This window comes from Eulemur rufifrons, chromosome 2 (genome assembly GCF_041146395.1).
Source record: "Eulemur rufifrons isolate Redbay chromosome 2, OSU_ERuf_1, whole genome shotgun sequence".
NCBI lineage: Eukaryota > Metazoa > Chordata > Mammalia > Primates > Lemuridae > Eulemur > Eulemur rufifrons.
This window is the reverse complement of record NC_090984.1, coordinates 97,826,643-97,898,731: the sequence shown is the minus strand read 5'-3', so window position 1 is coordinate 97,898,731 and position 72,089 is coordinate 97,826,643. Positions and strand designations below refer to the sequence as shown.

General features: G+C 38.1%; 1 protein-coding gene and 1 pseudogene across 4 annotated transcripts; both read left to right on the top strand.

Annotated features, from left to right (window-relative positions):
• The first annotated feature begins 11,909 nt into the window (after window positions 1-11,909).
• MED6 (mediator complex subunit 6) lies at window positions 11,910-25,467 on the top strand. Of its 4 annotated transcripts, none has more exons than XM_069465087.1 (8): window positions 11,910-11,931; window positions 16,081-16,240; window positions 17,151-17,242; window positions 19,047-19,129; window positions 19,444-19,552; window positions 20,941-21,056; window positions 24,435-24,462; window positions 25,073-25,467. In XM_069465087.1, the coding sequence occupies exons 1-8, from the start codon at window positions 11,910-11,912 to the stop codon at window positions 25,201-25,203; spliced, it is 741 nt and encodes a 246-aa protein (XP_069321188.1). In that variant the 3' UTR covers window positions 25,204-25,467. The 4 variants fall into 4 exon arrangements, with proteins under 4 accessions (XP_069321188.1, XP_069321187.1, XP_069321190.1 ...); XM_069465086.1 differs by having other exon boundaries at window positions 19,423-19,552; XM_069465089.1 differs by lacking the exon at window positions 20,941-21,056 and having other exon boundaries at window positions 25,073-25,183.
• A 22,891-nt stretch (window positions 25,468-48,358) lies between these two features.
• LOC138398587 (disintegrin and metalloproteinase domain-containing protein 20-like) lies at window positions 48,359-63,642 on the top strand (annotated as a pseudogene).
• Window positions 63,643-72,089: the final 8,447 nt, after the last annotated feature.

Here is a 72,089-nt window from a genome sequence, read left to right as displayed (position 1 = left end):
GAAGTATAGACTTTAGTTTTGCAGGCTTGTAGATAGCCACTAGAAGTTTAAGTGACAGGATATGTATTGTATTTTAGAAATATCACCCTGATGTGGATATGAAGAATGAACTGGAAAGGGTAGAGCCTGAAGATAAATAAGGAGGATATTTTAAATGTCCAAAGGAGAGATGATGAGATCATAAGAGCAAAGCCATTGGCAGAGCTAAAGAGAGGAGAGATGATTTCTCTTTGTTTCCAACATTGCCCATTTGCATTTGACTCTAGTCCACAGCTTTCCCCCTGAACTCCAGCTCTTATTCCAAATGCCTTCTGGCTCTCACTATTTATATGTTAAATAATCATTTCAAACTTAATATCTCCAAAACTCTCACTCTTCTTCATTTGCTCTCTCAGTAGATGGACAGTGTGCTCAAGTACTAGGGGTGGGTGGAGCCAGGCTGTACAGACCTGCCGTTCGCCCCCCCTGGTGATGTGGGCGGACATTGGCTATTGTAGGCAGGGTAGGGTGATCCCTAGGCCACAAAAGGAATGCTCAGATGGGGATGGCAGCTGTGACCCTTCTACTGGGGAGAAAAGGGTTGCTTTCCCTTGGATCAGCCATAGTCAGACCATGGTGGTTGCAGGCAGTGGAATTTGTCTTCAGGGCATGTGAAAATGCAAGGCTGCCCCTCTGCTGGGAGGTGGAATTACTGCCCAGGTGTCTGCCTCAATCTACGCAGGGCAGGATGCAGTCTGGTGGAGGCTCTGCTCTCAAAATGGCACAGTGCTGCAGCTGCTTAGGACTTGGGAGACTCAGTGTGAGCTCTGTCCCTGGAGCAATGCCTTTGCAAGGTCTCCAGGTAGCTTCCTATGTTAGTCTCAAGGCCCACGAAGGTTGAAGGGCTCTTTGGTGGGTAGGATTATAGAGTTTGGGGTGGGGCTGTGGACCACTGGAGGTCTCTCACCCTTTCCCTGCATTGGAGAGCTCTTCAAGACTCCCAACCAATCCCAGCCAAACAGACTGCCTCATTTCCTTCTCCTTCCTTGCTTTTGATGCTTCTTGTGACTTCCCTGTTGAATTCTATTGTTCTCTCTTAGATGATTATTTCAAACTGTGCTTATCTACTTGCTATTTTGGTTCCTTTCCATGGAAGTGGCAAGTACCAGATGCATTTAGTTGGTCATCTTAAAGTCCCCTCCCATCTCCTATATGAAGCCTTTGTGGAAAACTCCATCTTGTTGCCTCCATTATTTCCTAGGTAGAATATTTTAATGCCTAGAGTGTAGTAACTGTATAATAATAAATATTCATAATGTTTATATATTCATTGAACAAATGAACAAATGAATGTGTCCGTAGTTCATTAGTAGAAAAGTCTTTTTTTTTTTTTTTTTTTTTTAAAGGCTGCATTACTGTCTAGGAGAGCTTGTTCCTTCCTAATGGGTTTCAGTTACCAACTCTACATGGCTAACTTCCAAAAAACTTCCAGTTCTGTGTCTTTTATTTCTTACCAGATATTCTGGTGAGAAAAATAAACCAGAGGCAGGGACAGTAATTAGGAGTCTATTACAATAATCTAAGTGAGAGGTTGTGAGAATGGAGATTAGGGGACAAATTTAAGAGATTTTTGAGATGTGAGTTGCATTTAAGCCAAGTGGAGGGAGACTCTTCTCAGTGCTCTAAAATTACACGGTATGTGCTGATGCCCACTTCTGTGGTGAAGGTTGACACAGTGATTGCTCCCAGGATTGAGGAATGTCAAATATTTTCAGAGCCTCATTCTTTTTCCTCTTCCTTCTCCAAGTCTGCTGTACAGATGAGTGCAAAATCAGCAGAGTAGGGAAATGGGAAGGAAAATGTCAGTTTCTCCTACCTGTAGCCAAGCCCTGGGCCTAATCTGTGGTGTTGGCTTCCCAGATATATAAAATTAAGACTGCCCATGGCCCCTAGTAATTGCATGATGTTAAATAAAACATTTCCCTTATGCTCTTTGTTCCCAATTTGTAGCTTTTGGCAGATTGGCACACTGGACACTTGAGTCCATCTCAATTTATTACCAGATATGGATTCTCTTGAGTGTGGCTCCAGGATAAAATCCTGTGTGTGCTCTTTCAGGCCCTACCACAGGAATTACAGGGCTTTGCTGCTCTCCCCACATCAGACTTGTTGTACCACCAATGCACTGTAGTTTTCTGAAGGCAGTTGCAGTCAAGGACTGGGGCCCCATTAGGCGGGCAACGATAGTATGCATGGCTGCATTCCCAGCCCAGGTGTCTCCACTCAGAGGCCTCTTTACAGAGGTATCTCCCAAGACACTTCTCAGGCACCTCCACCGAGACCTTAATGTTGGTAGCCTTCGCTGAGGCACTTTTCTCCACTTTGATTCAGTACCTTTTCACTCCAGCCCTTCCTTCCCTCTCTTTCTCCCATGGCCCCACCAGTCCATAAAAAAGCAAGAATCTCTTGTTCAGGGATCCTTGGGAGTGAGATGATTTCATCCATCTGTGCTTCCATCAAATCCTTGCCTGGTGCTGTTTCATGGGAAAAACGGAACAGTAGGGAGCCAGTGCCTTTTTTTCTGGCCTCTTGCTTGCACTGTCAGAGCAAATGAATAAGGTAGTTTGAGTGTCCCTTGTTGTCCTAATTGATCTCTTCAACACCTGGTAGCTTGGCACACAGGTTTGGTTTTGCTGTCTTTTAAGTAGGACTAAGAATATTCCATTCTAATTCCCTTATCTTACGGACTCTGGGCTCTTGAAATAAGAGCTTTTATTATATATGTCATATATTCTGCTGCTTCTTTCAATTCTAGTAAGATTTAAATATTTCAAGGAAAGGAGAATGGATAACCCTGATGTGTATTAGACTACATTTGATAGCATATTGAAACCTCTAAAACAAAACAAATATTTTTGTTTGGCAAACAGAATAATGTGACTAACTTTGGCCAGATGGAGTATGATTACGAATTAGCTGCACGTAGACTAGATTTGAGACACTAAGCACTGACCCACTTCATAGCTTTAAATTGTACAGATGAGGCTCTTTGCCCCATGGTGATTTAATTATTTTCTTGGAAGACATTACATTTCTTCATTCAGGAAACCTAATGAATTTTTACAGTTACTCTTTCCTCTGAAGTCCCAAGTGATAATTCTCCATCTGGATTGGTAAACAAGAACTCCCCGCAGAAAACACTGATGTGTGAAAAACTCAGTACAGCCTCCCTTTGCTCACCACTTACCTCTTTTGCACACACCCAGCAGCCGACTGATTGAAGTGCTTGCACCAGTGGGCCTGGGGGAGGGACGGGGGCGGAATTTCTTTTACCCCTCCAAGGTCTGTATCTTCATTATCTTGATAGTCCCTGCCTTAGTTTAGTCTACCGTCACCTCTTGTCTGGATTATTAGGAACTATTGCTTGATATGCATTCAATTCTCCCTCGACACTGACATCTGAGTTCTTCTTCAAAGCAAGCCTCCATTGATCAGCCAATGCCTTTGGGATCAAGTGAAAATTCCTCAGCAAATAAGATCCATAGCAAACTGGGCCCAAGGGTCCCTTCCAATCTCATCTTCCAGCATTTGTCACATTTTATGTTCCAGGCACAGGATACTTGCTTTTCTTTGAACAAAATCCCTCCCACTTCTGTGACTGTGTACCAGCTATATCCCTTTCCCCCAGCAATAGCAAAGCACCCATTCCCTTTCCTTTATCAGGAAAGTTATACACAACTTTCAATATCTAATTCAATTTTCAGTTGTTTAATACGCTAAAGGCAGAATAGCAAAGTGGGAAAGAGTAAGGGTTCTGGACACTTGGGCTCCCCTGTGAATCATGTTTGTAAACTTTTTTTTTTTTTAGAAACAGGGCTCTCTCCATCACCGAGGATGGAGTGCAGTAGTGTGATCATAGCTCACTATAACCTGGAAAGCTTGGGTTTAAACAATCCTCCTGCCTCAGCCTGCCAAAGTGTTGGGATTACCAGCATGAGCCACTGTGCCTGGCCACCTTTGTAACCTTGAGTGACTTGTTTAACTTCCCTAAGCTTCTCTTTCCTCAGATGTAAATTGGTGACTTAACTGTAATGCATCAGGCTGTTGGGAGGATTAAATGTGACAATCTTGCTAAAGTGTTTAGGATTGAGCCTGGTATATTGTAAGTACTTAATATGTAAATATTAACTATTATTCTATTTTTGCTGACATTTTCTCCAACCCAGTTGTATTTTAACTTTGCTATATTTTAGCTTAACTGGCTTTCATGCCTAGAATTATATTAGCTTGGCTGAATTGAATGACTGAGTTAATGGCATTATCAACTCTAGTTCTTTCAGTCTTTAATATTTGCCACAACTGTATCTGACAGAGTGTGGTTGAACAAGTTATATTGAACTGCCATGTGGCAGTGATACTTATAAGCGTAATTCTATCAAGAACTATTAATCCAGGATCAAGCTTTTGTATTTTCAGAATTCTTAGAGTCCAGTCAGGTATTGTTAGTGCTTCACTTTAATAATAAGCAACATTAACATCACCAAATAATTTAAAGACTCTACCTTTGTAAAATCTTTCTACCTATGTTTGCTATGCCTGTATGGAGAAAAATACATTTATTGACTTTATACACACAAGGCTGATTTTTGATACCACTTTGGATTTATTCATTCTAATTTAAAATTTGATATATTTCAATTTTAACTACACATTAAAGCCAAATTTATTTCCATTCTATACCAAAATACACAGATATCACTGTAATTTCCAATTTTGCTTTTGAGGTCTGACAAATTCTTACATGTAAACATAGTTTTCTGGTAATAGATTTGCAATAAAAATTATGAATTGCTTGTTTCATCTTTGATTGTATGTATGTGTACCAGTATGTCTTATTTATCTAAAAGTACAAGTTTAAGCATGGTAAGAATAGAAGCCTTTCTCCATTATTCCATACCTCCACAAGAGCTTTGCAATTGAGTAATCTTCTGTAAACCTATTAATATAATATTTATTACAGCATTTTTTACTTGCATTACAATATTGGTTTACATGGCCATTCTGTACCCACCCACATTGACAGCTCACTGAATAAATAAATGAAGACGGAGAAGACAAATTGTTTCTTTGACTGATCTATACATGAATCAGACAGATATTCTCAGGTTTGTAAAGAGCATATTTTTAAAAAAGCCCTGAATGCTAGCACATATACAGTATGACTTTACATTTTACATTGGTATACTATATATCAAAAATTATATGCATTGATATTCTTCATTTGAATATAATGTGGGAATAACTTAGGTGACATAAGTAAAGACTTATTATAAAGTATTATGAAGTCCATCATTCTCAAACCTTTTTTCTGTTATTAAGGTTTATTTGGCTGCTACTAAATTTTTTCTATCTTGTTTTAATCCTGGGCTGTGAAATGATGTTGAATCTTACCCACAGGAAAGTAAAGAATTAGAAATGGAACATAACCCAGAAATTCTCTTCCTACCAATAAATATTTGGCAAATGTTCTTATATAAATGTACTCTATATATGGCTCTAAAAATAAAATATTTCTTTATGTCCACATATTATAGATTTAGAAATAAATAAAATGTAAACTGCAGGAAAACGCAACAGGAGATAATTATGGGAAAATATAAAGAGTATAATTGCTAGGAAGACAAACCTGGGATTAAGGTTACCAGGAAATCAATCCCAGGAGAAATTAACATGAAAGTGGATTGGGATATAGTGTCATCCCATCATCCAAATGCCTGAGCAATTAGGTGTTTGAGAAGAAGCAGAATTGAACATGTTATCGTTTTGTAGAAGCTTCATAAAATTTCCTAACAAGTCAACAGAGAGAGAGTGAAGGGAAGTGAATTATTTACTGACAGAAATTATTTATTGTTTTCTGCTTTCTCCCAACCCACTAATTTCCCTCTAACTAAAATCACATTAATCACTAATTATCAGCATCTACAGAGTAATACACCTATTTTTTCAAGTTTTTTTACACACGAGTAGAATTTTCTAGATAAATGTGTGTTTGTGTGTGTGCATGTGTGCTCATACTTAAGATGGAAATGCTTAAGAAGGATTGATCACATGTTCATAAAAGACTGAAAGAAAATCTAAGCACATATCAAAGAATAGATATTTTATAGAACATGTTCTCTGAGAATAATGCAATTAAGTTAGAAGTTAATAACAAAAAGATAAATTTAAAAATTTCATATACTTGGAAATTATGTTTGGAAAAAACTTAAGTAAATCATAGGTCAAAAAAATTGAATCAAAACTTAAAAAATCTTAGAACTAAAGGATAATTAAAACATTATATATTAAAACTTAGGATATATAATGAAAGTGTTTGTTCAAGGAAAATTTATAGCCTTAAGTGCTTATTTAAGAAATGAATAGAGGCTGAAGATTAATGAACTAATGTTCATCTCAATAAATTACAAAAAGGACAACAGAATAAAGGCAAAGGAAGTAGAAAGAAGAAAAGAAAAAAAATAAGAGAAGAATATAAGTGAAATAGAAAAAAATACAATAGGGTGACTTAATCAAGATAAAAGTCTATTCTTTAAAAAATACAATCGAATTAGATAATACTTTGGTGACATTTATCATGAAAAAAAGAGAGAAGAAAGAAATAATATAACTAAAGATGGGGACATATGTACAGGTAGAGCCCAGATTAAAAAGACAATATGAGAATACTGTGAGCAAGTTTGTTACTGATAAAGTCTAGGAATCACTACTTTCTTCTCTATATTCTTCTTCAGGAATCTACTCAATCCTTCTACCAACAGGTCCCTAAGAGTAAAGCAAGAACTACCAGCAGATTTCCAAAATATTGCCATAGCCACTCCCTTCTCAGGGCTTGCTGGGATTGTCACTGCAGATATAGCAGTTTGACTTTGAGCCCTTACTTGCTGTATGAGTAGGTAGTCAAGGATCTTCCTTGGGATACTCCCTTCACTCCACTCAAGAATTAGCCAGGCATCTCAGGGATATATTCACCCCCAAGAGTGTGGGGTCGTTAGATATCTTCTAATGCCATACTGGAGTCTGATCATCTGTTAATAACTTGCCTTTGCTGTTGCTTTTTGATGTCTCATGGAGTCTTACTTGAAGTTTATTGCTGTGCAATCTCATGGGCCCTTGACAACTGTCCTGACATGAGAAGAAAACCCACAGAGGTTCTTTGAGGGAAGATGATTCTGTTTCTTCAGGGCTAAGCTTACCTGTGCTCTTATGTTTGGGATTCTAGAGCTAAAGCTTCCAGTGATCAGATTTTTTTTGTTTATGATTATAGCCACTTCCTACAGTGAACAGCAGCTTTCCAAAGTACTGCCTCAGGTCAGGTTTTGGCATTTGCCTTGCAGGGGTGGTGTAGCTTTTCTTGTAACCCTTAAAACACACAAAAAACTTGGTACTGTATCTCTTCCTGGACCACCAGGGCTACTCTAAGAGTTTCCAGAATGTTTTTTCAGAGATGCTTCCTCAGTAATTCTAAGGCAATTTTCTGTCCTGCTCTGCGTTAGGAAGTAGCTGGACTTTTCCTCACTAAATAAATAGGAAAAACATCCCACACAGATTTAATATTTGCTAGAATACTTTCCTGGTAGGATACCACACAAAAAATAACTATGTTTTTCTTTTTATTAAGAAAGTTAGCATAATGAAGTTGTGGTTGTGTGTTCTGTGTTGTTCTAACAACAGGAGAGATTTTAGGAGTTTTCTTATAACTTCCCATAAATTCATATCCATTTAACAATATTCTATTTCATTTATTACTGGATTTCAGAGGTTTATTATTGATCTGAGGATCATCATATTATCCATTCGTTTATACATGTATTTGTTCATTCACCAAATATTTGTTGAGCACCTAATATATCAAAGACATTCTGCCAGAGACAAGGTAAATAACACAAGCAAATACAGATACAACCATGTTCTCATGGAGTTTACAGTCTAGAGAATTTCTTTTTTAGAAAAGAGTCAGAATTCCAGTCTTGAAATTATAGAGGTATTTCTGTAAGAAAGGGCATATATTAATATTTCTATAAGTACAGAGTGGGATGACATGATATGTATAAATTTAGAATATTGGAGAGAACGTTAGAGAAAGCAAAACATAGTAATGAGGATCATGGTGTCAAGTATTTAAAGGGAGATTGTGTGAAGAAAAACTGTTTAGATGATGATCTTAAGAAAAAAGATGATTACCACACATTACCAATTATCCATGAGAATCATTTAACCTTTAACCAATCAGAAATCATTCCTACCTCCTTATTGAAGAGCATATTTTTCTCTTTCACTTGAACTCTCACACTGACACATTAAATGATATAAGTCCCCAAATTTCAAAGCTTCAAAAGTCACTATCTGTAGGGGAGGCAGGTACAAATTACACGAGAAAATATATTACACCAGCATTACTGATTTTATAGAAGTGACAGCATATAGTAGATTTTGTGTGTGCATGTATGTGTGTGTGTTGTTTAACACAATAAAACCTTATTTCTTGCTTTTGGTCCAATGTAGGTCAGCAAGATGGCTCAGCACCTGTGGTCAGTCATCCAGAGGCCCTGCCCCCACCTATTGTCAATCTTGGCTTTAGGTCTTTCTGGCATGTAGCTGGTAGATGCAGAGAGAGAAAGTGGAGAAGGCATCAATGCTTTTAACCACCTTGGCCTGGAGGTGACACTGTCACTGCCGTTCATATTCCATTGAATAGAACTGGCTCTGTAGCTCCATCTAGACTCAAATGGGGTGGAAAATGTAGTTTAGCTGTGTACCCAAGCAGATAAGTTTGAGGAGCAGCTAGCTCATCTGCTTCAATTCAGCCTCCTCATTTAAAAAAAGGAGGGGGAGGAGGGTAATAGCACCTGAGTAAGGAGCTCAGTAGACATAGCAAGTACTTTTGACATCCATAAACAAATTTCCAGTCACAACTAACATCCTCACGGCATTCTCCTCCTTAAAATCTTTGAATGGCTTCCTATTTTCTTTGAATAAAAAATAAATTATTTACAAGGCCCTTTATCATCTGGCCCCTTCCTTCATTCCCTGTCTCTTTCCCTACCATTGCTCCTTCACTCTCACAATCCAGCTTACATTAATAACTGGCCTTTCTGTGGTTCTCAGACCAAGCCATTTCCCTCTGCAGGGCCCATTGTCCCCTCCACTGCAATGCTTGGGCCCCAGCTCTTCACATGGGGGAGCCATTCTCATCCTCCAGGTCTCACCTCAGATATCACTTCCTCAGAGAGGCCTGTCCTCACCATCCAATCAAAAGTGGCATCCTCCCTATCTCATCTCCTCTTATTTTTGGTATCACAATCTGTCATGCTCTTCTTTATTTGTTTACTTGTTCATTGTCTTTCTTTTCCATCAGATCTCTTGGCTCCTTGGAGCCAGGGACTTTGTCTGTTTACTGCTTCGTTCTCTGTAATGAGAGCTGGGCAAAGCATATAGTAAGTGTTAAATACTTGATGACTGACTGGTGAATGGATGAATGAATTGAAGATAAATTGGAGAGCTTTTCTACTGGGTCTTTAACCTTACCTATCAACATATTCATATGTCACTATTATTATTTCCATATCCCATTCTAGGTAGTGTTCTAGCTCTAGCTTTCCCTCTCAGCCACAGTCTGCACCCAATGCCACCTCCCTTCCCTCCTGAACATATCTTTGTCTGGCTTCTGCTCCTCTCTACCGTTGCACAGAAACTATTCTTGTTAGGGGCATCCTATTTACCAAATCCAATGCCTGCTTTTTAGCGCTTACTTTACCTCACTTGTCTGCTTGACACTGTTGAGTTCTCCTCTCTTCCTGAAACTCTTCTGCTTTGACTTCACACTCCTGTAGATACCAGTATATAGCAGTGGTTCTCAACTAAGGGCAGTTAGTTGAGAGGGGTGCTACTGGCATCTAGTGGGTAGAAGCCAGGGATGCTGCTAAACATTGCAATGCACAGAACAGCTCCCCCACACCTTCAGCAAAGAATGACCTGGACCCAAACGTCAATAATGCAAAGCCTAAGAAATCCTGGTCTACAGGATGTCCTGTTGACACTTCACGAACAACATGGTCATATTAAAAATAAATCATTACCTCTATTTTCATCTATTCCCTTGTTACTTGTAATCCCTAATCTGATAAATGGCACTTAGTCTTATAAATCGGTATATTAGGAATCATTTTTAATTCCTCTCTCTCTCTCATCAGACCCATGTATTAGTCACTAATTCCCTTTTGATTCTATCACCTAAATATCTTTAATTTTTTCTTTCCCTTCAGCTATCACTGCCTTTGTATTAATGTGGACATCATTTAGTTTGCAACAATCTCCTAAATGGACTCCCTGCTTTGAGTCTTATAAACACCTCCAACTCATACTGTTCAAATAATCTTTCTAAAATGGAAGTTCGAACACACTTCTCCCATCGCTACAAGATAAAAGTTGAGGTCCCAGGTCTGGTTTACCATGCATACCATGTTATCTACAGTCCATGTTCTGTCACTATTCTTCCTAAACTCCTTCTCTCTTAATAAAAACACAAGGAAACAAACAAACAAACAAACAAACAGCAAAAAAGAACAAAAGGCTTGATGTTTCAAACTTCTATTTATTGGATGTGATGTTTGCCCTTTTTGGAAAGTCCTCCCCACCAGGCCCCCAACCAGGTCCTCCTGAAAATCTTCTTCCTGGAAAATTATGTTATATTCATATATTATATTATATTCATATATAATGAATTATATTATATTATATTCATATATATTCATATATTCATATATTCAATATATCCCAGTTATATTCATGGCCTTCTCCCCTTGATCCTGGGTTGTAGTTAAATTCTAGGGGAGCCTTCAAAGTACCTAAGTTTTGGAGAAGATGTAGGCACCCACCCCTCATTCCTCCTTCAGATTTTGAGGTCCTCTTCCTGGTATCTGTGTCTTGTTTGGAGATGTTTCCATCGTTTTGCTTTTACAGAGCCACACTGGAGCTTGAGAATCTTTCTGAGGCTTTCAATGGCTTCCCCATATCACAGAATCATTCCCTGTCTGGAGTCTTGTACCTACTCCAGACTACCTGAAATGCAGACATTAGGCCATTACGCTGGGACCCAGGAGTATTCCCTTTCTCTTAAACTTATTAATATTTTACTTCAGAAGCATTTTGTGTTGTGAAATTTTTGTCCCAGAGGCATTTAATACTTTCCTTAGTCGATTTAGATTTTTAATGGGTTTAGTCACATAAAAGCCAATGACTCAAATTCTGTCAAGTCCTGTCCATTCCCATACTTGAGACAGAGTGAAAAACAGAGTAGCTCCTAAATCTACCAGCTCATTGGATACACCTGAGGAGACTCTCCCCTCCCGCCTCCCCAACTACAGCATATCGGACTGTTGTTTTTTTCTTTTTTCGGCGATCATAGATCAAGACTGAATTTCTGAATCTCTCAGTGGTAGGCGTGGGGCGGAACCCCACTAAGTCTACCTTTCCTCCAAGTCTTCTAATTTTTATCCCAGTCTGCTTTTCTTTTCCCCTTCTTTTGGCGTAGCCCTCTCCTCCCAGCTTCTTCCTGCTCCTTCACACCCGCCTTTCTGCGTCCCGCCCTGTCCCCGGGCCCACCTCACCGTCCCGCCCATCTCCTGCCCCGCCCCACTCCCACCTCCTCGCCCCGCCCCACCTCCTCGCCCCGCCCCACCTCCTCGCCCCGCCCCACCTCCTCGCCCCGCCCCACCTCCTCGCCCCGCCCATCTCCCTCCCGACTCCGCCCCCTCCTTCCCTCTTTACGTCCCTTCTCACCATCCGTACGATCCTCAACCCGCAGCTTCCGCAGTCATAGTCGTTACGTTTACTCTGCGCCGGAAGGAGAGCGTGCGAACGCTTTTGGAATTATGGCGGCGGTGGATATCCGCGGTACGCTGTGCTGCTAAACATTGTTTCTTGTTGGTCTATGGACTAGTTTGGGAGTTTGTAGCTCGCGGGAGCAAGGTTCAGGTTCCTTTGCGCGGTCTTTGAAGCTCTTCTGAATGTTTTGTATGGAGACCCAGGGCTCTAATCTAGAGAAAAGTTGCCGAGTTTTTCCTCAGTTCTTGGGGCGTCTCTTACAAGCGTCGGAGCGTAGGGGTTGGAAGAAACTCAGGATAGACCTGGAGTGTTGTCCTACATATTTCTGCAGCAATATTGGGGCTATTAATCGAGGTGAAGAAATGGTCTTTGGGCAGAGAGGGGAGTGGGATAATGAGCCGATTTGAGTCAATTCATTTCTTCAGGCCTGCATGGAGGTTCCCTAATCCTTGAGATCGCGCCCCATGGGTCCCTGGGCATGAATCCCTAAGACTTCCTGTTGTAAGTTTTGTCTTTGAGTTAATAATGCAGCCCATGAACCAGCTAACGATTGCTAAGGGTAGGGGTCGTTTCTTTTTCAAAGCTGAACTGTAGAGGTGCTGAAATATTTATTGAGTCAGTCAGTGAATAAGTATATGGTGATGCCACCCCTTAATTGCTCCTTGATCTTGGATGGCATGTAGGGTTGTTTTTGTTTGTATCAATATATACAGTACTTCATTTTTAAATGGAAGTGTTTGCGATGACTTTTTCTATGTTAACCCAATTGGAATCTAGCATATTTACTATAGTTATATTCTCATTTATAATTATTGGTGAGCTTCATGTCTAGATCATGTTTTTCATATTTGTCTTTAATAATAAATGAGAGTTTCAAGTGCCAAATTTCTTCACTTGCTGATTATTAGAGTGCTATGCTTGCGTTATGTCAACATGCTGCCTTGCTACTGAATAAAAAGAGAAATATTTAGTCCTTCAGACTATTTTCAAGTATTATATTTAGCTTTGATAATGTTTTAGTTTCTATTTAGATTTGTTTGTGATCGTGGCAAAGCACAACAGAATAAAGCCAAAGAAAGTAAAAAGAAGAAAAGATGAGAGTGTGTCTGATGTGTTAAGGGAACAGCAGGGAGGCCAATATGGCTGGAGGTGGAGTGAGAGAGGACGTGGGGAGGAGATGGAGGTCAGAGAGGTATTGTAGGCCATGGTAAGGTCTTTGGCTTTTCCTCTGAGTAAGATGGGGAACAGTTCGAAGGTTTTGACCAGAGGAGTGATATGATCTAACTTACTTTTTTTTTAGGACCACCTTGGCTCCTGAGAACAGTGTGGGAAGGCAAGGGCAAAATTAGGGAAACCAGATAGGAGGCCATTTCTATAATGCATGGAGATTTGGGGGTAGCTTGGGTTAGAGTGGTAACAGCAGAGATGGTAAGAAGTGGTTAGAATCTACTTGACTTCGTAGTGTGTTCTCTTTATGGGGCTGTGGACACAGGTAGTCTTCAAGTGGGACAGATAATTATGTTCAATTTCATAGCCATAGACCATACTCTTAATGTCAATTAACCATTTTCTAGATGAACATCCTTGGATACAGGAATCTGTGTAAATGGATTGATAAAAATTATTGACTAACAGAGTAAACCATACTGTACTTGTCCTTGGCCCTTAATCATGCATTAATAAACATTTGCTTATTATTATGAACCAGGTCCTGTGCTGTCTCCTGATGAGTAAGACACAGTCTCAGTTCTCTAAAAACTCACAATTTAATGGGAACACATTTGTATTTTTGAGTCATATGATAAAATTATATGAAAATTGCTATGAGAACATAGAGAAAGAAGCCACCACCACTATCAATGAAAATTTATTGGGTTATTACAATGTGCTAAGGATTTTACGTATAAAATCTAATGTGTAAATACTTATTGATCCCAAGTTTATAGGTGAGGAAACTAAGGTATGAGGAGATTAACTTGTCTGAAGTTCCATAAATTGCTGGTGTACTTTTCCTTGTGGCATCCTGCTATGTGGTGGATAATTGTGGTCAGAAAAGTGGGAGTCTAATGGAGCTGGATTGTGAAATGCCATAATAAAGGATTTGGGCCTTAATCTTCTAGACAATAAGTGTGCACTGCCATTCTTTAAGTAAGAAGTGATATAATTAGATTTGTATTTTGCAAGTGGAGAGTTATTAAGGCTGAATAGGATTGGGAGAAGACCTGGAGGCAAAGAGCCCCATAAGGAGGCTGCTGCCCAAGTGGCACTTGGAAAAAGATTAAATAAGATAGTGGCAACAGGAATGGAGAGGAGGAAATGTATTTGATAAGACCACATCCTCTCTAGGGCAGCACTCATTGTTCTAAAGGTGGTCTCCAAATTTGTAGTGTGACCTCTGGCTTCTCTCACAAGTTTTTAATCTCTCTCTTTACTGGATATTTTCATTTTGAGTTAGCATAGTGTAGAGAGGAATGTGATCTGTAGAGCTGGGCTACCTGGATTCAAATCTCAGCTCCACCATTAGTAGCCCTGTGACGTTGGACAAGTTACTTAACCTTCCCATGCTTCAGATTCTTCATTGGTGAAATAGTGATAATAATAGTACCAACCTCTTTGAGATAGTCTGTGAAATGGTTAGAACAGTGCCAGACACAAAGTCAGTGTTCAAAAGTGGCAAATAGTATTATTTCCATTTGCATTGGTTTCACATGTCATACATGTCTCACTTTTCATCTTTAGGCTAGTTTACTGGATGAGGAAAATATGATAGATATAACTGCTGATAAAGAAATTTGTAGTAATGGAAACAGCTTGGTGAAGAAAATTATAGGGAGAATTTACTGAACAGCCACTTGGAACAGATGACATTTATGATTCCTTCTAATTCAAAGAGTCTGATTCCATTTTTACACTCAATCTGTCCAAGCCAAATTTATGATCGTTACTTCCCTAAATGAATTGTTGATTCCTAAGTTCTCTGAATTTGTAGCTGGTCATTCAAAAAATTGTTTTTTTTTCCTAAAAATATCTCATGTTCTTTTCTTGCTATGCATTACCATTGCTTTCCACCAGATCCCTATCACTTCATGCCCATATCTGTTAACTCTCCATAGTAGTTGGTAGGTAGGATCTATAATTACATATTTATTTGTTTCTGTAACCTATCTGTGCTGAAATAATCTATAATATTGTAACACTATTTTCAAGAACTGATTGTGACACCATATAGGCATAATTTCCATGTGAAAAACAAACCAAAGTTAGCCTTCTAGAAATTTTTTTACATAGTAATTTTTAAGGAAATATATAAGTAGTTTTGCTGTAAATAAAACTTTGTTAATAATTGGACTGTAGTATTTAAAGCCAAAAATGATGATTGTCCTTAGTTGCTTTTCATTACAAAGACTGACCTCTTCTGAAAATGGTATTTCCTGGCCTATTGTATATTTGGTTGTTGCATGGTCCAGTTATGATGAGCCATCTAAATAGTCTGTACTAATTGTTTGGTTATTAACATACTTTACCTTTTTGTCTCTTTTATTTTATAACACACAAAGTACACTTTACCTTTATGTAATTAGTTTTTCTCAATTTGATTCATTTCACTCACTGCTTGTCACCTTCAATTAGGTTTGACTTTGTGACTTTGAGGATGCCAGAAATAATCACAGTATAGGAGAGACTGAAGTTTTTCAACCAGGATTGTATAGACATTTTGATGTTCTTGACTTGTACCTAGTGGTGTTTAGTACAGTCAGTGGTATGAAACATCATCACAGCCAATAAACAATAAAAGGTCATTTATTAAAGGTATCTAGCTCTACTTACCATGTCTTTTTTAAATTTAAGATTTAATTCTACTCTAAAATGTGAAACAATGTGGCTGTAATTAAGGGAATTCTATTTCCCATTTGCCCCTTAATTTTTATGTCATTATCATCTTATCTACAATAATAGCTTCCCAACTTCTCTATCCCTAATTGAGAGATCTCAAATTGGTGGCGATGCATGTGTTTTCTTTGCCATATTATTATATTGTGTTATCATTGCTTTCTTGCATACTTATCTCTTCTGTTATACCATGAGAATATGTAGGTTAGTATCCACGTTATTGTTGCATTCATAGTGCCTACTACATTAGATACATAATAAATGTTTGTTGGATGGGATTCTTTCCCTTTTTTTCTAATCCTTTATCATTTTGTTTCTTTCCTATAGATAATCTGCTGGGAATCTCTTGGGTCGACAGCTCTTGGATCCCCATTTTGAACAGTGGTAGTGTCCTGGATTACTTTTCAGAAAGAAGTAATCCTTTTTATGATAGGACGTGTAATAATGAAGTGGTCAAAATGCAGAGGCTAACATTAGAACACTTGAAGTAAGTTATTTTAACAAGGTAGCATCTTTGCCAGCTAGAGATTTTGTGATGAATAGTTAATTTCAAGCTGTGGATTGTGAAGCGCAGAGTAGAATTTTTGGAAGAAAAACTGGAGTTTTTTTGGGGTTTGTACAAATTTGAAAAGCAAGGGAATTATTAGTGTCACTTATAACTTGGAAGTCTTTTCTGTATAACTTCATAGTGTCCATTTAAAATATAACCGAGGTTTAGATGTTGGTCTCATGAGTGATTTTAGCAAATGCAACTGTTATTCTCAACCAGGTGACTATAATTATTGTCTCCTCTATATCTAATTTTTATTATAACAGTATCTGAAACAACTGTTAATGTAATTTTTCTTCTTTCAGTTAAATATCAAGGGGGTTCTTAAATTATGTCTTTTAAATGGCTTTTGTTATGGGGCAAATACTTATTAAGATAATTTACTGTTGCTTTTAAACTTAATCTTCCAGATCAGATTCAAATTCAAATTTATTGGGGTAAGGTTTTTGATGTTTTCTAGTTTGGTAGAATTTATAGTTTGGTCATCTTTATTTTTATATTGTATAGGTATTTATAGGTCTTTTCAGTCAGGAAGCATCATGGTATTTTGATTGCCTTTTTGACACGGACACTCTTCAGTGTACTTTCCTGACTGAAAATACTCAGATTTAAGTTCATGGTGAATTTTTGTAGAGATACTTTGTTGTTTAAAAAACAAAATCTTACTTTATCTGTATACCGCCTATCTGGGAAAATAGCCATTTTTATTCAACAGACTTTAATACCAAACATAGGCAGTTTTAATTCTATTTACAGTGTTGCTAAACTTTTATATAGTAATTTGAATGTCACACAGAATTGTTTGCAGGTCATTCACAGATCTCTGGATGTCTATGTTCTGTTTCAGTCAGATGGTTGGAGTTGAATACATCCTTTTACATGCGCAGGAGCCCATTCTTTTTATCATTCGGAAGCAACAGCGGCAATCCCCTGCACAAGGTAAAATGGGTATTGTTTTCTTCTTAAAATACCATGATTTAGTTACTTCCTGATTTCCCCCCCTTTTTGGTTAAGTTCTGTTTTTGGGGTTCCCAAGACCACATACATGTTCAATACTTTGCTAGGAGGACTAACCAGGCTCAGCATATGGTTGTACTTATGGTTGAGATTTGTTATGGCAACACAGTAAGGGTATGCAGCCAGATTAGTAATGGGAAAAGACATATCATGTGGGGTCTGTAGGAATCCTGTGCTTTCCCTCTTGTGAGGGGCTACACTGACCGTGTCTTCCATCCAGCAGTGAAATGCAGCCACGTTTGTATGATATGTTTGTTCGGGGAAGTCCATTTGAGACTTGAGCCCAGGATTTTTATTGAGGACTGGTTGTCTAGGCATCAAAATTCCAGACTCCCAGAAGGAAATCAGGTGTCCACTGTAATCACTTAGTTTGAACAAATTGTCTGGGCAGGCTGGGATAGCAGGCATAACTCTCACCTAGGAAGTGTTTTGAAGCCATGCTCCACTTAAGGTATGCCTGGGCACCAGGACTGTTCCAGCATGTCCAAGGACAACTCTTCAAGCACTAGTAGTCAGAAAAACTCACTCAACTCAAAGCTACCTCTTGAGCACAGTTGTTGGGCTTCCAGTGGAACCTCAAGCATCCCAAGTAATTTTTCTTCTTATCTCAGTCCATTGAGTTAATTCTGTTACAAAATACATGGCAGATGCAGTCCTATCAGATTCATAGAGAATCAATTAAAATTCCTTATTGATGCATTCAACAAAAAGCCTTAGTTGGATTATACTACTAAATGAAAAAACTTGCTTTAAAAATACCACCGAAGAATGTAGAAGAATCCAGATTTGGTTTTGAATCAAAGAGCTAGACACCTATTCTAGAGATGACCAGAACTTGAAAACACATTAGAATCAAACCAGGACCATGGACAAAGTCACATTGAAGATTCAAGGTAGAGAAACCAGATAGTATCATCCCAGGTACATCTCTCAGGTAGATATCACCCTCATCAAGACATTTAGGAACAGCCCTTACCTTGGTACTGGTTTCAGAGAATGACTTGGTAAAAAAGCTGTGGTTCTAGAATTCAAATTTAGTTTCAAAATTGAAGCTCTGGAGTCTCTGCCCAGAGAAAAAGGAAACCTCAGAATAAAGGCAAGACCAGGAATAAGATTTCCATGGTGAGAGAATTCAGGGCATAGAAGCTACACAAGATGGTACCTCACTAGCAGCTGTCTTATTCCTTAGGACTCTGCAGTGGGGCACAGAGGCAAGTTCAGTGCATCTGATAATCTTTACCCTGGTCCCCAGGTCTGGCTTGCTCTAAGGGCTACTCCCCAAAGTATGGTTGACCGATATCAGCAATGTCATCTTTTGGGAATTTGTTAGAAATGCACTATCCGTACTGAATGAGAATCTGATTTTATTAATAACAGGATCCGTAAGTGATTCAGATACATGTTAAAGTTTGAGAAGCTCTGCTGTAGGGCAAGAGTGGGTATACTTTTTCTGTGAAGGGCCAGTGAGTAGATACTTTAGGCTTTGTGGGCCTCTTAGTCTTTAAGACAACTATTGAACTGTTGCCAAAGCAACCGTAGATAATATGTAAATGATTGTGTGTGGCTGTTTTCTAGTACAAATTTATTTTCAAAAACAGGAATTGTCAAACCCTGCCTTAAGGTTTAATATGGGAAAATGTCAAATTTTAGTTGTTCTTTTTATGAAAATCTGTTTGACAGTTTGTGTCCATAGCTATATTCATAAACATTTTTACCATTGTTTTAGTTATCCCACTAGCTGATTACTATATCATTGCTGGAGTGATCTATCAGGCACCAGACTTGGGATCAGTTATAAACTCCAGAGTGGTAAGTGTCTTCACATTGTTTAAACACTAAAGAAAACTTTTAATTGGGCTATCTTGATCCCAAGAATCAAACAGCAACTCTTCTGCCTTGTGTAAGTTACTATAAAGTGTTGGCAATTAGAATGTCCTGAGCATTAGTTACTATGAGCTAAGTCAGTGCTCAAAGTATATACCATGGCCCCAATTATTATATATAGTAATTTAGGTTCTGAAAAATAAGAAATTACTGTCTATGCATATAATAATATTTTGTGAGTACTTTGAAAATTTTGAGTGACTTAATGAGAAATTTAGAAGTCATTTTCTTTTTACAAGCTTACTGCAGTGCATGGCATTCAGTCAGCTTTTGATGAAGCTATGTCATATTGTCGATATCATCCTTCCAAAGGGTATTGGTGGCACTTCAAAGATCATGAAGAGCAAGGTAGGTAGAACCCCTAGACCCTTGTAAAATACTTTTTGATCCTCTGAGAATGAAGCTGTTTTCTTTGGGAAAATGGCCATTGATGTTTTCTAGGTGTGTTTCACTTTTTCATAGGATGATGACTTTTGTGCAGCTACGATTCATGAAACTAGATGTGGTAATAATTGCTTTGACATAGGAAAAGATATGTTTAATCTGTTAGGTAACTGGTCATCTTTGTTAAGGTAATTCAAGGTTTTAAAATATTTAGACCATAAAGAAGAAAAACAGTGATGAGGAATGAACAAGGGTGATATTTACCTAACTGTTTGAGTTACCTAACCTACTTACCTAACTGTTTGAGTCATCTTGGAATCTGGACCTGTTTATTCTCCAGTCTTCAAAATAGAGGAAATGAGGGATTGCTCTTAGAGTCCTATCTCCAGATGACTTGCCTATTTTCTTATCCTTCCATGTTACTGCCTGTCATGGTAAGAGGTCTCCTAAGTTTCCATGGCTGTTAATCTACTACTGTCTTCACCATATTTTACCAGTAAAACTACCTGTAGAAATGTGTCTGGAACAGTATACCTGCATTTCCTTCTCTGAGAAATGAGCAGCTCAAAATAAATTACTGGTGGAAAGATAGCCTTTATATAGAATTCAGACCTGTGGAATGTTCTTTCAGGTACAGTTATATTAATCCTTAATAGTAGGTGCAGGCAGTAACATTTGATAAGGGAAAGTTTTCCTTAGTTGAATAAAATTGGCCTAACAGCTTATTTTCCCCTACCCTAATGAAATGTTTGGAGTAGTGCTTATCTGGAACCTTTCATTTAGAGACAGTTCCCAATATACCTTCCTCCAAAGGGCAAATTCCACATGTGATTAACTTCAGAATTTCTCTTTCAGGTTCTTTTCTTTCTTGTCTTCATGACCTGTTTTGTCATGTTTTTCAGTGAATTACAGTCTTAATAACTGAGCATGGTAACTTGAATTTGTGAAAGCTGCATTTTCCATTTGCTCCTAGTAGGTTTTGTGGAAAAAGACTATTTAATACATTTAAAGTATACAAAAGATAATTTCTAAACCAATAAGTTAGATTGTGATTATGGTAATTATGAAAAACTTTAGCTTTAAAACTCTTAATGTCTCTTTATGCTTACGTACCAAAACTGAAGTATCTTTAAAAGACATATATATCAGCTTTTTAAATGTTAACATTTAACTTCAGTTAAGAGGGGGAGTTAGAACACTTCTTTATATATGCTGTTTAGCTTATTTGGGGAATTATCTTCAGTGTAGCAGCCAAATAAGGAAATTTGGCTATGTTCATGGTAGATAGAGATTTGTAAAATATAAGACACGAAACTAGGCAATGTTTTGATTTCAGCTTCATATTTTAATAGATAAAGTTAAACCTAAAGCCAAAAGGAAAGAAGAACCAAGCTCTATTTTTCAGAGACAACGTGTGGATGCTTTACTCGTAGACCTCAGACAAAAGTTTCCACCCAGATTTGTACAGGTAATGAGAATGTGTGTGGTTAATTTTGATTTGACGCTTTTTCCTGACATATTTATTTTTAATGGAGAATGGTTTCAGTTGTGACCTAAAAGTATTGGTTTTCTTCATTAGTTAAAAAATGATCTCTGAATCAAAGGAAAAATTTTGAAAGACTTGGTGGAGGAAATGGGTAAAGGCAATGGAACGAATACTGTTCTGTGTTCCTTTCTGAATCTTCACAAACTATGAGGACTGCATGTAGATAATACTCTCATTCAGAAGGTTAGTGAAAGTGTCATAGGTGATGACAAAACTGGAATATGAAACTCATGCTCTATTTGCTGCCTTCTGGCCTGATATTGTAAATATCTAAGCTCTTTAAATGATAGGATAGTTAAAACGTGTGTAACAAAAAGAATGGAACATTTGAGGTGTTGTTGGCATAATTAACAGAGGAGGTAGGACTAATAATAGAGTTATATCATATTGGGGTTATGTTATATGAATTCCACTGTATGATTTGGAGGGGCTGTATTTGGGTTCTGTGGTACTTTAGTGAATGACCACTCCTTTTTTCCTGGCTAGGGGTCCTGCCTTGAATCCTACGTGCTGTCCTATCCTGGTGAGCTAGGCTAGACAAACATGGCCAATGTTATTTTATCTCTCGTTCTACTTCCTTCTGGTTATTTTTAAGCAGTGTTCAGACTTCATATCATTTCAGTGTGTGTTTTTTTACATTTTTCTTTTATAGGTTTAGCCACAGTCACACTTAAGTTGTTATATTCCTGAACCCCACGTTTCTTTTAACCCCATATTTCTTTTTAGCCACAGTTACACTCAAGTTGCCGTATTTCTGAACTTCATATTTCTTCTTGCAAGAGCCAAAGGACAACTCCCAAAAGTGTTTCCAGTTCTGTGTAACAGAACTCGGAGAAAGATGGCTTTCTCTAGAACTATTAATAATTTTTTTGCTTTTCCTACCAAAAACCATCCTCTTCAAACCTAGAGAAGAAAATAGTCTACTTAAGTCTCGCAGAACCAGTCTTAGCTCATATTAACCTGCCAGGTTTCGGTCTTCCAGAAACATTTGTAGCTCAGTACTTATTCCTACTTATCTGTTGTATTTAACAGTTGGGCTTGTGGTTCCTAGAGATGTTGCCCCTTTAGGGGAATGCTCAGGAGAATATTAGAAAAGTCTTGCTTATTTCTTTGAATCTCCTTTTTCCATATTTTAATTCTTGTTACTATTGAAAGTTACACTAATACCGATGTGATGGGAATTTAGGCCCTCAGAGCCTTTTTATGGTGAATGTCTTTTCAGTGCTGTTTTTAGAAGCTGCTAGAATATCATAGGATATTACTTCAGCTAGGTTTATCTAAACCAAGGCCACCTGATTAAATTTGGTCAGAAGGGCGGCCCCATTCTATATCCCCATCTCAAACTACATCCTGTTAGTTTCTCTGGCAGTATTTAGTAGGAAAGATTAGACAGTGTATGTTGAGGTGATAATGACATTATTCCAATGTCCAGATATAATTCATTGTCCAGTATAGTTCATATGGTTCAGTGCTAGCAGCATAAAAATCCCCCTTTTCAAATTTTTTCACTCCCTTTGATGTTACTCTATACGTTTCCTCTCCTGTTTTAAAGAAAAATTATTTGTTCCCTCCAAATTACTTTGGACATGTTGTAAGTCCTGATATATTCACAAGATAATGTGATACTTGGGTTTTTGGGGGGTTCTCATGACCATTCCCATGTTTGGAGATTTGCTGGAAGGACTCACAGGACTTGGCCTGTAGTTGTACTCATGGCTAAAATTTATTACTGTAATATAGGTAAAGATGTACAGCCAGATCATAAGGGAAAAAGACACAGTGGAGTCTGGACTCCTCTGGCTTCCTTATACTTTCTTCTTCCTGTGAGTAGTTACACAGAGTGCACTCTACTCTTGGTGAAAATGCAGCAATACGTGTATGATATTTCTGCCCAGGGAAATCCGTTAGAGACTCAGTGCCCAAGGTTTTTTTGGGGGGTGGGGTGAGGTGGAGGGTTTCCTCATGTAGGTACCCTTTATCAAGCACATACCAAAATTCCATAATCCCTGAAGGAAAGCAGGTGTTCAGCGTAAACCACGTTGTTTGTACAGTCTAGGCACAGTGAGCCACCATTATCTGTTAGGGAATGGTAGGAATGCTCCCAAAATCTAAGTTTCTAGATGCCAGGAGCCAACCTTGCAAGCAGGCCTTTCTAAGGATCGCAGCCTCAGGCTTTCTATGTTAACATTTTTATGCATAGTGGACAATAATATGGAGCTCAGATTTGGTCTTGTTAAGTGTAACGGTGCCCAGGACTTGCAATTGGAGTAGTCTAGTAAGCAGTTGGCAGCATGAATCTGGAACATGGCGAGATCAGAAAATTTTGTAGTCTTTAGTCATGGGAATAGGTAAGAAAACTTAGGGAGGGCATGTTAATCCAGAAAGAAATTCAGAAAATAGATGGAGGCATCAACCTTAGAAATGAAGAGATTACTTTTTTCTTCTGAGGTGATAGGGATGTAATAAGTTATTTTAAATATTAATATATGTGTACGTATATATTTGTGTGTGTATGTACATAAAGGTATAAGTTTGAAGGTAGATGGGAGGGAAATTGGTGGTGTTGGCATACTTTGTTTTGTTTTGTTTTGTTTTATTTTGTTTTTTAAATGGGAGGCAGAGTGTCATCAGATGAGAGTGAGGAATAGGTTGTGAGCCTTGAGGAGGAGGAAGAAGAGGATGTTTGATAGCATTTAACTTGGGTAATGGGACAAAGGAGATGACAGGGCACAATCAAATAAAAGAATTGCTGTACAGAATGGAGGACCTGACCTTGTTTCTGATCTCTAATGTCCCTATTACTTTTCCTGTGGTTTGATTTTTAATAATACACTCATCAGAAGTCTCTTTTCTTTCCTTACTTCCCATGCCTACCAACTTTAAAAGTCAAACTTTAATCTCCTTTCTCCTAATTCGTATCTAAGCAAATAAGCCTCTGCAGTATTGAAAGGCTCCATTATTTCCTCTCATTGGATTTTGTTTAACTACTTTTTATAAAGCCTTGTAGCCTGAGTGTGGAGGCAAAAGGCTTTGTTAGATGTTTGGGGGTTTTATGGTTGACTATTTTGTTCTAATTTCAGATTTGTGTCTCTTCTGGAATGGGAAAAAGAAGTAGAAAATGATAAATTTACTTTTTAGGGTACATGAATAGTAGTTTTTCTTCATGAAGTCATTAATAATGCAGTTTGAATGGTTTCATTTTATTAAGAATTATGAAATCAAGAAGAAAACTTTGCTAACCTGACCTGTGTTCTCCTTTTTTCTTGTTTCTCCCCTTCCTCCCTTTTAAAAAAATTATAGCAAAAGTCTGGAGAAAAGCCAGTCCCAGGTATGATTCATCTATTACTATTATTCTTATTAATATTTCTATTAAACTTGAAATAAGACCAAATAGCCTGAAACTCAGTAATAACTATGGTATGTGAGATCAGCTATGCTCATTTTGTCCTAGACTCTCTTATTGTAGTTTGTCACTCTTAACCTCTGAGATCTGCTGAATTGTCAACAGGTGGTGCCTTTGTGATAGTGATCTTGGTATTTAAAAGATGAATTGGGGTGGAAAGAGTGGGTATTGAGGTGTGAAGAAGCCAGGTGATTTGAAGTTTTTGGTTCAAATCTCGGTGTGAAAAGCGGTCATCTGTTAAGTCAATGAAAACAAGTATTGAACTATCCGTGTAATTGAGTTAGAATAATGATATATCTTGCTTATACATAATGTCTTATTTTAATGCCATGTGGTTTTGTCTAGTATCACTAATTTCCTTGAGTTATCAGGTTGTTAGGTTTATAGCTGCGTTCTTGTATATATCTGCCAAGAGAAAAAACCAAATTTAGAACCTGAGACTAGCAGTTAAAAATGAATTTGAAAGAGTGAACTGTTCATATTAATAATCATCCCCTCATCCTCCACAAAAAAAAAATCTGCTTTTGATGTCTAGTGGATCAGACAAAAAAAGAGGCAGAACCTATACCCGAAACTGTAAAATCTGAGGAGAAGGAGACCACAAAGAATGTCCAACAGACAGTGAACGTTAAAGGTCCCCCTGAGAAACGGATGAGACTTCAGTGAATATTGGACAAAAGAGAAGCCTGCAATACTCCTCACCTCAGCTATTATACCTCAGTACCATGGCGCGCTCTTGAGCTTTAAAGTACTTTGCCAGAACCCTCTCATTTGTATGAAATGTGCTTGTTCTTTAAGAAATGGTATTATTCCCATGATGCTTTCTATGTGAATATTTCTTCTGTATCTTTTGTAACCTTTCCTTGGACGTGAGCAGCCTACCCACTCATGTGTACTGGTATATATGTTTAAAAACAAAATAAAGGCATTTGTACATATTGCTTCATCATGACTTTTTCCCCCTTATTGCTTTCTCTGAAATTTTTACATGCACTTTGAAGACAAAAAGGATTAATATTAAAGTAGTAACTGAGAGTATTTCCTTTCATTAGTTACATACCTCAGTATTAAAATAATAAATAGTTACTCACATTTTGGAACAGGAAGAAAAGGAAAAACCTCACTCACCAATACCATCATCCTACAAATACTGTAACAGTATCGTGAATTTTCTTTTAGTCTTTTTCTGTTTTTAGATACTTTTAAAACCATAGTTTGTAATTATTCTGTTCATACAGTTTTACTTTATCATACTGCTATATCTGTTGTAAGTTTTTTCTCATGTTTACTTAGTTTTTATAGACCATGTATTTTAGTGACTGAATAATTCCTATGATTATATCTTAGTTTTTATGAATTCTTCCTGTATTATATATGGATTTTTCCCAATTTGCATTATTTTAAAAATGGCTACAGTGATTACATTTGTATGTAATGCATTTTCAATATTTAGTATTTATTTCCTTAGGATAGAGTTCCAGAAATAGAATCACTAGAGTCTCTACATTTTTGTTTTTCTTAATCTATATTGCCAAGTTGTTTTTCTTAAAAAGGTTTGGACTAGTTATCAAACAGCAGAGTATGAAAGTACATACCAGGTTTTCTGGAATTGCTACCACTAAGTATTGTCATTTATATTTTTAGTGCTAAATAAGTAGCAGAAGTAGTGTTTTATTATTCAAAGTGGTTAAACAATATCTCATCTATCTTTTCTGCTTTTATGAAATGTCTGATTTTCTGTAATGAGATAATTGTTTTCTGTAAAGAGATCGTTGTTTTAACTTTTTGATGTAATTTCAGGTGTACAGAAAAGTTGTAAGATAGTACAAAGAATTCCTACATATACCGTTTATCCTAATTCCCCATGTATTAACATGAATGTTTTTCCCATATTTTATTCTTTATTTTCTTTCTTTCTCTCTTTCTCCCTATCTCTAACTCTTGCTGTTCCTTGCTGTTTCTCTCTCTCTCTGTCTCTCTGAATATGTGTATAATACACATACGTACAGTCCCCTTTTATTTTTGTACTGAGAGTCAGTTGCTGTCATGATGTCCATCTCCTAAGTACTTTAGTGTGCATTTCCTAAAATCAGGGACATTCTCTTATGTGGTCATAGTACAGTTATCAAAGTTAAACTGATACTATTCATTAACCTGTATACCTTATTCATATCTCACCAGTGGTGCCAATAATGTCATCTACAGCAAAAGGAAATCCTGAATTATGGGTTGGATTTAGTTGTTTTGTTTCTTTAGTCTCATTTAATCTGGAACAGTTCTTTGATATTCCTTATTTTTCATATTTCAAGAGCTCAGGCCATTTATTTTGTTGAATGTCTCTCATTTTGGGTTTGTTTAATATATTCACATGATTAAACTCATGCGTTTTTGTCAGGAATGCCATAGAAAAGATGCATATGCAGACACATGCTGTCAGTTTGCTCCATTTCTGGTGATGTTAATGTTGATCACTTGATTAAGGTAGTGTTGGTGAGGTTACTACACTGTAAAGTTATTTTTCCTTTTGTAAGTTATATTGTAGGGAAACATTTTGAGGCTCTGTGAGGATCCTGTTATTCCTCAGACTTTTACCCACTAGTCTCCATTGATAATTCTTGCCTGAATCATTTATTAATGTGATGTTTGCCAAATAGTGATTTTCTAATCCCATCATTCTTTCTGTATTTATTAGTTGGCTTTCTGCTATAAAGCACTTTCATTTCTTCCCTACTTATTTATTTATATCATTGTGGACTCCTGGGTTCTTATTTTATTCAGTGGTTTATATTTCTTTACTGTCATTATATTGGTGCTCAAATTGTCCTGGATTGAGCCAATGGGAGCCCCTTCAAGCTGATTCCTGTGTTCTTTTCATGTGACCCCCCCCCCCATCATTCACTGAGTGTTTTCTTTGCTCTTTAGTGCACTAAAATACTCCAGGTTCATCTCAACCCTGGAGGCAGCCATTTCTTTAAGTTAAGGATCCCTATTCCTTCTAGGGAATCCTTTTCCCTATTTCATTTCGTGTATGGCTTCTTTTGCTCAATATTGTGCTTATGAGGTTCATCAAAGTTGTTTCATGTTATTGTAGTTATTTTAATTTCTGTGCAGTATTCTATTGCATAAATATATTACAATTTTTGAATCCATTATAATGGTGATGGACCTTTGGATTATTTGTAGTTTGGGGCTATTAAAAATTGCTTTTACTTGTATCTCTAAGTATATCCATATTGCTTTCCACAGAGGTTGCACTAGTTTGCAGTCCCACCAGCAATGTATGAGTGTTCCTGTCTCTCCGCATCCATGCCAACATTTATTGTTTTGGGACTTTTTGATAAAGGCCATTCTCACTGGAGATAAGTGATATCTCACTGTGGTTTTGATTTGCATTTCCCTGATGATTAGATATATTGAGCATTTTTTCATATGTTTGTTAGCCATTGTTCTGTCTTCTTTTGAAAAGTTTCTGTTCATGTCCTTTGCCCACTTTTTGATAAACAATGGTGATATAGCACCTCTTGTATTTTCCTGGATAGAGCTGGAACCCATTCTACTAAGTGAAGTATCCCAAGAATGGAAAAATAAACACCACATGTACTCACCATCAGACTGGTTTCATTGGTCAACACCTAAGTGCACATATAGGAATAACATTAACCAGGTGTCGGGCAGATGGGGGGGAGGGAATGGGTGCATACATACATAATGAGTGTGATGTGCACTGTCTGGGGGATGGACACGCTTGAAGCTCTGACTTGGCAGGGGGGCAAGGGCAATATACGTAACCTAAACTTTTGTACCTCCATAATATGCTGAAATAAAAGATTGCATAAAAATATTGCTTTTATGAATATTATATTTTTATGAATTTCTAACATGAAATTTTATGAATATTCTAATTTTATGAATATTGTAATGCTTTTTGTGTGTACTATAGGCTAAATTGTGTCTTCCCCACATCCAAACAACCTATGTAGAAGTCCTAACTCCCAGTATCTCAAAATGTGACCTTATTTGTAAATAGGGTCTTTGCAGATGTTATTAGTTAAGATGAGGCCATGCTGGAGTAAAGTGGGCCCCTTATCTGATATGACTGGTATCTTTATAAAAAGAAAGCCCTGTGAAGAGATGAAGAGAGAATGCCATGTGAAGATGGACAATTGCAGTGAGGCATCTGTATCAAGGAATGCCAAAGATTGCCAGCAAATCATCAGATGATAAGGAGAGGCAAAGAAGTATTCCCCTACAGGTTTCAGAGGAAGCATGTCCCTGCTGACACCTTGATTTAGGGCTTCCTGCCTCCAAAATTTTGATATAATAAATAGGTTGGTTTATGTCCCTCAGATTGTTTTACTTCGTTATAGCAGTCCTAGAAATCTAATACAGTGTACGTGTGTTCATTTTACTGTTTTATTCTAATTGCTGGCCCATAAACATGCCTTTGGTTGATGATGTCAAAATATTTACCGAAGTGATTATACCAGTTTATATTCCAGCCAGCAGGGTATAAGAGTTCCAGTCGTTCCACACCTTTGTTGACCCTTAATGTTGTCAAGGAAAAATTTAGTCATTCTGGTAGATGTTTGGTGGTATTTCATTGAGGCTGCAATTTACACTTCTTCGTGATTGATTTTATTGAGCATCTTTTTGTATAATTGTTGGCTCTTTGGGTATCCATTTTTGTGAAGCGTGTTTAGGTCTTTTGCACATTTTTCTATTGGTTCATCTTTCTCTTATAGAGTCCTAAGAGTTCTTAGTATACTTTGGGTAGAAGTCCTTTGTCAGTTACATGTGTTGGGTTTAACTGTATTTTCTTGGTCTTTATTCAAAGTAGCATTGTAATTAGTGCTCCAAAATTAAAACATACTTCTTCCTTGTGGATAAGAATGTATAAGACTCTTAAGCCAGCCAGGTGCGGTGGCTCACGCCTATAACACTTAGCACTCTGGGAGGCTGAGGTGGGCGGATCGTTTGAGCTCAGGAGTTCGAGATCAGCATGAGTAAGAGCGAGACCCCGTCTCTACTAAAAAATAGAAAGAAATTATCTGGACAACTAAAAATATATAGAAAAAATTAGCCGGGCATGGTGGCACATGCCTGTAGTCCCAGCTACTTGGGAGGCTGAGCCAGAAGGATTTTTCGAGCCCAGGAGTTTGAGGTTGCCGTGAGCTAGGCTGACGCCACAGCACTCTAGCCTGGGCAACAGAGTGAGACTCTGTCTCAAAAAAAAAAAAAAAAAAAGACTCTTAAGCAATACCATGGGTCAGTCTATCAGGAGTCCTTGATTCAGTCTAATTCAGTTCAACAAACACTGCACTAGTCCTGAGAATACAGAGGCAGATGGATACAGGGCTCGCCCTTTGGAGGCTTCAAGCTGGTGGAAGACATAGATCTGAAAGCAGATTGTCTCATCAATGTTAGTACCAGAACTTTTTACTCTATTAATGGTGGTCCAAAAACAAACAGAAGTTCTTAATTTTAATGGAGCTCTGTTTGTCAAACTTTTTCTTTATTATTAATGTGGTTTTTTGTGTCTTGAGTTCCCTATATACACTGAGATTATGAAGATAATTCTCCTATGTAATAGGTGCTTTATCATTTTACATTTCATGTTCAAAACTATAGTCCATTTGGCTGAGATTGACCTAGAGATTGTTGTGGGAAGAACTGACATTAGATAATACTGAGTCTTCAGAATCACAAACATGATACGTTTCTCCATTTATTTAGGTTTTCTTTAATTAAAGCTTTGTGTTTTCAGAATACAGTTCTCGTACATGTTATTAAACTTATCTGTAAGTATAACATGTTTTTTGATGCTCTTATGAAAGTTTAAAAATTTTTAATTTCCATTTTTCTCTAGTATATAGATATACAGTTGCATTTTGTATAATTGACCTAGTATTTTGTTACCTTACTAAACTCAGTTACTAGTTCTGTTAGCTTTTTTTGTACATTCTTTAGGATTTTCTACATCTACGATCCTGTCATCTCTGAATAAAAAGAGTTTTACTTCTTTCCTTTTCCATCTATATGCCTTTTTTTTCTTTTAAATTGTAAAATATACATAACTAAATTTATCACTTTAACCATTTTTAAGTGTACAGTTCAGTGGCATTAAGTACATTTACATTGTTGTGCAACTGGCACCACTATCCACCTCTAGAACTTTTTCATCATCCCAAACTGAAACCCTGTACCCATTAAACAGTAACTCCCCTTTCCCTCTTTCCTCCAGCTCGTGGCAATCACCATTCTACTTTTCTGACACTATGAATTTGACTACTCTGGGTACCTCATATAAGTGTAATCTTAAAATATTTGTCTTTTTGCGTCTGGCTCATTTCATTTAGCATAATGTCTTCTAGGTTTATAGATACAGCATGTGTCAGAATTTCCTTTTAAAGCTGAATGATACTAATAATTATGATACATATATATACATACACACGCGCTCATGTTTCGTTTATCCATTCATCTGTGTGAACATTTGGGTGGTTTCCACTTTTTGGCTGTTGTCAATAATGCTCCTATGAACTTTGGTATACAAGTATCTGTTTGAGCCTCTGCTTTCATTTCTTTTGTGTATGTATCCAGAAGTGGTAATTCTATGAAAGTAGGCATTGGAGACCGGAGTCAGAAAATGCTCTTCGGAGGAGGGAGCCTTGCCTCCTGGATTTGGTAGCCACAACCCCAAAGAGAGAATGGGAATGGTTTTGCTAATGAATGCTACAAGGGTGGTTCAATGTTGCTCACCGCACAGAAAACCAATTACTGAGACAGCGAGGATTATCGAGGAAGAAAGGATTTATTGCAGGAGACACCGTCTACTGGGAGGGGCAAGTATTGACCGCCTCAAATCTGTCTCTCTGAACAACAACAGGGTCAGGGATTTTTCTGCAGGTGAAATAAATAATGCATGGAGGGGAATGAGCATCATTATGTCTTTGGGGTGGAGTGCAGAGCACATAAGCACAGTCAGAAATCATGCTAGTACATAACATCCCATGATCAAAAAATGGCAGATAAGTCCCAGGGTGGGGATTTTAGTATTATAATAAGCTAGGGGTTAATATTGGTCATTCTTTCAGCCTTGTGTGTAGGCTCAGTGGCGCCTTTGCCACAATCTGTGGTGGAGTATCATGTATCTTTCCTTCTCCCGAGGAACAGGTGGTGTAAGGCTTTGTAGTTATCTCCTGACTGCAAGGAGTCTCTACCTTTCTGGAAAAGAAACTCAAAAGGGAATGCATCAGTGTAACAGAAAGTTACAAAATTTTGGTCAGCAAAACTTACTGGCCTGAGAATTTGAAACAGACAACTGTGAGAGAAAAAAACGGGGATGAGTTGGGGGGAGGGGATGGGGGTATAACTACATGATGAGTGCGATGCGTACTGTCTGGGGAATGGACACGCTTGAAGCTCTGACTTGGGGGGATGGGCGGGACATGGACAATATATATAACCTGAACTTTTGTACCCCCATAATAAGCTGAAATAAAAAAAAAAATGTTTTCTTGCTTACAGAGCTGGTTACAGTTTCTCAGTCTTGGTCCCTTGTAAGGAACTGGTCTCAGGTAAGGCTGGAGTTCTAGGGACAAGAAGCTGGCGGGAGAAGGGCTTAAGGGAAAAAGTAGAGAGTGAAAACAAGAGGAAACTTAACAGGAAACCAAGTGGTTTGGAAGGGAAAAGTAAGAGGTTGTAGAGGGAAAAGTAGAGACATCTGAATAAGGGTGTGCTGGAGTGATGGAAATTAAAGTAAATTCAGAAGAAAGAAACTTAGGGAATCTTGGCCACACTGGAAATGAGAGCCAAGGCTGGTTCACTTCTTGATGTCTGTTTTGAAAAAAATAAGGCAAAACTAAAATTTTAGTAACTTGTTTCTACTGAGAACTGATAAAGTTTTCCTAAAGCCAGCTCATGGCTGTCCCTAAAAGGGATTAAATGCAAAGGGTTTCCCAAGAAAGACTAAGAGGGTGTTGGTACATTTTTGCCAAACTCCTGCAGTAAGTACTGTGTGTTATAGATAATTCTCTATTCTAAAAGAGTGATTTTTCACCTCTTTACTGTTTTTTACATTGACAATTAAAAATTGTGTATATTTAAGGTGTCCAACATGATGATTGTATATACACTTGCCTTGTGAAATAATCACCACAATCAAGCTAATTAGTGTATCCATCACCTCTCATAGTTATTTTATTTTTCTTTATTATTGTGGTGAGAACACTTAAGATCTACCCTCTTAGCAAATTTAGTCTCTTTGAGTTATACTGTTTGGGAATTTTGAAGTTCATAAATCTGGATGTCCATTTCTTTCCCCAGATTTGGGAAGTTTCAGCCATTATTTACTTAAATAAACTTTATGCCGCTTTCTCTCTCTCTCTTCTCATAATGCATGTATTGATTTTCTTGATGGTGTCTGTTGTAATTTCTTTGGGCTGATGTAACAAAATACCTTAGACTGGATCATTTGTAAAAAACAGACATTTATTGCTTATAGTTCTGGAGGCTGGGAAGTTCAAGATCAAGGTGCCAGCAGATTTGGTGTCTGATGAGGGCCATTCTTCATGGACCGTGACTTCTTGCTGTGTCCTCACATGGTAGCAGGGACAAACAGGCTCCCTCAAGCCCTTTTATAAGGGCACTAATCCCATTCATGAGGATTCAGAGCCCTTACGATTTAACCACCTCCTAAAGACTCCAACTGTTAGACCTTGGGGTTATGTTCCAACATACGAATTGTGGGGAGACACCAATATTTAGATCATAACAATGTCCCATAAACCCAGAGGCTTTCTATATTCTTTTTCATTCTTTTTTCTTCTGAATAATTTCAAATGACCTGTCTTTGAGTTGGTAGATTCTTTATTCTTTTTGATTGAATCTGCTGTTGATGTCCTCTATTGCATTTTTCATTTTATTCATTGTATTCTGTATCTCCAAAATTTCTGTTTCTTTTTTATGATTTCTCTTTTTTGAACTTCTCATTTTGTTCATGAATGGTTTTCCTGATTTTGTTGAATCATCTATCTTTGTTTTCTTGCAACTTACTAAACTTCTTTAAAACAATTATTTTGAATTGAAAGAAATCTTTCGGGGTTGGTTACTGGAAAATATGTTCCTTTGGTGATGCCATATTTCCTTGATTTTTCCTGTTCCTTGTTTCCTTGTGTTGATGTCTTCTGCACATTTGAAAGAGCAATTACCTCTTCTAGACTTTCTGGAGATAGGACCTTTGGTGGAGAAAGACTTTCATTTATAAGTGAGTGTGAGGGTGCTAGCTCAGTAGAGTAGGGTGGCTCTGGTTCTGTTGAGGCACAGCAGAGATTCCAGCTCCAGGGAGGGTGCTGCAGCGTAAAATCTATGCAGCTTCATCAACTGAGGTCAGCATTGGTGAAGACTGCAGGAGTCTGCAGAACAGTGAGGTCTGCTGGGGTTCCTTGTTCTCCATATTCCCTATGGGGAGAAGTTGCAGCCAAGGGAATTGTTCTTGGTGCTGGAGTGTGGGTACATCTGTCATGGCAGTGCAAGTGTGTGGTGCAGTCATGCATGGAGCAGCAGTAGCACTGGAGCATGGGTGTATGCATGGCAGCAGGGTCTGGGGCATGAGCATGCATGTGGAGGCAGCACTGGGGTTTGGAGCATGCACATGGTGATATTGGGGGTGGGGGTTAGGGAGGTGGTGGCCCCAGCCTGGGAGGTGGGATGCAGTGGTGGTTCTTCTCTTTGGGGGACTGAGTTCAGTAATGTGGACTATGGGTAAGCCTGTCAGCTTGGGTCAGCATTCTGGACAGGGGGATGGGATGATACAAGTGAAGAACTTCGTATGCTTTTCTATGCAACCTTCCTTGTTTTGTGCTCCATTGGGTTGCTGCAGCTTCTTCATTGTGATCTGGAGCTCTCCCAGAGTTATGTTTGTTAATGTGGGTAGTTGTTTAATTATTGTTTTTGTGGGGGAATGAATGTAGAGACCTCCTACTTCACCATCTTTATTTTACCCCTTTACTTTTAAATTTTGTTTAAAAAACAATTTTATTGCAGTTTAATTGACTTATAGTAAACTGCACATATTTAAAGTGTACAATTAGTTAAGCTTTGACACATGTATACACCTTTAAAACCATTGTGAAACCATTGTCATAACATAGTGAACATATGCATCACCCCCAAATGTTTCCTGTGCCTCTTGGTAGTTCTCCCTGCACTCTCCACTCCCTTTCAGGATACCACTGATCTGCTTTTGTCAGTATAGATTGGTTTGCATTTTGCACAGTTTTATATTGAGTCATGAGGTATAGGAATACCTCAGAGATATTGTAGATTTGGTTTTAGATCATCACAATAAGGCAAATTGCAATAAAGTGAGTCACACAAAATTTTTGGTTTCCCAGTGCACATAAAAATTGTGATTGCACTATACTGTAGTCCTGCAGTCACCAATCCCTGGGCCATGTACCGGTACCAGTCCATGGCCTGTAAGGAACAGGGCTGCACAGCAGGAGGTGCATGATGGGTGAGCAAGCAAACTTTCATCTGTATTTACAGCCACTCCCCATCATTTGCATCACTGCCTGAGGTCCGCCTCTTGTCAAATCAGTGATGGCATTAAATTCTCATAAGAGTGCAAACCCTACTGCAAACTGCGCATGCGAGGGATCTAGGTTGTGTACTCTGTATAAGAATCTAATGCCTGATGGTTTGAGGTGTAGCTGAGGCAGGGATGCTAGCACAGGGAAGTGGCTGCAAATGCAAATTTGGCTGCACAGAGAACACAGTAAATCAATTGCTTGCAGACTCCTATCAAAACCCTATCAATGAGTGGCAAGTGGTGATGTAATAATAATAATAGAAATAAAGTACACAATAAATGTAATTGTAATGCGCTTGAATCATCCCCAAATCATCCTCTCCCCATCCTGGTCTGTGAAAAAATTGTCTTCTATGAAACTGGTTCCTGGTGCCAAAAAGTTTGGGGACCGCTGCTGTACTCTATTAAATGTGCAACAGTTTTTTGTCTAAAAAAATATATACCTTAATTTGAAAAGCCTTACTGCCAAAAAACACTAGTGATTGAGCATTCAGCGAGTCATAATCTTTTTGCTTGTGGAGGGTCTTTCATGGATGCTGATGGCTGCTGACTGATGAGGGTGGTGATTGCTAAAGGTTGGGGTGGCTGTGGCACTTTATTAACATAAGACAACAATGAAATTTGCAGCATCATTGACTCTTCCTTTCATAAAAGATTTCTCTGTAGCATGCAAGGCTGTTTGATAGCATTTTACCCACAATAGAACTTTCAAATTGGAGTCAGTACTCTCCAACCCTGCTGCTGCTTATCAATTAAATTTACATGATTTCTAAATTCTTTTTGCCATTTTCACAATGTTCACAGCATCTTCACCAGGAGTCAATTCAATCTTAAGCAACTACTTTTTTTGGTCATTTGTAAGAAAACTCATCCATCCAAGTGATATCATGAGATTTCTGCAATTCAGTCACATCTTCAGGCTATACTTTTTTTAAATTAAAAATTTTTATTCTTAATTATGGGTACATGTGATTTTTTGATACAGGCATACAGTGTGTAATCATCAAATCAGGGTAATTGGGGTATCCATCACCTCAAGCATTTATCATTTCTTTGTATTAGGAACATTCCAATTCTACTCTTTTAGTTATTTTAAAGTATACCTTAACTTACTGTTTATTATAGTGATTTTGTTGAACTATCACATATTGTTCATTCTATCCATCTAACTATTTTTGCACCCATTAACCATCCTCATTTTATCTCCCCCTCCCCACTACTTTTCACAACCTCTGATAACTGTCATTCTACTCTCTGTCTCCATGAGATCAATGTATGAGTGAGAACATGTGAAATTTGTCTTTCTGTGCTTGGCTTATTTCATTTAACATAATGTTCTCCAGTTCCATTCATGTTGTTGCAAATTACAGGATTTCATTCTTTTTTATGGCTAAATAATATTCCTTTGTGTATATGTACCACATTTTCACTATTGATTCATCTGTTGATGGACACTTAGGTTGCTTCCAAATCTTGGCTATTGTGCAGTAAACACGAGAGTGCAGATATCTTTTAGATATATTGATTTCCTTTCTGTTGGATATATACTAAGAGTTGGAAGTGCAGAAGAATGAAATGCAGTGGGATTGCTGGTAAAAGAGGTGGCCTTGCAGAAATAACAGGAAAATATCTTATCTCACAATTTCCTAATAATAGCTAAAGATCAATCCTATGGACTCTCTCTCTGCTCTCTCTCCCTGCTCTCTTGCTCTTTCCTCCCTAGCTGGCAGGTACCTTGCAGCGTTCCATTTTCACAAACATCTGAAAAGAGCTGAAAGACAGAAAGGAAATGTAAATCTTTCTCTGTATATTCTCCAGAAAGTGCTTTTAGAATTTGTTTTGTAGCCTTAAGGTGTTCCTGAGAAGCTCCTGGATGGACAGCAGAGGAGCAAACTCCAGGCCTTAGTTTCCTGCCCAAAACCATGTCTCAGGGGCAAAATCACATCCCCTGCAATAAGCCTGACTACATTTCAGAGATAACCAAGTCTTTAGGAGGAGAGAAAACAAGAAAGAGGGACAATCTGATGTCTCTCAGCTGCCTGCTAATTACTGCATTGACAACAATCACTATTTTTCTTCCTCTTTGTCCCCATAAAATCAGCAAGATACTTGGCCTCGCTGCTGGCACCCCCTTCTCTTTCTTTGAGATGCCATGCCATCTCCCTGCTCTCTTCCACCCCTCCCTCCCTGTAAGAACCGGTTACCCTCAGTCCCAGGAACAGATAGGCAGAGTCACCAAGGCTGCAACAGACAAAGGAGTTTATTTTCTAGCCTAGGCTAGGGTCCAAGGCTCAGAGCACCAGCGCAGTGGTCTCTCCACGAGCCCGGACCCTGCCCTGGGGTGGAAACAAAGCTTTTATACTTATCGATAGGTTACATGTATTGGGCACACCCCCCCCACCCCCCTTTTAGTTCATTTGTTCCCTCAAAAGTGGCCGATAGTTTTGGCTCCTGATTGGCCAGTTTCCAAGCCGGGGCTTTGGCTCCTAATTGGCCAGTTTCCAAGCCAGGGCCCTCAGTTGTTACCAGCGGCATTCCGGGGAGGGGGAGGGCCTGCGTTGGGGAAACCAAAACTTAGGCCTTTCCTAAGAGGTCCAGTCTGTCATGGAGTTACTCCTGTTTTCCTTCCTGCTCTACATCCCCAAGAAGATAAAATAAACTTTTTTTTTTTTTTTAACATTTATATCTTAATCTCTGCTTGAGAAATCTTTCTCCATCTGCACAATGAGCACCTGCTAGGCTTTCCACCCTAACCACTGGGTCATATGATAGTTCCATTGTTAGTTTTTTGAGGGACCTCCATACTGTTCTCCATAGTGGTTGCAGGAATTTACATTCCCACCAAACATTCTCCTTTCTCCACATCCTCTCCAGCATTCATTATTGCCTGTCTTTTGGATAAAAGCCATTTTAACTGAGGTGAGATGATATCCCATTATAGTTTGGATTCTTTTTTTTGTAGTTTTGATTTATATTTCTCTGATGACTAATGATGTTGAGCATTTTTTCATATACCTGTTGGCTTTTGAGAAATGTCTGTTCAGATCTTTTGCCCATTTTTCATTGGATTATTTGATTTTTTTCTTATTGAATTGTTTGAGCTCCTTATATATTCTAGATTCCTTGTGAGATGGGTAGTTTGAAAGTATTTTCTTCCATTCTGTGGGTTGTTGCTTCACTTTGTTGATTGTTTCCTTTGCTGTGCAGAAGCTTTTTAGCTTGATGTGATCCCATTTGTCCATTTTTGTTTTGGTTATCTATGCTTAAAGTATTACTCAAGAAATCATTGCCCAGCCAGGGGTGGAGAACCTGCAGCCTCAAGGCCAAATGTGGCCCTCCAGATCCCCAAGTGTGGCCCCTTGACCAAATCCAAACTTCACAGAACAAATTCCTTTATTAAAAGGATTGATGCCAATGTGTCTGAGCAAGTGGAATAAAAAATAAATAAATAATTATTATTTTTTTTTACTTTCATATCTGCATTCTAAGTCAATATAGAACATATCCAGATATTCATATCCAGACTTGGATGTTTTTATCTGAAAATAAACTTCATGAGTAAATAATAATGGAAAACTTTATTAATTTAGAAGACAAAACAATTATATATGTTTTACCATAAATGTATGTCTAAATCTTTTATAAATATATTAAGTCTGATAAGACCTAATAATTACTCCTTGTCTTCTTTATTAACTTTTCAAATAAGTTTGTAATCCAGAATAAGTACTCTGTAATTGTTGGAATTAAAAACATGTATCACATGCCCATTATTTACAAGTACTGGACAAATAAATTTTTTCTGATATTCCTTAAAAAATTAATTAATTAAAAAAAATAGAAGGATTGAATGTTCTGGAGTGTTTCCACAAAGTTTTCTTTTAGTAGTTTCATAGTTTTGGGTCTTAGATTTAAGTATTTAATCCATTTTGATTTGATTTTTGTATATGGCGAGAGATAGAAGTCTAGCTTCATTCTCCTGCATATGGTTATCCAGTTTTATCAGCACTGTTTATTGAAGATATTGTCTTTTCCTCATTGTGTGCTCTTGGCACCTATCTCAAAAATCAATTGACTGTAGATGTGTGGTTTTGTTTCTGTGTTCTCTATTTTGTTCCATTCGTCTATGTGTCTGTTTTTATGCCAGTACCATGCTGTTTTGGTTATTACAGCTCTGTGGTATAATTTGAAGTCAGATAATGTGATTTCTGCAGTTTTTTCTTCATGCTTAGGATGGCTTTGGCTTTTATGGTTCTTTTGTGGTTCCATATAAATTTTAGGATTATTTTTTCTGTTTCTATGAAGAATGTCATTGATATTTTGATGGGGATTGTGCTGGATCTGTAGATTGCTTTGGGTAGTATGAACATTTTAACAATATTGATTCTTCCAATCCATAAACATGGACTATCTTTCCATTTTTTGGTGTCCCCTTCAATTTCTTTCATCAGTGTTTTATAATTTTCATTACGGAGATCTTTCACTTTTTTGGTTAAGTTTATTCCTAGGTATTTTATATTTTTGAAGCTATTGTAAATGAGATTACTTTCTTGGTTTCTTTTTCAGATTGTTGCTGTTGTGGTATAGAAATGCTACTGATTTTTGTATGATGATTTTTATCCTGCAACTTTACTGAATTTATTTATTGGGTCTAATAGTTTTTTGATGGAATCTTTAAGTTTCTCTAAATATAAGATCATGTCGTCTGCAAACAAGGGTAGTTTGACTTCTTCCTTTCCAATTTGGATGCCCTTTGTTTCTTTCTCTTGTCTGATTGCTTTAGCTAGAGCTTCCAGTACTATGTTGAATAACAGTGGTGAAGTAGGCATCCTTGTCTTGTTCCATATCTTATAGGCAAGGCTTTCAGTTTTTCTCTATTTAGTATAAGACTAGCTGTGGGTCTGTCATATATGACTTTTATTGTGTTGAGGTATATTCCTTCTATTTTGTTCTTTTTTTAAGTTTTTTTTTTCTTTGCTCTTTCAGTTTTGGGAGCTCCTATTGATAAATGCTTGAACTTACTAATTCTTTTCTCAGCGATGTTTAGTCCACTAATGATCCTATCAAAGGCATTTTTTATTTCTGTAACAGTCTTTTTGATTTCTAGCATTTCTTTTGGATTCTTTCTTAGAATTTCCATCTCTCTGCTTATATTGCCCATTTATTCTTGTACTTTATTTACTTTTTCCATTAACACCTTCAGCATATTCATAATTGTTTTATTTTTTAAATAGCTTGATTGAAGTGTAATTGATATGGAATAAACTGCACATATTTAATGAATATAAATTTATGAATTTGGATATATGCATATTCTTAAGAAACCATCACCACAATCACAGTAATAAACATAATTGTATTTATTTTAAATTCCTAGTCTAATTCCAACATCTTTCCCAAATCTGAGTCTTGTTCTAGTACTTGCTGTCCCTTCAAAGTGTGTTTTTGCCTTTAGTATGCCTTATAATTTTTTTGTATTCATTCAGCTGTGATATACTGGGTAAAAGGAACTAAATAGGCCTGTAGTGTTGTGGTGGTAAGGTGTGAGGGGAAGGGAAATGTTCACTCTACTGATGAGTTCACTCTACTGATGAGTTCATCAAAATATTTTTTGTCTGTTACAGTATTTTTAATTTCCAGCATTTCCTTTTGCTTCCTAGAGTTTTTAATCTTTCTGCTTATATTATTCATCTCTTCTTACATGCTGTCCACTTTTTATATTAGAGCCCTTATTATATTTGTCGTAGTATTTTAAATTCTCATTCTGTTAATTCCAAAATCTCTTGTTATATCTGAGTCTGATTCAAATGCTTGCTTTGTCTTTTCAGACTGTTTTTTCTTGCCTTTTGGCATGTCTTGTAATTTTTTGTTGAAAGGCAGACATGATGTATTGGGTAATAGGAGTATAACAGAGGGAATGGCCTGAAAAAATGCCAAACATATTTTCTGTCCCTTTAAAACATCCTCCACTCCTTTTTGAGAACTACAGTCTGCATCCCTGCCTCAGGCCAGTGATTCAGAAGGGTAGGGTAAGTTTTTTGTTATTTGTGCAACAGGATATGGCCCAGCACAGACCTGGTAAAGGGAGTTCCTAGGCGGAGGTCACCGGACTGTCTTCAGTGGAGATGGGGCAGATCAGAATCATCAGATGTAATTCAACAGCAATTGCGTGAAGCTGAATGGCCACCCTTTATAAGCTATATATTTCTGATTATTATTAGGATGATGGCATTTCAGACAGGAGTCTCCTTCCTCCTCCTTTGCCAGCAAAGTAATAAAACTTCTCTTTCGTTACCTTCAAACCACTTGTCCTCGTTCTTCTGATTCGGCCTCATAGATAAAGTGGCCAGGCTTTCAGTAACAGGAACTAAGGTAAATAGGTCTTTAGTGTTTATCTGGGTAGGAGTTAGGCTGCGATTACTGTTTCATGTAGTTTGAGATGTCAGAAGTTTCCATTTCCTTTGGTGTCCTTTTTGTCTTCCTGTGTTGTGTTTGGGTTTCCCTCGAAAGTCCTTAAAAAGCATCTGAGTCTTGCAGTTCTTTCACCTGTAATCCCCTTATGATATGGGAGCCCTTTGGATGTGAAAGTAAGCTGTGGGGGAATGAGAAGCATTCTTTAATGTTATGATTATGTCCTCAGTCTGTTATTGTGCCTGTGTCCCTGGAAAGTGACCTTCACAGGTGCTTCTGTGCTATTTTTCCCCCTCCTTTAGATGAGATAGGAAGGCTAAAAGGGGCTGGAGTTGGGTACTTTCCCTTCCTAAAATTGGGTAATGCTCTGGTGAAATTTTTTTCCTTGCTGGAAAGGTCTTTGTTTTAGAGACACTCACGGTATATTTCAAAATGGTTACTGTTCTCATCATCATATTTCAAAATGGGCACTTTTCCACTCCTTGCCAAACATAGGAAGATTTTTCTCTGATCTTTACCATTAGAACCTGGTGGGGATCCAGGAAGTAAAACCAGAAGTGTAAGGGCTTCTATAGACAGGCATTTTTAACTCTCAAGCTAGTTTATACTTAGCTTTCAACAATTTATTGAGGTTACCATTGAAGTGTTTCTGTCAGTGCCTCCAGCAACTTCTGTTTTAGGTAAGATGATCTTTATTCTCTCAATGAGCCTGTCCCTCTGTTTTACAGGGTGGCAGTGTTTTAGTTTCTTTTAAAGTGGAGACTACCCCTTGAATGGTAAGAAGTCACACAAGATGGAAATAAAGATTTTATTAATTACATGTCCCAGGGGTACATGACATGCTGGAAGGCCACACAGAGACCAGTGCCTTTACTGGGATCCAAGACATTATTCAAACAGGTTTCCCATGGAGAGTTTTAATTGGTGGGCTTAAAGCCAGCAGACATGAGTTCCAGGGGGTCATGCTGTAACTGAGAAGTGGTCACTGCTGTATATCTGCACAGTCCACAGGGTGTGGGAGTCTGTGGGTGAGTCAAGTAGGTTTTATCTAGCTGCCCCATGGGGTGGCGGTCACCAGGAGGCTGTTGTATAAGGCGATACCTAGATTGACCACATTGAGGAACTGGGGAAGGTATAGAACTGGAAACTGTGCCAAGGTTGATTGAGCCCTGCTTCTGGTGTGAGAAAGTTAAACTTATGTTTACAATGGACACCAGGGCAACATGAAATTATAAGAATTCACTACAGGCAGTTTGTTCTGTAATATCATTTCCTTGATGTATCTAAGAAAAATTATTGATTTACTTTGTTCAGCTTCTTTCTTTTTGTGAGGGTGGGAGTAATGACTTGGAAAACTCTTTACGTGTCAGAGAGGAAACCAAAAGTACATTCATTGTGCAATTACTAGTCTTTAAAAATTTGTTTAGACTTGACTTATGGCCATGGATATCTTCAATTTTGGTAAATGCCCCATACACAGTTGAAAATAATGTGCATTCTGCAATTGTTGAGTATAGTGTTTTATACATATGAATTAGGTCAGTTTGATTAGTGTTAATTCTTTTATTTATTTACTTATTTTTCATCTACTTGTTCTGTTACTGAGAGAGGCATGTAAACATCTCCAACTATGATATTGGATTTTTAATTTTTTTAATCTCTGAACTCTTGCTTCATATATTTTAAAGCTATATTATTAGGAGCATTAAAAAAACTGTGAAAGGGTCCCTTTTGTCATATTAAATATATTCTTTATCTTGATTAGTACCTCTTGTTCTCTGTGAATGTTTCTTCTTATTGCTTTTTAATATGGTTTCATCAGATTTCTATTGGTCAATATTTATATTACCTCTTTACATCTAATGTTCACATGATTTATCTTTTGCTTTCAACTCTTCTATATGTTAACATTTAAAATGTGTCTCTTGGAAACAGCTTTTTTTCTAGCCTTAACACATATGCATCTTACAAAGGCATCTAAGACATTTTGGGTTCTCTATTCTGTTCCCTTGCTCTATTTGTCTGCCTTTATACAAGTACCATGCTGTGTTGTTTACTGTAATCTTGCAGCATAATTTGAAGTCCAATAATGTGATACCTCCAGATTTGTTCTTTTTACTTAGGGTTGCTTTGGCTCTCCAAGCACTTTTTTGATTTCATATGAAATTTAGTATTGTTTTTTCTAGTTCTATGAAAAATGGTCTTGGTATATTGATGGGAATGGTATTGAATAGGTGAATCACTTTGGGCATTATGGACATTTTAATAATGTTGATTCTTCCAATCCATGAGTATAGTAAGTTTTCCTATTTGCTTGTATCATCTGTGGTTTCTTTCATCAGTGTTTTGTAGTTCTTTTTGTGGAGATCTTTCACCTCATTGGTTAAGTATATTCCTAGGATTTTATTTTCTTTGCAGCTATTGTAATGGTATTGAGTTCTTCATTTGACTCTCAGCTTGATTGGTTATTAGTGCATAGAAATGCTACTGATTTATGTCCATTAATTCTGTAACCTGAGACTTTACTGAATGTATTTATCAATTCTTGGAGTCTTTGGAGGAATGTTTAGGATTTTCTAGGTATGTGATCATATCATCAGCATATCATCAGGGATAGTTTGACTTACTCTTTTCTAATTTGGATGCCCTTTATTTCCTTTTCTTGCCTGATTGCTCTGGCTAGGAATTCTAGACTGTATAATAGAATTGGTGACAGTGAACATCCTTGTCTTGTTCCAATTCCTACGGGGAATGCTTTCAACTTTTCCCCATTCAGTATGATGTTAGCTCTGGATTTTTAATATATGGTTTTTATTATTTTGAGTATGTTCTTTCTATGCCTAGTTTTTTGAGGGTTTTTTTTTATTCTAAAGGTGCGTTGGATATTATGAAATGCTCTTTCTGCATATATTGAGATGATCATATGGTTTTTGTTTTTAATTCTATTTATGTGGTTAATCACATTTATTTATTTGCACATGTTGAACCATCCTTGCATCCTTGGGATGAAACCCACTTGATCATGGTGAATTATCTTTTAAATGTGCTGTTGGAGTCAATTTGCTAGTATTTTATTGAGGATTTTTGTATCTGTGTTCGTGAGGGATTTTGGTATATAGTTTTATTTTTTTACTGTGTCCTGTTCTGGCTTTGGTATCAGGGTGATACCGGCTTCATAGAATGAGTTAGGGAGGATTCCCTCCTTCTCAATGTTATGGAACAGTTTCAGTAGGATGGGTGCCACTTCTTTGTAGGTCTTGTAGAATTCAGCCATGAATCTGTACGGTCTTGGGATTTTTTGGTTGGGAGATCTTTTATTACTGTTTTGATTTTGCTAATCATTATTGGTCTTTACAGGATTTCTGTTTATGCCAAATTCAAGCTGAGGAGGTTGTGTGTTTCTAAAAATTTATCCATTTCCTTTAGATTTTCCAGTTGATATGCATAGAGGTTTTCATAATAGTCACAAATGATCTTTTGTATTTCTGTGATATTAGTTGTAATGTCTCGTTTTTAATTTTTGATTGAGCTTAATTGAATGCTTTCTCTTTTATTCCTGGTTAATCTAGCTAGTGGTCTATCAATGTTTATTTTCTATGAGAACCAACTTTTTGCTCATTGATACTTTGCATTTTTTCTCTTTCTTTTTGGTTTCCATTTTGTTTAGTTCTGCTCTGATCTTTGTTCATTCTTTTCTTCTGCTGGCTTTGGGTTTGTGTTGTTTTTCATTTTCTGGTTCCTTCAGGTGTGACATTAGGTTTTAATTTGTGCTTTTTCTGTCTTTTTTATGTAGGTATTTAGTACTACGAACTTCCTTCTTAACACTGCTTTTGCTATATCCCAGAGATTTTGATAGCTTGTGTTGCATTTGTTGTTCAGTTAAAACATTTTTTACTTCTATCCTGGTTTTGTCATTGACCCAAGGATCATTCAGTATCAAATTGTTTAATTTCCATGACTTTGTGTTGAACTGAATGTTTCTCTTCGAATTGATTTCTATTTTTATTCTACTATGGTCTGAGAACATATGTTTGATTTTTTTGAATTTACTCTGACTAGTTTTGTGGCCTAAGATATGATCATTCTTGGAAAATATCCCATGCACTGATAAGAAGAATGTAAATTCAGTAGTTTTGGGGTAAATTTTCTGTAATGTCTGTTATGTCCCTTTTTGTTAGAGTTCATTTAAGTCCAGTTCTTCTTTATTGATTTTCTGCTTCAGTGATCTGTCTAGCTCTGTCAGTGGAATGATGAAGTCCCTGGAAATTGCTATGCTACTGTGTATTTCTTTGCTTAGATCTAGTAGAATTTGCTTTATGAATCTGGGAGCTCTCGTATTAGGTGCATATATATTTAGAATTGTTATGTCGTCTTATCTAATAGCTCCCTTTACCATTATAAAGTGATCATCTTTGTATTTTTTGTCATTGTTGATTTAAAGTCTATTTTATCTGATATGAGAATGGCTACACCTGCTTGCTTTGGTTTCCATTTGCGTGGAATATTTTTTCCGTCCCTTTACCTTGATTCTATATTAGTCCTTGAGATTTAGGTGTGTTTCTTTGCGAGAGTCTAAACTTAGGTTGTGTTTTTTCATCTATTTAGCCAGTTTATGTCTTTTAAGTGGGGCATTAAGTCACTTCACATTCAGTGTTAGTATCGATATGTGGGGTAGTATTTAGTTGATTATTTTGGATGACACCTTTTTGTTTTATTATTCCTCTTGTGCTATTGTTTTATAAGAGCTGTGAGCTTTAACTTTCTAGGAATTTTTACACTGGTGAGTATCAGTTGTGTTTTTCCATGTATTACATAGTTGTGAGTATTTCGTGTAGGGCAATGTAGTAGTGACAAATTCCCTAGTGTGTGTTTGTCTCAAAAAGTCTTCATTTCCCCATTATTTACAAAACTTAATTTTGCAGAATGTAAAATTCTTGGCTGGTAGTTTTTCTGTTTAAGAAGACTGAAGATGGGGCCCCAATTCCTTCTGGACGGTAAGGTCTCCATCGAGATGTCTGCTTTTAGCCTGATGTATTTCCTTTTGTAGGCTAGTTATTGCTCTCGTCTTGCTGCTTGTTGAATTTTCTCCTTCATTTTGACTTTGGCCAAGTTGATTTGCTATGAATCTCCCCAGTGTTTGATGACCATTTTGTATCTGGATATCTGAATCTCTGGTGATACCAGGGAAGTTTTCCTCAATAATTCTCTTAAATAAGTTTTCTGTGACTTGTGCTTTTTCTTCATCTTCCTCAGGGATACCTATAATTTGTATATTGCTTCACTTCACATAGTCCCATATTTCTGTGAATGTTTGATCATTCTTCTTTATTCTTTTTTCTCCATCTTTGACTGACTGTGTTAGTTTGAGAGCCTTGTCTTTAAATTCTGAAATTATTTCTTCTGCTTGGTCTAGTGTGTTACTGAAGCTTTCTGCTATATTTTGAAACACTTTAAATGACTCTTTCATTTTTTAAGCTGTGTTATTTCCTTTCTTATGTTGTGTAGCTCTTTAGTAAGTTTTTCATTGTTTTCACTGATGTCCTGAAACCTTTTTTGGCTTCTTTGTGTTGGTTTTCAACTTTCTCTTCAGTCCTATTGATCTTATTTGCCATCCATGTTGTCAGTTACATTCCTCACATTTTGACAATTTCCTTTTGATTGAGGTCTATTGTTATAGATTCATTGTGATCCCCTTGGGAGTGTTTACCTAGCTTCTGTTTTCATATTACCAGGGTTCTTTTGCTGATATATTTTCATCTGAAATCTCTTCTCTCAGCTCAGGGCAAATAGGTTTGAAGTGCACCTTTTCTTCTTTGTTGGGACCTCATCTACTTAGTGAAAAGAAGGAGAGATACCTAGATGGTGCTTTTGCAACGTGCTCTGTAAGATTGACCTGGCAGTGGAGGGGTGGATGCACCGAGACCCTCTGATGCAGCTGATATGTGTTGTCCGTTTCCCCTTTGATTGTCTCAGTCTAAGTTTATGCTGGATGGCCTTTGTGCAAAGTGGTGGGTTGTTCCCCAGGCTACTGTTGGAGCTCAGGTTGGAGGCTGGGCAAATACCTCTCCACAGGGTCTGGCATTGGGGAGATAGCTCTGTCTGGGTCTTCCTGCAACAGTGACAGTGACAGCTGGGCAAGGCTCTCTAGGCAGTGGTCATGGTTGCAAGGGTTGAGGTCATTCTTGCCAACCAGGTCTCAGTGTCATGGAGGCTCTGCTAGCCGGTCACTGGCAGAGTGCTGTCCTGTGGGAGAAGTTCCCACCAGGCAGCTGGTAGAAGCGATGGGGATGGGACCGCAGGGCTCTGTGGTGTTGCTGCAGTCTCAGAGCCAGAGTTGCAGGGCCCTGTGGTGGAGCTGGAGCCTTGGGACTGGGGCATGGGGTCCTGTGTGCCTCAGATCCAAGCCGCAGGTCCCAGCTGTGGTGCTGGAGCCTTGGGGGTGGGATACAGGACCCATTGACAGTAGGGGAGTCTGCAAGCTGGGGCTGCAGGCCCAGTGGTGGTGCTGGAACCTTGGGGATGGAGCCTACAGGACCCGGTGAGCCTTGGGAGTGAGGCTGTGGTGTTGGCTGCTGGGCAGCTGACACTCTCCCCTTACCCAGGTCTCATGGAGGCAGCTGCTGTAGGACTTCTCAGGTGGTCTGTGGTGCCCAATCTGTTCAGATCCCCTTTGAGGGAGGGATGCTTGGCTCCCAGGCATGTGGTGTTTAAGAGCATTGCTTTCCCTGCTCCCTCCGCAGCTAGCTGGGGCAATGCAGAGGCAGGTGCAACAAAACCAAGTCCACTGTAGACTTGGCATTCTGGACCTGAGAGCCCAGAATGGCATCAGTTACAGTAACCCAGGAAAAGGAGACTCCAGGTCCCTGTTGTGCCAGCTTTCCAGTGCGATGTTGTTGCACAGACTCCAAGCAGCTACCTGATAAGTCTGGAGGTCTGCAGTGGTGGTGGGGACCACCCCCCTCACAGCTCAGGCAACAGTTCCTGTCGGGGGAGGATGGAGTCCCAGGGTTCTCTTCTCCTGTCCTTCCCCACGTGTGGATGCCTCCCCCAGGTACCTTCTGATCTTGCCAGGTAGATCACCCTGTTACCTTCTCCTTCACTCTGAATGTGCCCTGTCTCTTCTCTGATGATTCACAATGCTCTTTTCAAGAAGATCCATCCATAGGTGGGCATCCACATGCAACACTTGCTCCCCTCCTTGAGTGCACTGCGTGTGGGCTGTATCTAGTCTGCCATTTTGCCTGTCCCCCCTGATGTATATTCGTTTTATGCCTAAGTTTTTGAAAGTTTTTTATCATGAAGTTATGTTGAATTTTATCAAATGCTTTTTCTGTATCTACTGGGATGATTGGATCATTTTGTTTTTCATTCTGTTGATGTGATATATCAGGTTTGTTGATTGGCATACGTTGCATATTCCTTCATCCCCAGGATAAATCCTAAGTGATCATGATGTATTATCTTTTTGATGTGCTGTTGGGTTCAGTTTGCTAGTTTGTTTGTTTTTTTAAGAATTTTTGTGTCTATGTTCATCAGGGTTATTGGCCTATAATTTTGTTTCTTTGTTGCATCTGTGTCTGGTTTTGGTATCAGGGTCATGCTAGTCTTGTATGATTTAGGGAAATTCTGTCATCTTCTATTTTTTGGAATAGTTTGAGGAGAATTTATGTTAGTTCTTTTTTTAAAGTTTGGTAGAATTCAAAGTGAAGCCATCCAGTCCTGTCCTGGATTTTCTTTGTTGAAAGAAATTTTCTTACTGATTAAATTTCATTACTCATTATTGGTCTGTTCTGGTTTTCTGTTTCTTCCTGATTCAGTCTTCATAGGTTGTATATGTCCGTGAATGTATCCATTTCTTCTAGGTTTCCTAGTTATTGTATTTTTTCAAATAGTCTCTGATGATCTTATGTATTTTGGTGGTATTAGTTGTAATGTCTCCTTTTTCATTTCTGACGACTTGGATTTTCTTTCTTTTTTTCTTGGTCAGGCTAGCAAGTGGTTTGTTGATTTTGTTAACTTTTCAAAAAACCAATTGCTAAGTTTATTGTCGCTTTCCATTGTCTTTTTGGTCTCTATTTAGTTTAGTTGTACTCTGATTTTTATTATTTCTTTTCTTCTATTAATGTCTTATTTGGTTTGTTTTTCCTTTTCTATTTCCTTGAGGTACGTTGTTAGATTGTTAATTTAAATCTTTCTTTTTTTTCAATGTAGGCCTTTATTGGTATAAACTTCCCTCTTAGCACTGCTTTTGCTGTATTTCATAAGTTTTGGTATGTTGTGTTTTGATTTTCTTTTGTTTCAATAAAACTTTTTATTTCCTTCTTAGTTTCTTTCTTGACCTGATAGTTGTTCAGGAGCATATTGCTTTTTTTTATGTATTTGTACAGTTTCCAATGTTCATCTTGTTATTGATTTCTAATTTTGTTTCAAGTGGTCTGAGAAAATACTCGATATAATATCAATTTTTAAATATGTGTTGAAAATTATTTTGTATCCCAACCTGTTCTATTCTGATGAATGTTCCATATTTTGAGGAGAATAATGTATATTCTGTAGCTATTGAATAAAATGTTCTCTGAATATCTGTTAGGTTCAATTGGTCTAATGTGCAGTTTAAATTCATTTTTTTGATTAACTTTGTATGTAGATGATTTGTCTAATGTTGAGAGTGGGGTATTAACGTCCCCAACTATCAATATATTGGAATCTACCTCTCCGCTTAGATCTAGTAGTATTTGCTTTATATATCTATATTCTAAACATATATGTTTAGAATTGTTAAATCGTCTTGATGAATTGATTCATCATTATATAATAATGTTCTTTGCCTTATTTTTACTGTGTCTAACTTATGTCTATTTTATCTAAGTATAGCCACTCCTGCTGTATTTTGGTTTCTATTTGCATAGGACATTTGTCAATCCATTTATTTTCAGTCTGTATGTATCTTTACAGATGAGATGAGTTTCTCTTAGGCAGCATATTGTTGGGAGATTTTTTTTTTAAATTTATTCAGCTGGCCTATAATTTTTTAAGTGAAACATTTAATCTGATTACATTCAAGGTCATTATTAATATGTGAAGGCTTATTCCTGTCATCTTATTGATTTCTGTTTGTTTTGTATATCATCTGTTCCTTTCTTTCTCTGTTATTATTTATCATTGTGGTTAAGTGGTAACATTTTGGTTTTTACTCTTCCTTGTTTGGGGGACTTTGCTGTACCCATTTAAAATTTTTTTGGTTTTGTTTTCATCAATGTAGTTATTGTTCTTTCATTTTTAGGTATAGGACTCTCTTAAACATTTCTTGTAAGGCCAGTCTAGTGGTGATGAATTCTCTCAGCTTTTGTTTCTGTCTGGGAAAGACTTTATTTCTCCTTCTTTTATAAAAGATCAGTTTGTTGGGTGTAATACCCTTGGTAGGAAGTTTTTTTCTTTTGAACACTTTGAACTTATTATTCCATTCTCTCTTGGCCTTTAACGTTTCTTCTAAGAAATCTACTGTCTCATGGAGTTTCCTTAATGAGTTAGTAGGTACTTTTGTCTTGCAGTTTTTAGAATTCTGTCTTTGTATTTGCCTTTTGACAGTTTGACTATAATATGCCATGAAGAAGATCTTTTTGACTTATATCTATTTGGTGAGTTTGGAGCCTCCTGAATCTGGATGTCTGAATCTCTTACTAGACTTGGCAAGTTTTCATCTATTGTTCCTTGTTCCTTTAGTTTTCTAACCCTTTCATTTTCTCTTGACCTTCTTGGACTCTGACAATTCCAATATTTGGTCATCTTTTTTTTTTTTTCATTTTATTTATTTTTTTATTTTTTATTTTTATTTTTATTTTTTGTTTGTTTTTCAGCTCATTAAGGGGGTACAAAAGATCAGGCTATATACATTGCCCATGCCTCCCCATCCCCCTGAGTCTGAGCTTTAGTTGTGTCCATTCCCTAGACAGTGCACATCACTCTCATCATGTAGGTGTGCACTCCTCCCCTCCCCCCCCCCATCCTCCCCGCCCCCCCCCCCCGTCAGAACTTCAATCGTGTCCATTCCCCAGGCAGTGCGCATCGCACTCATCAAGTAGGTATACACCCATCCCTTCCACCCAGCCCCGACCTCTGTCCAATACCCAATTGGTGTGAATCCCAAATGTGCACTCAGGGAAACCAGTTTGCTGGTGAGTACATGTGGTGCTTGTTTTTCCATTCTTGGGATACTTCACTTAATAGAATGGGTTCCAGCTCACTCCAGGAGAACCAAAGAGATGCCATATCGCCATCATTTCTAATAGCTGAGTAATATTCCATGGTATACATATACCACATTTTGCTAATCCATTCATGAATCGATGGGCATTTGGGTTGTTTCCACATCTTTGCGATTGTGAATTGTGCTGCTATAAACATTCGGGTGCAGGTGTCTTTTTTATAGAATGACTTTTGTTCTTCTGGATAGTGCCCAGTAATGGGATTGCTGGATCGAATGGTAGGTCTACTTGAATCCGTTTAAGGTATCTCCACATTGCTTTCCACAGGGGCTGCACTAGTTTACAGTCCCACCAGCAGTGTATGAGTGTACCTGTCTCTCCACACCCACACCAAAATGTATAGTTTTGGGACTTTTTGATAAAGGCCGTTCTCACTGGAGTTAAGTGATATCTCATTGTGGTTTTGATTTGCATTTCCCTGATGATTAGAGATGTTGAACACTTTTTCATATGTTTGTTAGCCATTTTTATATCTTCTTTTGAAAAATTTCTATTCATGTCCTTTGCCCACTTTTTGATAGGGTTGTTCGATTTTTTCTTACTGATTTTCCTGAGTTCTAAATAGATTCTTGTTATCAGTCCTTTATCTGATGTGTAGTATGCGAAAATTTTTTCCCATTCTGTAGGTTGTCTATTTACTCTTGTGACTGTTTCTTTGGCTGTGCAGAAGCTTTTTAATTTGATCACGTCCCATTTATTTATTTTTGTTGCTGCTCTGATTGCCTTAGGGGTCTTCCTCATAAATTCTTTGCCTAGGCCAATGTCTGTAAGAGTCTTTCCTACATTTTCTTCTAGAATTCTAATAGTTTCTGACCTAAGGTTTAAGTCTGTTAACCACCGTGATTTGATTTTTGTGAGGGGTGAGAGCTGTGTGTCCTGTTTTAGTCTTCTACATGTGGATATCCAGTTTTCCCAGCACCATTTATTAAATAAGGAATCTCTTCCCCAGAGTATGTTTTTTCTGCTTTGTCAAAGATTAGATGGCTCTATGAGGATGGTTTTATATTTGGATTTTCTGTTCTGTTCCACTGGTCTGTGTCTCGGCACTTGTGCCAGTACCAGGCTGTTTTTAGAACCACAGCCTTGTAGTAAAGTTTGAAGTCTGGCAAATTAATACCTCGCATTTTGTTTTTGTTGTTTAAGATTGCTTTTGCTAAACGGGGTCTTCTCTGGTTCCATACAAAGCGTAAAATTATTTTTTCTATGTCTGTGAAAAAAGATGTTGGTAATTTAATAGGGATTGCATTGAATCTGTAGATAACTTTGGGCAGTATAGACATTTTAACAATGTTGATTCTACCGATCCATCAGTATGGTATGGTTTTCCACCTATTTACATGTTCTGCGATTTCCTTCCTCAGAGTTTCATAGTTCTCCCTATAGAGGTCCTTTACCTCCTTAGTTAGATATATTCCTAGATATTTTATTTTCTTTGTTGCTATTTTGAAGGGTATTGAGTCCTTAATTTGGTTCTCCGTTTGACTGTTATTGGCGTATATGAATGCCTCTGATTTGTGTGTATTGATTTTGTATCCTGAGACTTTGCTGAATTCATTAATCAATTCCAGGAGTCTCTTGGTTGAAATCTTGGGGTTTTCTAGATATAACATCATATCATCAGCAAAGAGTGAGAGTTTGATCTCTTTTGTCCCTATTTGGACTCCCTTGATTCTGCTCTCTTGCCTGATAGCTCTTGCCAGGACTTCCAATACTATGTTGAAAAGTAATGGGGACAGTGGGCAGCCTTGTCTGGTTCCAGTTCGAAGTGGGAATGTTTTCAGTTTTTCCCCATTCAGTATGATGTTGGCTGTGGGTTTGTCATATATGGCTTGTATCATTTTTAGATAGGCCCTGTCTATGCCTATTTTTTTGAGTGTTCTTATCATAAAAGGGTGTTGAATTTTGTTGAATGCTTTTTCTGCATCTATTGAGAGTATCATATGATCTTTATTTTTGCTTCTATTTATGTGATGAATTACATTTATAGATTTGCGTATGTTAAACCATCCCTGCATCTCTGGGATGAAGCCCACTTGGTCATGATGGATTATTTTTTGATAAGCACTTGGATTCGATTTGCTAGAATTTTATTGAGAATTTTTGCATCTATATTCATAAGAGAAATTGGTCTATAGTTCTCTGTTTTAGTTGCATCCTTTCCTGGTTTTGGTATCAGGATTATGTTGGCTTGGTAAAAAGTGTTGGGGAGAATCCCATCCTTCTCTATATTGGAGACTAGATTATGTAGGATGGGCACCAGTTCTTCTTTGTAGGTATGGTAGAATTCAGGTGTGAACCCATCTGGTCCAGGGCTTTTCTTTTTGGGAAGGTTTTTTATTGCTGTTTCAATTTCAGATCTAGATATCGGTCTATTTAGGAATTCTACTTCTTCCTGGTTGAGCCTGGGAAGGCTGTGTGTTTCTAGGAATTTGTCCATTTCCTCCAGGTTTTCTAATTTGTGTGCATAAAGATTTTTGTAGAATTCATATATGGTATCATGTATCTCTGTGGCATCAGTCGTGATTACTCCTTTCGTGTTCCTGATGGAGGTTATAAGAGATTTTTCTTTTCTGCTCTTGGTTAGTCTAGCCAGAGGTGTGTCAATTTTGTTTATTTTTTCAAAGAACCAACTTTTTGTTTTATTAATCTCCCTTATGGTTTGATTGTTGTCCTTTTCATTTAGTTCTGATTTAATCTTAATAATTTCTCTCCTTCTGCTGGGTTTGGGATCAGTCTGTTCTTCCTTCTCCAGCACTTTGAGTCTATTCATTAGATTGTCTATTTGTAAGTTTTCTGTCTTTTTGGTATAAGCATTTATGGAAATAAATTTTCCTCTCAGGACTGCTTTAGCTGTGTCCCACAGATTTTGATACGTTGTATCTCCTTTGTCATTTAATTCAAAGAATCTTTTGATTTCCAACTTGATTTCTTCATTTATAAAATGATTGTTCAGGAGAAGTTTATTTAGCTTCCATGACTTTGAGTAGAAGTGAGGATTTCTGTTAGGGTTCATTGTTACTTTTATTCCACTGTGATCTGAGAAGATGCATGGTATAATTTCTATATTTTTAAATTTTTTAAGACATGCTTTATGTCCTAAGATATGGTCAATCTTGGAGAATGTCCCATGAGCTGATGAGAAGAAAGTATATTCAGTGGTTTTTGGGTAGAATGTCCTGTAGATGTCAGTCAGGCCCATTTGATCGAGCGTTGTATTTAAGTCCACTATTTCTTTGTTTACTTTTTGTTTGGAGGATCTGTCCTGAACTGTCAGTGGCGTGTTAAAATCTCCGGCTACTAAAGTGTTGTTATCTGTCATTTGGTTCAGATCGAGTAGGGTTTGCTTTATGAATCTGGGTACACCTAGGTTGGGTGCATATATATTAAGTATAGTTATGTCTTCTTGTTGAATTGTACCCTTCACCAGTATATAGTAACCATCTTTGTCTTTCTTTACTTTTGTTGATTTAAAAACTACGTTATCGGAGATTAGAACCGCCACGCCAGCTTTCTTTTGGGTTCCATTTGCTTGGAATATTGATTTCCACCCTTTTATCTTCAGCCTAAATGCATCCTTGCAGGTTAGATGAGTTTCCTGAAGACAGCAGATACTTGGCTTATATTTTTTTATCCATTGGGCCAGTCTATGTCTCTTGAGTGGGGAATTCAATCCATTCACATTTAATGAGAGAACTGATAAGTGAGACAGATTGCTTTTCCTCAAGTTGGGTTGAATTTCATTGATCTGTTTTCTCTCTTGAGCCATTATGATAACTGGGTTTTTATATTTATCTCTTGATTAGTGTTACATTTGAGGGTCCTTCTTGTGCTGGACTATGTGTAACTCTGTTTTGAGTACTTCTTGGAGAGCTGGTCTTGTCTTGGTGAATTCCCTGAGTTTTTGTTTATCTGAGAATGTCTTAATTTCACCTTCATATATAAAACTGAGCTTAGCTGGGTACAGGATTCTAGGCTGGGCATTATTCTGTTTCAGAAGGGTGAGAATGGAGCCCCAATCTCTTCTTGCTTGTAAGGTTTCAGTTGAGAAATCTGGCGTGATTCGGATGGACTTTCCTTTGTATGTTACTTGATTCTTTCTCCTTACAGCTCGAAGAAGGGCCTCTTTAGTGGATATTTTGGTCAGTCTAATGACTACATGACGTGGTGTCTTCCTATTTGGTATGAATCTCCCAGGGGTTCTTTGAGCTTCTTGAACCTGTATATCTAACGATTTGGCTAGGCCTGGGAAATTTTCCTCAATTATATCTTCAAATAGTTTATTCAACCCTTGCTTATTGTCTTCTTCACCCTCAGGAATGTCGATAACTCTGACGTTAGGCTTCTTCACATAATCCCACATTTCTTGTAGACTGTGGTTATTTCTCATGTTTCTTTGTTTTAACTCTGTAACTGACTTATTTAATTGGAAAGTGTTATCTTCGATCTCTGAGATTCTTTCTTCTGTTTGATCTACCCTGCTCTTGAGACTTTCCACTGTGTTTTGTAGCTCCTTGAATAAATTCTTCATTTCTAGGAGTTCAGTTTGATTTTTCTTCAGTATTTCGATTTCTTTGGTGAATTTTTCTTCCAAGTCCTGGATCTTTTTTGTGGTTTCTTTATGTTGATTATCCATTTTTTCTTGCATGCTGTTCAGCGTGTTTATGATCCATGTTTGAAATTCTTCCTGTGACATGTTGCTATTTGGAATCTGGTTTGTGTTAATTGGTGGCGAACTAGTAATCCTCTTTGAGGGTGAAGTTTCAGCTTGATTCTTTATACTTCCAGAGTTCTTTCGCTGAGCCCTTCCCATCTGGATGAATCCTTAAGATTCCTTCTTTCAGCTTTAGTCTGGATAGGGGCACGCCGTGAGCGCCAGGTAAGCTGCCTCCTCTGTCGCTAGGGGGAGCCCTTTGCGTGTTGTTCAGGATTTTGCTACCTCCGCTGGGGGAGCTGCTCCTCTTCCTCTCCCGAGGTGGTTTCCGTCTCTCTCAGTCCTTTCTCGCTCTCTCTCTGTCCCACGCTGATTCTCCGTGGGTTCACACCACCGTTCTTGTGGGGGAGTGAACCTCTAGCGTTGTGGCAGTCCGAGACCCATGTCTTCCACTCCGGGAGCACGAATCCAAGAGGTCACCACCATTCCGCCATCTTCTCCCCCCCAATATTTGGTGATCTTATAGTGTCCTGTGTGTCACAGAGGTTTTCTTCATTCTTTTTTATTCTTTTAAAAAATGTTTGTCTGACTGGCTTATTTCAAAAATCTGTAATTAAGCTCTGAGATTCTTTTTTTTTTTTTTTTTGCCTAGATCTAGTCTTTTGTTGAAGCTTGCAATTGTATTTTGTATTCAATTCAGTGAATTTTTCAGTTCCAGAGTTTCTCTTTGGTTCTTTTTTATGATAGCTCACTCTTTGGTACACTTCTCATCTATATCCTGAAATTTTTTTTTTTGCTTCTTTGTATTGCTTTTCAGAAATGTCTTGTATTTCAATAAGCTTCTACAATATCAATATTTTGAGCTCTTTTTCCAGGATTTTGATTTATTTTCGATTTGGATGTATTGCTGGAGAATTATTTTGGTTTTTGGGAGGTGTCATCTTTCCTTCCTTTTTTATCTTTCCCGTGTGCTTACATTGATATCTGGACATCTGTTGAAACAGTCAGTTTTCCCATGTTTTTGAATTTGCTTTTGAAGGGGAGGACTTTTTCCTGAAGACGTGTTCTTGGTATTGGTATGGTAGGGCCCCTTGGTTTTCTTTCTGGGCACATATAGTAGTGTATAGTATGTGAATGATTTCTTTGGCTGTAAACAGCATCAGTGGTGTCTGTGATTTCCTTGGTGGCTTAGTGTGCAGTTGTTCGTGGAGGGTCTGATGAAGTTTTGCTGGGGACTGGGACACCAGGTTAGCCAGGGTTTGGGACCTAGTGGTGGCAGTGATAAGAGACTTAAACGTAAGGCATGAAACCTTAAGAACTCTAGAAGATGTGGGGAAGACCCTTTCAGATATCGGCCTAGGCAAAGAATTCTGGAAGAAGACCCCCAAAGCGATGACAGCAGCAACAAAACTAAATAAATGGGATCTGCTCAAATTAAAAAGCTTTTGCACAGCCAAGGAAACTATCATTAGAGTGAATAGACAGCCTACAGAATGGGAGAAAATATTTGCTCTCTACACATCTGATAAAGGGCTGATAACAAGAATCTATCTAGAACATAAAGAAATCAACAAGAAAAAATCAAACAATCCCATTAATAAATGGGCAAAGGAAATGAATAGAAACTTTTAAGAAGAAGATAGAATAATGGCCGGCAAACATCTACAAAAATGCTCAACATCTCTAATCATTAAGGACATACAAATGAAAACCACAATGAGATATCACCTGTCCAATATTTTTATGATTTCTTGAGACTTCCTTTATAACCATGGATGTCACCTTTTTTGGTAAATATTTCATGTGCATTTGAACCGAATTTGTGCTGTAATTGGGTGTAGTGTTTTTATGTGTTAATTAGGTTAAGTCAATCAACGTTGCTCGAATTTTCTATTTCCTTATTCATTTTTTTTGTCTTACAGTTTTATCAGTTACCGAAAGAAGAATGTTAATACCTATGGTGGATTTTCTATTTTTCTACCCTTTCATATTTCTCAAGATTTCCTTTATACATTTGGAAGCTATTTATTAAGTAGATACAAATTCCTGTTGAGTTTTGTCATATCAAATACACCCTCTTTATATCTATAACCACTTAACCGCTGCTATTATTATGGTTTCTTCAGGTTTTTTGCCAAAATGAATTATTTAAGTATTGCAGCTATTTTAGAGTAGAAGTTATTTCCTTGTACTTCCGACTTGGAACTTGTCCCCCTAGGGCATGTTGAGATGTGGTTGTGATTTTCATCTAGAGCCATAAAGGGCGGTAGGAGTATGTCTTGAGGAGACTGGACATCCTCTTGCAGAGTAAGTTCTCCAGCTGAGGCCATTACAGGGTCTCAAGCTAGAGGTGGCTAGACTTCTCAGCCACCTTTTGGGCTCTTTTACTAGTAAGGGAGCTCGCGGATACTTGGGGGGATCTAATCAGAAACATCGAAGTCCACCTAGAATTCCCCATTTCAAGTCCCAGTGTGTTTTCCTTCTCAATGTACTAATTTTTCCCACTAGAGTGTTGACAAATGTATGTATTTAGCTCACATTGTAATTCTGGAACCCCTACAGTTATTTTGATTTTTGTTGAGCTTGGTCCTATGGCCAAAGCAGAGATTCTTTCAATTCCACTACTATAAGCTCTCTGTTTCAGCTGAGAATGTATGGTCTTGAGCCTAATTGTGTAAATTGTCCATTATCATTAAATGTAGCTATCCTGCCCCTCAGTCCTTGAGGTACGATAGTCATCATCACATAGTCACTTTGTCCCTTTACGTATTTGTGTCAATAGGGCATTTCATCACAATCAATGTTGAGTAGTAATTTAAATAATTGTGATGCCACTGCATGCCCATCCCCCATTGGATGGGAGTTCAGCAGTGTGTTTGAGGCCATGGACATACCCAAACCAATCCCGGATTCCCATTTTGTCTTTCTGTCTTGCTATCACTCCTGGTACCAAGTCCTGTGTCTGTCAAGATCCAGTCTGGGAAAGAGAAACCCACCAAGGAAAACTAAGGTAGGAGAACTTTGAAAAGGTATTAAAGGTCTGAAAGGACTAAAAATGAGAACACTGAGGTACACAGAGGTAGGATTCCCAGAAGGAGCTAATAATGCATCCCTAAGAAAGGGGAAACAAAGGGAAGAGGTTGGGGTCATCAAAACCTAGATTGTTTCTAATGGGCCTCATAGGTCTGGACCTGGACTGTAGGGGACAGGGCATTCCTTGGTGGTGCTGGTGATTTAGGATCTCAGGAAAGCAGTGTTGTGGAGCTCATAGCTGGACCTCTTAGAAAGTGATGCTGAGGTAGTGCTGGCCCCTTAGGGACTTGGAAGACGGTCCTCCAAAAGTATGATTTAGTTTTCAGAGGAAGGATATTGCTCACCTGGGGCTGGTATCAAGGCTATTTGTGGCATGGCCTGATAGAGCTGGTAGTGTAACATCTCAGAAAGAGACACTGTCAGGCTGACATTGGTTGCCCAGAGGACTGGAAGATGGGCTTGTTTATCTAGTTCTCAGACTTGCGAGGGAGGGAGCTCTGTTCTGCCGGTACTGGTACCTTCGATGGTCTTGATGGAGCTGGCTCTGGAAATGTGGTATTAACCAGCTATCACCGCCAAAACAAGGAAGCACTGCTAGGGGTACGAAGAATGTAACAGCAAGCAAATAGGAAGTAACAACTTATCCTCTTTTTGCCTTTTAGTGTCCCCCTACTGCCCAACTGGGTAAACTCTTTAGGAAGCCCCCTCCAATGTAGAAATATAATATACAGAATGCTATCTCCAGCTTCACAGAACAAATACAATTTTTTGGTTTAGAATTCAGTAAACAGTTGAGATAGTTAGCATAAGAACTGTTAGTATTATGCTTTTGTTACATTCTTGGTGATAGTAAACAACAACAGATATGGATTCATGGGAAGCCCTCTGATATTTCCACTCTGTTGTGTTTCATTTACTTGTGGCCAACTAAATTGATATCATGACTCACTATGGTTTGTGACACAAATTTGGCAAATGCTGAAATGGTCTAGACTGAGTCCATGAAAAGACGTGATAGGGTTTTGAGGAATTTTTTAATTGCTACTGGAAATAGAAGAGTTAATGACTGATGCAGAAGAAGATTCTCACAGTGGCTGAAGTCCCAGTAATATTAGAGGAAAGACCTTTGGAACACACCAGTGCACAAAATTAATGGGAATGCAGTGTTCCTCCAGGGCTTGTCTCTGTAGTAATGCAACGACGACAAAGACTGGCCTGTCACAAAGATTCTTTGGAAAAAACTTTTGTGTTACAGCCTCATCATATTTCTGACAATGCTTAATATAGGTTATTTTGCTCTCCAAAGCCTTTTTCTTTCATAATCCTCCCCCAGTTTACCCATTCCCATCTTAATATCTCAAACTCTATGACAAATACTAAGGATATTATGAAGAGAGACATGGAAAGGAAATCTGGCAATTGGGATTTCACCTGTTTCAGAGATACATTCCCTGAGATATTTCATCTAGTGATCTTGGTGTTCTCTGGAGGCATCTGGTAGTCCCTGTTAGTTCTGGAATCCCCCATAGGTGGGTACAGTTTCTCTCGACATCATAATGCCAAGGATATTGCTCATGCTCTATACTTCTGGTCTCATTTATGTATCGACCATCACTGTTTGATAATTATCCACCTGGGTTCAATCTTCTTCATTTATTCCACAGGAATCCCCATTCCCACATATATATTAAGAGAATCCCAGGCATTTTCTTGCTTCAAATCAGTCCCGATGTGAGATTCAGTTTGTTTCACTTTCTTCTCTCCCTCTCCTACCCTTCGTATCCCACCCACCCCATCGTAGCTCTTCTTCTTATTTTCACTTTTTATTTTCAGCACTGCAGCTCTGATCGTCCAGCTCTGCCAGGACACAGATCCATCAGGTCAGCCCTGCACCCTCTGTAGCTCAGAAGAAGGAACCAGACCAGCAGTTCCTCACTCCCTGTCCTCTTTTGCTCTGAACAAATGGCTCCATAATGGCAGTGGGTGAGACCCTGCTGTACCTCAGGGCCACCCTTCTGCTGCTCTGGCTTGAGGTGTCTTTGTTCACTTATGGCCACTCTGAGGCCAGGCCCTCCCAGCATTTCAAGTCCCCAGAAGTGGTGATCCCCTCGAGAGTGATCAGCAAGGGCAGAGGTGCAAAGGCTCTGGGATGGCTGTCTTACAGCCTGCAGTTTGGGGGCCAGAGACACATTGTCCACATGAAGCTCAAGAAGCTGTTGGTTTCCACACACCTCTCTGTGTTCACCTACACGGAGGAGGATGCCCTCGTCCAGGATCAGCCCTACATCCGTGATGACTGCTACTACGACGGTTATGTGGAAGGGTTCCCTGAGTCCCTGGTTGCCCTCAGTACCTGTTCTGGGGGTTTTCGAGGAATGCTACAGATAAATGACCTTGCTTATGAAATTGAGCCAATTAGGATTTCTGCCACGTTTGAACACCTGCTGTATAAGATAGACAGTGAAGATACACAGTTCCCACGTAAGAGATGTGGTTTAACAGAAGAGAAAATAGCACGTCAATTGGAGTTGCAACTGTCATACAATTTCACTCTGAAGCAAAGTTCTTATTTAGACTGGTGGACCCACCAGAGGTTTCTTGAGTTTGCAATGGTAGTAGACCATGATAGATACGTTTTCTCTGAAAGTAACGTGTCAGTAGTTCAGTTCCAAGTACTTGCTATTATCAATATTGTGGATGCTCTCTATAATGCTCTTAACCTTGATATAATTTTGACTGGACTTGAGATATGGACTGAAAAAAATCCATTTTCTACTGGTGGGGACATAGAGAATGTTTTAGGGGAGTTTGCTGCTTGGAAGCATCGTAACTTTAAGAACCGAGTGCAGCATGATACTGCACATCTTCTTATAAAAGAATTCAATGGTGTGAAGCTTGGTATTGCCTATGTTAAAGGAGTGTGTCAGGTTCCATTTAATTGTGGAGTTGATGTTTTTCTAGACAACAACGTGGTTGTTTTTTCCGTGACTTTCGCCCATGAGCTTGGTCATAATATCGGTATGATACACGACACTGAATGGTGTGTATGTGGGCACAAATATTGCATAATGTATGCATACAGAACGCCGTCAACTAGATTCAGCAACTGCAGTTATGCCCAATATTTTGACATTAGTTACACTATTGGATTATGTCTTCACCCTTCTCCAAATCCAGAGAATATCTTTAGGCTGAAGTTCTGTGGAAACCTAGTGGTTGAGGAAGGAGAGGAGTGCGACTGTGGAACCGTGAATCAGTGTGCGAAAGATCCCTGTTGTCTGTTAAACTGCACTCTGAGTCCTGGAGCTGCCTGTGCTTTTGGAATGTGTTGCAAAGACTGCAAATTCATGCCATCAGGAACTTTATGTAGACAACAGGTCACTGAATGTGACCTTCCAGAGTGGTGCAATGGGACATCCCATCAATGCCCAGAAGATGTGTATGTGCAGGATGGGTTTTCCTGTAGTGTTAATACCTACTGCTATAAAACGTCCTGCAGTAACCATGATATGCAATGTAAAGAGATTTTTGGCCAAGATGCACTGGGTGCATCTCAGAGTTGCTACAAAGAAATCAATACCAAAGGAAATCGTTTTGGTCACTGTGGTATCGAAGGCACAATATACGTGCGGTGTTTGACTGCTGATATCCTGTGTGGGAGAGTTCAGTGTGAAAATGTAAGAGAGATTCCCAAACTGATAGACCATACTACAGTGCATCAATTTCACTTCAATGACACGACTTGCTGGGGCACTGATTATCATTTAGGGATGTCTATACCTGATGTTGGTCAAGTGAAAGATGGAACTACGTGTGGTCCAGAAAAGATCTGCATCAACAGGAAGTGTGCCAGTATGGTTCGTCTGTCACCAACCTGTCAGCCTGAGACCTGTAACATGAGAGGGATCTGCAATAATAAACAGCACTGTCACTGTGACAGTGGGTGGGCACCTCCCTACTGTAAAAACAAAGGCTTTGGAGGTAGTATTGATAGCGGCCCACCTCCTGGACACAGCACGGAACGGGTAAAAGCAAAGGGAAGTTTGGGTTATATGTCATTATTGTTGCTTCTTCCTTTGATTTCTTTATTTTTATGTTGCTTTTTTGTACTTCATAAGAAAAGGAAAGAAACAAAGAAGAAAGTTGAGGAGTAGCATAGAAATAAAGAAAAAAGATAGAAGCAATGGAGAAAGAAATAACAGCAAAATCAAGGCTCATATTTCATTTAAAAATCTCTAACTTTTCTTTTAATAATAGAGAAATATGAAGGCACTTCTGACTGTTTAAACAAAAATTCAAAGATCTTTCTGTCAAGATCATAAGCATTAGCTATCACAGCAAAGTATTCCTAGCATGTTCTAACTCACTCTTCAGTGTTTTAAGCAATATTAAAAGTTCATTTTCCCCAGAAGACGTCTCTTTATGTTTCCTGAGCAATGGCAAAGAAAAGACATATATTTTTTTTATTTCAGGGTATTATGGCGGTACAAACATTTTGGTTAAATGTTATGACTTTCCCACACCCAAACCAAGATTTGAGGCATGCCCTTTTCCCCCTACGATGCTCACCTCAGCTATTATGAGTTTACCCACCCCAACCCCCCAATCCCTAAAGAATATTACTACCATGTGAGCACCTTAGTGTTGATCAGTTAGTGCCAATTTGATGGTGAGTAGATGTGTTGCCTATTCTTCCATTCTTGTGATACCTCACTTAGGAGGATGGGCTCAAGTTCTATCTGGGAAAATATAAGAGGTACTAGATCACAGTCATTTTTATAATTGAGTAGTATTCCATTGTATACATATGCCATATTTTATTAATCCACTCAGGGATTGACGGGCACTTGGGTTGTTTCCACATCCTTGCAATAGTGAATTGTGCTGCCATAAACCTTTGAGTGCAGATGTCTTTATTATAGAATGTCTTTTGTTCCTTTGGATAGATTCCTAACAGCGCTATTGCTGGATCAAATGGTATTTCTATTTTTAGCTCTTTCAGGTATCTCCAAATTCTTTCCTACAGAGGTTGCACTAATTTGCAGTCCCACCAGCAGTGTAAGAGTGTTCCTATCTCTCCACATCCTTGCCAGCATTTGTTGTTTTGGGATTTTTTGATAAAGGCCAATCTCACTGGGGTTAGGTGATATCTCATTGTGGTTTTGATTTGCATTTCCCTAGTGATTAGAGATGTTGAGCATTTTTTTTTTTATGTTTGCCGGCAAACTAATATCTGTCTTCTTTTGAAAAGTTTCTGTTCATGTCCTTTGCCCATTTATTGATGGTGCTATTTGATTTTTTTCTTGTTGATTTTTTTGAGTTCTAGATAGATTCTTGTTATCAGCCCTTTATCAGATGTGTACAGAGCCAATATTTTCTCCCATTTTGTAGGTTTGTCTATTCATTCTAATGATAGTTTCCTTGGCTATGCAAAAGCTTTTTAATTTGGTCAGGTCCCATTTATTTATTTTTGTTGCTGCTGTGATTGCTTTGGGGGTTTTCTTCAGAAATTCTTTGGCTAGACCGATGTGTGAAAGGGTCTTCCCCATATCTTCTTCTGGGATTCTTAAATTTTTATGCCTTAGGTTTAAGTCTGTTATCCATCAAGAATTGATTTTTGTAAGAGGTGAGAGGTGGGGAATCCAGTTTCAATGTTCTGCATATAGTTATCTAGTTTTTCTAGCACCATTTATTGAAAAGAGATTCTTTCCCCCAGTGTATATTTTTGTCTGCTTTGTCAAATATTAGACGACCATATGCGGATGGTTTCATCTCTGGATTCTCAGTACTATTCCAAAGCTCTGTATCTCTGTTCTTGTGCCAGTACCATGGTATTTTGGTTCCTATAGGTTTGTAGTACAGCTTGAAGTCTGGTAGACTGAAACCTCCCAGTTTGTTCTTTTTGCTTAAGGTTGCTTTGTCTGTACGAGGTCTTCTCCAGTTCCATACAAAGCGTAGAATTATTTTTTTCTAGATCTGTGAAGAACGATGAAGGTAATTTGATAGGGATTGCATTAATTCTGCAGATCACTTTAGGTAGTATGGACATTTTAACAGTGTTGATTTGCCAGTCCATGAGCAAGGTAGATTTTTACATCTGTTTGCATCTTCTACAATTTCTTAGTGTTTCGTAGTTCTCGCTGTATATGTCTCTCACCTCTTTCGCTAAATATACTCCTTGATATTTAATTTTCTTTGAGGCTATTGTAAAATGTACCATGTTTAGATTTGGTTTTCAGCTTGACTGTTTTGTGTGTATTGATTTTGTATCCTGAGAGTTTACTGAATTCATTTATCAAGGAGTGTCTTGGTTGAATCCTTGGGGTTTTCTGGATATAATATCATATCATCAGCAAAAAGTGAGTGTTTGATCTCTTCTGCCCCCCATTTGGATGCCCTTAATACCCCTGTGTTGTCTGATTGCTCTTGCAAGGACTTCCAGCACTATGTTGAATACAAGTGGAGATTGTGGGAAACCTTGTCTGGTTCCAGTTCTAAGTGGGAATGGCTTCAATTTTTCTCCATTCAGTATGATATTGGCTGTGGGTTTATCATATATGGCCTTGATAATTTTAAAGTATGTCCCATCTATGCCTATTTTTTAAGAGTTTTTATCATAAAGGTGTGCTGGACTTTGTCAAATGCTTTTTCTGCATCCATTGAGATTATCATATGGTTTTAATTCTGTTTCTGTGGTAAATCACATTTATTTTCATATGATGAACCATCTTTACTTCCATGGGATGAAACCCACGTGATTATGGTGAATTGTCTTCCTGATGTGATATTGGATTTGGTTTTCTAATATTGCTTTGAGAATTTTTGCTTGTATACTGATGAGGGATATTGGTCTGTAGATTTATTTTTTTGATGTGTCCTTTCCTGGCTTTGGTATCAGGGAGATACTGGTTTTGTAGAATGAGTTAGGGAGGATTGCGTCCTAGGATAGGTGCCAGTTGTTCTTTTTAGGTCTGATTGAGCTTAACTGTGAATCCATCTGGTCCTGGGTTTTCATTGTTGTTTTGGGGAGATTTTTTATTACTGATTCAATCTCACTACTCTTTATTGGTCTCTTCAGTATTTCTATTTTTTACTTATTCAAGCTTGAGAGTTTGTGTTTTTCCAAAATTTATCCATTTCTTTTAGATTTTCTAGTTTGTAATTACAGAGGTGTTCACAGTAGTTTCAAATAATCTTTCATATTTTTGTGGTATCAGTTGTAATATCTTCTTTTTCATATCTGAATGAGTTTATTTGAATCTTTTCTTTTCTAGTCCTGGTTAATCTAGGAGTGGTCTATTGATTTAGTTTATCTTTTCGAGAACCAGCTTTTGTTTCATTGATCCTTTGTAATTTTTGTTTATTTCCATTTCACTTAGTTTTGCTCTGATCTTTGTTATTTCTTTTCTTCTGATAGCTTTGGGTTTGGTTTGTTCTTGTTCTGTTTCCTTGAGGTATGATATTAGGTTGTTAATTTGTGATCTTTCTGTCTTTTTCATGTAGGCATTTAGTGCTATGAACTTGCTCCTTAGCACTGGTTTTGCTGTATCCCAGAGATTTTGATAGCTTGTGTTGCGTTTGTTGTTGAATTAAAACATTTTTTATTTCTATCCTGGTTTTGTCATTCACCCAAGGATCATTCAGCATCAGGTTGTTTAATTTCCATGACTTTGTGTTGAATTGAATGTTTCTCTTTGAATTGATTTCTACTTTTATTCCACTATGGTCTGAGGAATTACATGGTTTGATTTTGATTTTTTTTGAATTTACTGTGACTAGTTTTGTGGCCCAAGATATGATCATTCTTGGAAAATATCCCATGCACTGATAAGAAGAATGTAAATTCAGTAGTTTTGAGGTAAATTTTCTGTAATGTCTGTTATGTCCCTTTTTGTTAGAGTTCATTTAAGTCCAGTTCTTCTTTATTGATTTTCTGCTTCAGTGATCTGTCTAGCTCTGTCAGTGGAATATTGAAGTCCCTGGAAATTGCTATGCTACTGTGTATTTCTTTGCTTAGATCTAGTAGAATTTGCTTTATGAATCTGGGAGCTCTTGTATTAGGTGCATATATATTTAGGATTGTTATCTCTTCTTATTTAATAGCTCCCTTTACCATTATAGAATGATCCTCTTTGTATTTTTTGTCATTGTTGATTTAAAGTCTATTTTATCTGATATGAGAATGGCTACACCTGTTTGCTTTGGTTTCCATTTGCGTGGAATATTTTTTTCTATCCCTTTACCTTGATTCTATGTTAGTCCTTGAGATTTAGGTGTGTTTCTTTGCGAGAGTCTAAACTTAGGTTGTGTTTTTTCATCTATTTAGCCAGTTTATGTCTTTTAAGTGGGGCATTAAGTCACTTCATATTCAGGGTTAGTATTGATATCTGGGACACTGTTCTGTTCATTATACGAATGACACATTTTTGTTTTATTATTCCTCTTGTGCTATTGATTTTTTTATTACCTCTTTATATTTACCGCTCCATAAGTTATTGAACCAATTTTCTATTGTTGGTCACGTAGGTAGTCTGAAATATTTTTTTTTATTTCAGCATATTATAGGGGTACAAAAGTTTAGGTTTTGTATATTACCCATGCCCCCCACCTCCCCGAGTCAGAGCTTCAAGCATGTCCATTCCACAGACAGTGCATATCGCACTCATTATGTAGGTATACACCCATCCCCTCACCCCGCCTCCGCACATCTGCCCGAAACCCAATTGGTGTTAGTCTCAAATGTGCCCTTAGGTGATGATCAGGGAAACCAATTTGCTGGTGAGTACATGTGGTGCTTATTTTTCCTTTTATTGTTTTATAAGAGCTGTGAGTTTTAACTTTCAGGAGTTTTTACACTGGTGAGTATCAGTTGTGTTGTTCCACGTGCAACACAGTTCTGAGTATTTCCTGTAGGTCAGTATAGTAGTGACAAATTCGCTAGTGTGTGTTTGTCTAGAAATGTCTTCATTTCTCCATTATTTACAAAACGTAATTTTGTAGGAAGCAAAATTCTTGGCTGGCAGTTTTTCTGTTTAAGAAGATTGAAGATGGGACCCCAATTCCTTCTGAACTGTAAGGTCTCCATTGAGATGTCTGCTTTTAGCCTGATGAGTGTTCCTTTTGTAGGGTAGTTATTGCTCTCATCTTGCTGCTTATTGAATTTTCTCCTTCATTTTGACTTTGGTCAAGTTGATGATTATGTGTATTGGCAATGTCCTATTTGCTATGAATCTTCCCAGTGTTTGATGACCATTTTTGTATCTGGATATCTGAATCTCTGGTGATATCAGGGAGGTTTTCCTCAATAATTCCCTTAAATAAGTTTTCTATGACTTGTGCTTTTTCTTTGTCTTCCTCAGGGATACCTATAATTTGTATATTGCTTCACTTCACATAGTCCCATATTTCTGTGAATGTTTGATCATTCTTCTTTATACTTTTTTCTCCATCTTTGACTGACTGTGTTAGTTTGAGGGTCTTGTCTTCAAGTTCTGAAGTTATTTCTTCTGCTTGTCTAGTGTGTTACTGAAGCTTTCTGCTATATTTTGAAACACTTTAAATGACTCTTTCATTTTTTAAGTTGTGTTATTTCCTTTCTTATGTTGTGTAGCTCTTTAGTAAGATTTTCATTGTTTTCACTGATGTTTTTGGGTCTTTGTGTTGGTTTTCAACTTTCTCTTCAGTCCTATTGATCTTATTTGCCATCCATGTTGTCAATTACATTCCTCACATTTTGACAATTTCCTTTTGATTGAGGTCCATTGTTATAGATCCATTGTGATCCCCTTGGGAGTGTTTACCTAGCTTATGTTTTCATATTACCAGGATTCTTTTGCTGATTTATTTTCATCTAAAACCTCTTCTCTTAGCTCGGGGCAAATAGGTTTGAAGTGCACCTTTTCTTCTTTGTTGGGACCTCATCTACTTAGTGAGAAGAAGAAGAGGTACCTAGATGGTCCTTTCAAGACATGTTCTGTAAGATTGACCTGACAGTGGAGGGGTGGATGCACCGAGACCCTCTGATGCAGCTGATATGTGTTGTCCGTTTCCCCTTTGATTGTCTCAGTCTAAGTTTATGCTGGATGGCCTTTGTGCAAAGTGGTGGGTTGTTCCCCAGGCTACTGTTGGAGCTCAGGTTGGAGGCTGGGCAAATACCTCTCCACAGGGTCTGGCATTGGGGAGATAGCTCTGTCTGGGTCTTCCTGCAACAGTGAAGGTGACAGCTGGGCAAGGCTCTCTAGGCAGTGGACATGGTTGCAAGGGTTGAGGTCATTCTCGCCAACCAGGTCCCAGTGTCATGGAGGCTCTGCTAGCCGGTCACTGGCAGAGTGCTGTCCTGTGGGAGAAGTTCCCACCAGGCAGCTCTGGGAGCAATAGGGATGGGACCGCAGGGCTCTGTGGTGTTGCTGCAGTCTCAGAGCCAGAGTTGCAGGGCCTTGTGGTGGAGCTGGAGCCTTGGGACTGGGGCATGGGGTCCTGTGTGCCTCAGATCCAGGCCGCAGGTCCCAGCTGTGGTGCTGGAGCCTTGGGGGTGGGATACAGGACCCATTGACAGTAGGGGAGTCTGCAAGCTGGGGCTGCAGGCCCAGTGGTGGTGTTGGAACCTTGAGGATGGAGCCTACAGGACCCGGTGATGGCACTGGAGCCTTGGGAGTGAGGCTGTGGTGTTGGCTGCTGGGCAGCTGGCACTCTCCCCTTACCCAGGTCTCATGGAGGCAGCTGCTGTAGGACTTCTCAGGTGGTCTGTGGTGCCCAATCTGTTCAGATCCCCTTTGAGGGAGGGATGCTTGGCTCCCAGGCATGTGGTGTTTAAGAGCATTGCTTTCCCTGCTCCCTCCGCAGCTAGCTGGGGCAATGCAGAGGCAGCCGCAAGAAAACCAAGCCCTCTGTAGACTTTGTGTTCTGGACCTGAGAGCCCAGAATGGCATCAGTTACAGTAACCCAGGAAAAGGAGACTCCAGGTCCCTGTTGTGCCAGCTTTCCAGTGCGATGTTGTTGCACAGACTCCAAGCAGCTACCTGATAAGTCTGGAGGTCTGCAGTGGTGGTGGGGACCACCCCCCTCACAGCTCAGGCAACAGTGCCTGTCGGGGGAGCATGGAATCCCAGGATTCTCTTCTCCTGTCCTTCCCCACGTGTGGATGCCTCCCCCAGGTACCTTCTGATCTTGCCAGGTAAATCACCCTGTTACCTTCTCCTTCACTCTGAATGTGCCCTGTCACTTCTCTGATGATTCACAATGCTCTTTTCAAGAAGACCCATCCATAGGTGGGTACCCACCTGCAACTTTTGCTCCTTTCTTAAGTGCAGTGCATGTGGGCTGTATCTAGTCTGCCATTTTGCCTGTCCCCCTGATGTATATTCGTTTTATGCCTAGGTTTTTGAAAGTTTTTTTATCATGAAGTTATGTTGAATTTTATCAAATGCTTTTTCTGTATCTACTGGGATGATTGGATCATTTTGTTTTTCATTCTGTTGATGTGATATATCAGGTTTGTTGATTGGCATACGTTGCATATTCCTTCATCCCCAGGATAAATCCTAAGTGATCATGATGTATTATCTTTTTGATGTGCTGTTGGGTTCAGTTTGCTAGTTTGTTTGTTTTTTTAAGAATTTTTGTGTCTATGTTCATCAGGGTTATTGGCCTATAATTTTGTTTCTTTGTTGCATCTGTGTCTGGTTTTGGTATCAGGGTCATGCTAGTCTTGTATGATTTAGGGAAATTCTGTCATCTTCTATTTTTTGGAATAGTTTGAGGAGAATTTATGTTAGTTCTTTTTTTAAAGTTTGGTAGAATTCAAAGTGAAGCCATCCAGTCCTGGATTTTCTTTGTTGAAAGAAATTTTCTTACTGATTAAATTTCATTACTCATTATTGGTCTGTTCTGGTTTTCTGTTTCTTCCTGATTCAGTCTTCATAGGTTGTATATGTCCGTGAATGTATCCATTTCTTCTAGGTTTCCTAGTTATTGTATTTTTTCAAATAGTCTCTGATGATCTTATGTATTTTGGTGGTGTTAGTTGTAATGTCTCCTTTTTCATTTCTGACGACTTGGATTTTCTTTCTTTTTTTTCTTGGTCAGGCTAGCAAGTGGTTTGTTGATTTTGTTAACTTTTCAAAAAACCAATTGCTAAGTTTATTGTCGCTTTCTATTGTCGTTTTAGTCTCTATTTAGTTTAGTTGAGCTCTGATTTTTATTATTTCTTTTCTTCTATTAATGTCTTATTTGGTTTGTTTTTCCTTTTCTATTTCCTTGAGGTACGTTGTTAGATTGTTAATTTAAATCTTTCTTTTTTTTCAATGTAGGCCTTTATTGGTATAAACTTTCCTCTTAGCACTACTTTTGCTGTATTTCACAAGTTTTGATATGTTGTGTTTTGATTTTCTTTTGTTTCAATAAAATTTTTTATTTCCTTCTTAGTTTCTTTCTTGACCTGATAGTTGTTCAGGAGCATATTGTTTTCTTTTTATGTATTTGTACAGTTTCCAATGTTCGTCTTGTTATTGATTTCTAATTTTGTTTCAAGTGGTCTGAGAAAATACTCGATACAATATCAATTTTTAAAAATTTGTTGAAAATTATTTTGTGTCCTAACCTG

Coding starts and splice junctions, on each gene's coding strand:
- MED6 (XM_069465086.1), top strand. CDS start 11,910: ATGGCGGCGGTGGATATCCGCG. Junction 16,241..17,150: donor CTAACATTAGAACACTTGAA/GTAAGTTATTTT, acceptor GTTCTGTTTCAG/TCAGATGGTTGGAGTTGAAT. Junction 21,057..24,434: donor TTCCACCCAGATTTGTACAG/GTAATGAGAATG, acceptor AAAAAATTATAG/CAAAAGTCTGGAGAAAAGCC.